Source organism: Protomyctophum bolini (assembly GCF_963924005.1).
Source record: "Protomyctophum bolini genome assembly, chromosome: 16".
Classification (NCBI taxonomy): Eukaryota; Metazoa; Chordata; class Actinopteri; order Myctophiformes; family Myctophidae; genus Protomyctophum; species Protomyctophum bolini.
The window spans coordinates 41,131,287-41,203,375 of NC_137877.1; the positions used below are offsets into that span (position 1 = coordinate 41,131,287).

The following is a 72,089-nucleotide window of genomic DNA, read 5'->3' on the forward strand; positions in this document are numbered from 1 at the left end:
AAGGTTTTAACAACAATGCCAAACAATAAACATATTTTCAAACAAATACGTTCTTTTTATACATGCTTGATTTTAAACAATTATTATACATTTTAAATAATCAAACGTCTTCTAAACAATGTGTTTTAACAATAAAGTGTTTTTACACAATAATGCCTAATTTAAATGTCTTAAATTAACTTTTAAAGTCGACATTTTAACCAAATTATTAAAGTCATTTTCAATTAAACATTTTAGATTACTGTAACCTTTAAGATTTAATAAACGTTAGGATTGAATACATTTAGGAACATTTGGTAAACAACAACAAATGTTATGTATAAGTATTTAAGTATGTAAAGTAATTAAAGGGAAAAACTGAACTTTGAGCTTGTCGATCAGCTCCAAGTAACCTAAAGGCATTTGACATACCTTTAAACATGGTAAATCATATAGATTCACATTTTTGTAGTCTTTTAAGTTAGTAAACATACATTTAAATGCATGCAACTCAAACAAATTGGGGCTATAATGAAAGTTCCAAACTGAACTTAATCTACAGACATTAGCACATTAAGGCCAGATTTCTATAGAATAAAACAGTAGAATAAGTAGAACATAACCGACCATTGGCGTCTTTGGGGGTAGAGCTCTTGGGTAGACCTTCAGCTTGTGATGTATATTGGAATACAATTCACATTAATATAGCTTAAATAACTGTTCTAAGTTGTCTCTCAGCTGAGCAAACATGTCAGGACACAGAGGCGTTTATAGCATGCAATCTTAGAATAGCCAGTGGCCACTAACTAGTGACCCACAAACAAATGGTTGTTCCTGCCACTACCTTATAAGGGAATCGTTTGGGACAGTGGGGGAACCTGAGACTACCTTTCCTTTGACATCTGTTGTCTTTGATGAGTTGTATAAAGAGCTTAGTGAAATGTCTGTCTATGTGTTAGTTACCCACAAGCCGTGAGGCTGGCTGGGAACATGCATGGGGCTTTTGCTCCATGGCTGAATGCTGTATTCTACTCTTGATAATAAAATGGACTTCAAAACTTTCATCTGCGTGCACCGTCGTCAGTCTTCTCTCTTAAGTTGTTAGATAGGAATTATACTTCACAGTGGTGCGAAACCAGGCGCTTTTTGATGCATTTTTTGCGTCAGGCGAGTGAACCAGGGGCATTTTTCAGTCTAATAGTGTTTCGGTCGGCAATTTTTGGAGGTGGACGACGGCGGTGGTGCTGCGCGCTGATCGAGCCAGCGGCGATTCAACACAATGGCGACGGCCTGCCCGGCGCGGTGGGGGGGTGCGGCGATGGACGACGGCGGCTCCTAGCGATCGGTGAACGGAGGATGTCAGCGGCTGGACGGCGGGGTGAGGGTGCGCAGCGTAGCATATACCCCGGCCCAAGGAGCTCATCGGTGGTCAACGATCAAAGGGAGGCGGTGGCACTCAGACTCTTCACTCTTCTCGGCGTCGACGGCGTAGGCCTACGCCTCTGCTTGGTTCGATGGCGACGGCAAAGCGGCTGATCTACGAGCTCGCAACGCAGCACGCAACAAGTTTCTGCCTTGCAGAAGCCTAGGCTCCTGCGATGGATCTGACTCACTTTCTGATTGTTCAGTCATGATTGGACTGTCATGGCTGAAAGGGAGGAGGTGATCATGAAAGTGAATTCAATTCAGAACGAAAGTTTTCGAACAATGGGCAACTCTCCATAACAGAGCGGCCTACGCGTCATTGTGGTGCATAAGTGTACTGCAACAACCTCGTTTGGCCTGTGAGCGCTGGCTGATGAATGAACACTCGAAGGTGAGACAAAGAAAGGACAGAGCAACATTACAGTACAGAGAATAGTTCTATATCAGATGGATACCGTTCCATTTGATTTCAAATGTATGTCTACGTTTGTAGTTCAACATATAATGGGCATGTATGTTGATTTTATGTGTCGGGTATTTTAATTAGAGAAGTTGACTTAATGGGGAGGATGCCTAAGGGATATTTGGGAGCTGAATAGAGATATTTACTGGAGTGAAATTAGTAGATGTTTCTTTGTCAGGCGAAAGACAGCGCTCCTGTCGTACGCATAAGTGTTAATCGTCCTAAATTGTGCATAAAGTTCTTATTTATGTTCGAATAAATTTGTGAATGGGTAAAAGTCAACAAAGTATTTATGCTATGACATGGGGGGAAACTCTAAAGTTATACAGGACACTCTAGGATTTTAATGTAAATATGTAACCTTTAGCATGCAAGGAGACCTGGAGACATACATTCTTTGAAATGATAGGAATATAGAGTTAGGAGGTCGCAGTAGACTGGTTATTTGTGAGCCTTGGTAATCTAGAGTGTTTAGATAATTATGGATGCTCTCTGAATGTGCTAAAAGTGGAGTTAACTAAACAAAAAAAAACGAATCATTTTTTGGATGACTATGGTAAATTTATCCCTGACATTAGCTGAAGCTAAGAGCTTTAGATGCCAGGTGTGAATTTCCGTAACACACTTTGAATTCGATAATTGGGTGCTTTGATAAGCAAAGGGGTTGGATTCATTTCAGCGACGTGTATTTTGTTTCAGTGTCAGATTTCTGTAATACGGTTTATCAGATATGTCATTTGTCATATATGTATGAAAGACTGGAATTTTGTATGCCATTCTACTGTAATTGTTTGACTTCTTTGTGTCATATTTTTTGGATGTTCCAGTCAGTCAGTGCAAAAGGGAGGACGAGGGTAAATTGTGTTCCATATCCGTTTTATGAGGCAATTTTGCCTCAAAGGGAGGATGTGATGTATATTGGAATACAATTCACATTAATATAGCTTAAATAACTGTTCTAAGTTGTCTCTCAGCTGAGCAAACATGTCAGGACACAGAGGCGTTTATAGCATGCAATCTTAGAATAGCCAGTGGCCACTAACTAGTGACCCACAAACAAATGGTTGTTCCTGCCACTACCTTATAAGGGAATCGTTTGGGACAGTGGGGGAACCTGAGACTACCTTTCCTTTGACATCTGTTGTCTTTGATGAGTTGTATAAAGAGCTTAGTGAAATGTCTGTCTATGTGTTAGTTACCCACAAGCCGTGAGGCTGGCTGGGAACATGCATGGGGCTTTTGCTCCATGGCTGAATGCTGTATTCTACTCTTGATAATAAAATGGACTTCAAAACTTTCATCTGCGTGCACCGTCGTCAGTCTTCTCTCTTAAGTTGTTAGATAGGAATTATACTTCACTTGCTTGTTTGTTAGTTGTTTGAGTGTCACCACCACCAGCCTTTAACAGGTGTTCAATCAGCCAAATGAGCACCAGCAGCCATCTTGCAGCTGATGCACTCTGGGAGATGTACGGTAGTTGTCTGAGGTGTCTTGTAGAAGATCCATGCTCCATTTACGAGTTTTAACTCAACAGTATTCCAAGTTCCACATTCCAAAAACATAATTTCATGCATTACAATACATAAATGTAGGAAGTTTAAGAAGCTTAGGCTAAAACGAACGCAAGAGAACGTTAGATAAGAAAGAAGGAGATGAAAATAGCAGATCTACAAGCTGTAGGATGACTATGTTTGGCTACATTTGGTGTAGACAGAAAAGAAGCGGTCCAAGTACAGAGACAACTAGTACAGAGACAACTCAGTTCCAGTTTAGTAAGTCTAGAGGGTTTAAGAGTTTAAATAACAAGCTGTAATATAGTGTGTATATTAATTAATTGTAACAACCTGTATTCTATCTACTATATATTTATGTATTTTAACAACCTGTATTCTACTATATGTTCATTTGTATATGAATGTATTTTAACAACCTGTATTCTACTATATGTTTATATATGTATATGAATGTATTTTAACAACCTGTATTCTATGTTTATATATGAACTGATTTTGAAGGATGTGTCATTGATTGATTCCATCAATTGGTTCAATAATGGACATGTCTTTAGTTTATGAATAAGGAACAAAGTGTGTCTCCTATCAGTTCAATAACGGACATGTCTTTTAGTTTATGAATAAGGAACAAAGCAGTGATACTCAACCTCAGGCCCGCGGGACCATTATGACTGGCCCACCAATGAAAATCTAAAAAAAAGAAGAAAAAAAAATCTGGAAAATTAAATAAAAATAAATAAATCTGAATGAAGTTATCTTTAATTACATTATTATAAGTAATACTATTAGAGTTGTACTATTACTCTAACGAGTAATGGGGAGATGCAATGCAAATGAAAGACATATACTGTGTATCCCTATTCCCTGACATAATTTTATAGCTAAACGGACAGAATTCTATTTTATTTGAATGATGAAACCCAGCTGCCATTAATAGTTGGAAATGGAAATGGAAATTGCGGAAATGGTAATTGCGGAAATTGCGGAAATGGTGGAAATGGAAATTGCAGAAATTGCGGAAATGGAAATTGCGGAAATTGCGGAAATGGAAATTGCGGCAATTGTGGAAATGGAAATTGCGGAAATTGCGGAAATGGTAATTGCGGAAATTGCTCTTCACTTATAGCTATCTATTTTCAGGTAGATTGTTTTATTTTACTCAGTCAGCCATATCACTACTCATTTTTTTTCATGAAAAAGGTCATAGCTGGGTAATCTATTTTCAGGCAAATTGTGTTTATTGTATTTTATTTTACTCAGCCATAACAATTTATTTTCTGTTAACCAACTTGCTGGCTGGCAGGCAGGCAGACAGCTACTCATAGACAGGCAGACAGACAGACAGCTACTCATGGAGAATTGGACAGGCAGGCAGTCAGACAGCTACTCATAGACAGGCAGACAGACAGCTACTCATGGAGAATTGGACAGGCAGGCAGACAGCTACTCATGGACAATTGGACAGGCAGGAAGGCAGACAGCTACTCATAGACAGACAGACAGCTACTCATGGACAATTGGACAGGCAGGAAGGCAGACAGCTACTCATAGACAGACAGACAGACAGCTACTCATAGACAATTGGGCAGGCAGGCAGACAGCTACTCATAGACAGACAGACAGCTACTCATGGACAATTGGACAGGCAGGAAGGCAGACAGCTACTCATAGACAGGCAGACAGACAGCTACTCATGGACAATTAGGCAGGCAGGCAGACAGCTACTCATAGACAGGCAGACATACAGCTACTCATGGACAATTAGGCAGGCAGGCAGACAGCTACTCAGACAGGCAGACAGACAGCTACTCATGGACAATTGGACAGGTAGGCAGGCAGACAGACAGTTACTCATAGACAGGCAGGCAGACAGCTACTCATAGACAGGCAGACAGTAAGACAGCTACTCATTGACAGACAGACAAATAACTACTCATGGACAGGCAGGCAGGCAGGCAGGCAGGCAAAGAGAACAATTAATGGGAACTGACCCATGAGTAAAAACAAAACAAAGGTGGATTTCATTGCTTACGGTATTGAAAAAGTAGTCCATTAGGCCTCCACCATAATAACTGATGTTAGATGTTGGGACAATTAATGGGAACTGACCCATGAGTAAAAACAAAACAAAGGTGGATTTCATTGCTTACACTCACAGGAATGAAATAATTCCATTAGTTTATGCCAGGTGAGTCCAGTGCAACGCGCCTCAGAAATCAACGGGAAGTGTTGGAGAAATAGAATCAATATCCGGTCAGTGCGTTCAGTGTCTGTTTCTCGCTTCAAATGTATTCAGAAACATTCTTGAGAGAAATGTTTAGCTGTAAATGACATTGTTTGTTTATACATTGAAATAATAACGTGTGTTCCGATTGGATCCAACGTAGTTCTTATATTGTGGACATGTTTTCACACTATGAATATTAATACACAGGAACAACGACAGACTGTCAACAAATAGCGGTGCACGATTATGAAATCATGCCCGATATCCGATTATTTGCAGGGTCATATCTGCCGATACCGAATGTGACCGATTCCGATATCAGAGGACCACAATGGAAACAAGCCTAGGCTCTATAGGTGCTTGGCCCAAAGCCTGTTAATAAAGTATCAAAGCAATCAATAAATAGCCTATACTCTTTTCCAAGTGTCTGTTTTCACAACTGAATGACTGAATGAGACTGAATGAGTACACAAATTAAATGTAGAAAAATGTAAAGTTTATTTTTACTTAAGATTTTACATCATATTTGATGTGGCTTTTGTTCTAGACTAGTGGTACTAGACACTTTTGATTTATATTGAACTCATTGATGTTTTTTTACATTTTTCATTTAAAACCCATTAAATTCAATAATTTGTATTATTTTGAGACTGTTCCGATACCAATATGGCATTTCTATGGCCGATGTGGCCGATTCTGATTCATGCTACCGATTAATCGTGGATCCCTATCAACAATCAATTTATTAAACAATTATGACTTCTACACATGATCATACAATAACATGTGAAGAATGAGAATGATATCAAATGAATATTCAATGAAACGCAATAATGGAACGAGTGAGGAAATTATGATCTAATAATGAATCAATGAATACACTGATTGATTTGAGTTAATTAACAACACATTTAGTAGAGTGATTGACTTGAAGTCTAGTCAACAACATGTTCACAGCAGTAGGAGAGCAGACGTTAAGTCTAGTCAACCATTTCTCATGATTCTGAAATCATTGCAAGAATTTGTTTTACACGTTAGTTTGTTACTAGACACATTTACAAACACATTGAAATCATTGCAAGCATTTGTTTTAGAAAACTTTCTTGTGAACACCGCACTTTGACTTATGGTGCGTTACCGGCTTAAATCGACATCATAAAAAGTAGAGAGGACGCACACACCAAGAAACAAATTCAAGCTGGTTTATTCTATTTCAACGGGACAAACGTTTGGGCTAACAGCCTTCTTCAGTGTGAGGAGTTGTGGAGTCAAGTCTCTTTTGAAGGAGTGGTGACGTTGTGCAGGTGCACACCATCACTAATCATCACCTCACAGTCACACCCAAGGTGTGATTACAGACTGGATAGATACAAGATATCAGTATCTATTAACAATGTCAATACATTTGCCCAATATATAGAAATATCAAATATAGAAATATACAAATATTATACAAAGATTGAACAAAAAGTGGCTGAGGACATTGGGCATTACTGCCGTTCATAAATCAGTTTGTTTGGGACCTCCTTGGACTCCCATGCCTTTGTCCAAGCTGATTGGACGGTGAAGTCAGCTGGTGGAGGGTTGGTCTAGATGGAAGTGGAGCAGTGGGGGGTGTAGATGTCTGCATGGTAGATGACTGAAGACAGGGACTGTGTTCCTCCACCTCACAGCTGCCTTTGATGTGCCGTCTGGCACAAACAGCTCACAGTGAAACTCACAAATCTGCTGACCAACCGGAGGTTCAGAGTTCACCTCGGACAGAACACAGTCACACAGAGAACACAGACAAATGGAGTCCTGCAGGGTCCAACCCTATTCAACCTCTACGCAAAACGACCTACCGTCCAACAAATCCTGCAAATTAATCTGTGCAGACGACATCGGTTTGGCATTCCAAACCACCAGAACTTGACCCACTGGAACAGGTGCTCACTGAAGACCTTTACAACCTGGACCAGTTCTGCAAAAAGCCCAGCTTCCAGTGTATTCCATCTCCACAATGCTAAAGCTGCCAGAGAACTGAACATCCATCTGAGTGGACTCAAGATAAAGCTGTCAGAGAACTGAACATCCATCTGAGTGGACTCAAGATAAAGCTGCCTCTAATCCAACCCACCTCGGTGTGACCCTCGACAGAATCCTGTCCTTCAAGGACCACCTAAAAGGGAACGGCAGCGAAGGTGAAGTCCAGAAACAACCTGCTCTGCTGCAGCCTCCACACTGAGCTCTGCTGCAGCCTCCACACTGAGCTCTGCTGCAGCCTCCACACTGAGCTCTGCTGCAGCCTCCACACTGAGCTCTGCTGCAGGCTCCACACTGAGCACCAGCAGTTACTCAAAGGATGCTTCAAAAGGTCAAAAACTCTCCCTGTCTACCAGGTCAAAGACTCTCCCCATCTACCAGGTCAAAGGTCAAAGACTCTCACCATCTACCAGGTCAAAGGTCAAAGACTCTCCCCATCTACCAGGTCAAAGGTCAAAGACTCTCCCGTCTACCAACACATGCAGACATCTAGTCTAATGTAAGATCTAAAGCTCCCTGTGGTGATGACTCATTTATACCATAGAGTTTGACATTAATATGGATCTGACCACGGACCCCCATGTGAACATATTTGTACCAGGGACCCCCATAGTGAACATATTTGTACCAGGGACCCCCATTTGAACATATTTGTACCAGGGACCCCCATGTGAACATATTTGTACCAGGGACCCCCATTTGAACATATTTGTACCAGGGACCCCAATTTGAACATATTTGTACCAGGGACCCCCATTTGAACATATTTGTACCAGGGACCCCCATGTGAACATATTTGTACCAGGGACCCCCATTTGAACATATTTGTACCAGGGACCCCAACACAAGATTTGTGTTACAATTTTCAAATAGCCTATATATATATTTACAAAAATACTTTCTTATTTTAAATATGCATCGCGAAACATTGTGAGATCTGCTCTTTTCAAATAGCCAGTGTGTACATATAGGGTTAACATTTTTGAACTGATTTTGAGACCACCGTTTCTTTTGTTTAATTTTTAGATTTTATTTTAGTCAGTCTTTTGAATGAAGCTTTAGTTTTAGTCATTAGTCATCTGAAATGTTTTAGTGTTAATCTAGTTTTAGTCGACTAAATATAAGATGTCAGTCGACTAAATCTATACAGGTAATTTAGTCGACTAAAATGTATTTCGGTGGGCCTTGGTGGCGTCGTAATGGGTGATTTCACACTCGGTGAATGCTGAAAATAGCCGATCTACAAGCTTGCAGTGCGACGCGTTGTGAGCTTGTAGATCTGCTATTTTCAGCATGTAACCAAGCATAAAATGACTTGTCTTTTAGTTCTACTGGATCTCTTCTCCACCCTAAGATTTTAGTCTAGTTTTCATTTGATGTATTGTCTTATAGTTTTAGTCATCATGTTAGTCTTCCTTAGTGAAAAAAGGTGGTCGGCGAACATTTTCCGTCATAGTTTTAGTCGACAAAATCAACACTAACTGGTTCTCAAAGTGTGGTCCAGGGTCCCCCGGGGGTCCTTGAGGGGGTTCCAGGGGGTCCTAGAAGCTAAATGATCTAATATTAGCCATATCTTACTTTACTACAGTATTTGAAAATATCAGATCTACAAGCTCACAATGCATTGGGTCAAAGGTCAAATACATGGGGGGGGGGTGTTGACATGACAACGTCCAGGAGCTGTAATGTGTGATGTCACTGTGATGCTTATATACATCACCACGATGATGTCACCGTGATGTCATGAGTTACTCATGCCCAAATATGGAGTCCATGATGTCAGACTCGGCTATAGTGTCAAAGTACCCCGTGGTGACGGTGCAGGTAACCATGACAACCTGCACTCACTCAAACATGTTGAGTAACCATGGCGACCTGATGATGTCACCCTCACATGGAGCCTCTATCTCTGCTCACACAGACGCACTGAGGAGGAGGAGGGGTATAACATGAACCCAGCATAGAGACGTTGAGTGGGAGTGGTCTGGAAGGTGTACAGGTGCCTCAGTGAGTCAGAGCACACTGTGTAGAAGGACAGAGTCCCAGCGGGACGGTCCACATACACTGATACTCTGTTGGAGCCTCTAGAGGCAGAGACAGGGAGGTCAGTCCGCTGTCCGTTGTGTCTGACATAGTACCTGGAACCATCACGACCACCACAGTACAGACTCCAGGACTTGTCATTCCCTCCAAGCCAACAGTCATCACCACTTCCTTTCCTGCTGATTGTTCCGTCAGCGACTCCTATATCAACCCATCCACTGCACTCTACCTCCCAGGAACAGCGTCCAGTCACACTCTGTGTACTCAGGACCTGTTCCCAGTAATCAAACCTGTCGGGGTGATCAGGAGGATCCTGACCCCCTGACCCCCATGTGACCTTCCTGTTGCCCTCAGACAGAGAGAGGTCTCTGTGTGCTGTGTTTGTGTCCAGTGTGAGACGCTGGAAATCTGATGAGAAAAAACAACACAGGAGACATTAAATACATCATTCACTGACTGACACACACGCACAAATGCACATGCACGGTCGGACCCTTGCGCACACACACACACACACACACACACACACACACACACACACACACACACACACACATGCATGGTCGCGCACACACACACACACACACACACACACACACACACACGGTCACACACACACACACACACATGCACGGTCACACACACACACACACACACATGCGTGGTCACACACACACGGTCGCACACACACACACACATGCACGGTCACACACACACACACACACACATGCGTGGTCACACACACACGGTCGCACACACACACACACGCAGTCACACACACACACACACACACACACACACACACACATGCGTGGTCACACACACACGCACAGTCACACACACACATGCGCGCAGTCACACACACACACACATGCGCATCACACACATGCGCGGTCACACACACACACATGCGTGGTCACACACACACACAGTCGCAGTCACACACACACACGCACGGTCACACACACACGGTCACACACACACAGTCACACACACATGCGTGGTCACACTTAGTCGCAGTCTAAAGCCCATCACACACCGTCTGCGGCGCGACGCGTTGCCGCGCGACGCCGCCTGGAAAATAGAACTGTGTTCTATCGGCGCGCCGGGCGACGCTGCGGACGGAGCCGGTGTGTGGTGGGCTACACACACACATGCGCGGTCACACACACACTCACAGTCACACACACACATGCGTGGTCACACACGCGCGTGCAGTCGCGGTCACACACACATGCACGGTCACACACCCACACACGCACAGTCACACACACACATGCACGGACACACACACGCGGACACACACACGCGTGCGCCGTCGCGCACAGTCACGCTCGCGGTCACACACACATGCGTGGTCACACACCCACGCACGCGCGGTCACACACAAATGGTAAATGGTGCATTTATATAGCGCCTTTATCCAAGGCGCTTTACAGAGATTGTGCATTACATTCACCCATTCACACACACATTCATACACCGATGGCAGCAGAAACCATGCAAGGCACCACACATCGGGAACAATTAGGGGTACTGAACCCCTAATTGTTCTTGCTCAAGGACACTTCGACCATCTGGGGACCCCCACAATCATCTGGGGGACCCCCACAATCATCTGGGGGACCCCCATAACCATCTGGGGACCCCCAAAAAATAATCTGGGGGACCCCCACAATCATCTGGGGAACCCCATAATCATCTGGGGGACCCCCACAATCATCTGGGGACCCCCACAATCATCTGGGGACCCCCATAACCATCTGGGGGACCCCCATAACCATCTGGGGACCCCCACAATCATCTGGGGGACCCTCATAACCATCTGGGGGACCCTCATAACCATCTGGGGACCCCCACAACCATCTGGGGGACCCTCATAACCATCTGGGGGACCCTCATAACCATCTGGGGACCCCCACAACCATCTGGGGGACCCTCATAACCATCTGGGGACCCCCACAATCATCTGGGGACCCCCACAACCATCTGGGGACCCCCCACAGCCATCTAGGAACCCCCAGGGGGTTCATGGGGGGAAGAGTTGCCTAGTTCAGGTATGCAGTGATAGGTCAGGCTAGAGGGGGTTAAAGCAATGGGCCAAGGTGGTTGGTGAAGAGGAGAGCCTGAAGAAAAAGGAAGTGACACACTGACAGTGGGCAGAGAGAGACTAGCCTAGACAGAGACAGACAGAGACTCTGTACGTGTCTGTCTCTATGTTTATGTGTCTGTCTTTATGTGTACGTGTCTGTCTCTATGTTTATGTGTCTGTCTCTATGTGTACGTGTCTGTCTCTCTGTGTACGTGTCTGTCTCTATGTGTACGTGTCTGTCTCTATGTGTACGTGTCTGTCTCTATGTGTACGTGTCTGTCTCTATGTGTACGTGTCTGTCTCTATGTGTACGTGTCTGTCTCTATGTGAACGTGTCTGTCTCTATGTGTACGTGTCTGTCTCTATGTGTACGTGTCTGTCTCTATGTGTACGTGTCTGTCTCTCTGTGTACGTGTCTGTCTCTATGTGAACGTGTCTGTCTCTATGTGTACGTGTCTGTCTCTATGTGTACGTGTCTGTCTCTATGTGTACGTGTCTGTCTCTATGTGTACGTGTCTGTCTCTATGTGTACGTGTCTGTCTCTCTGTGTACGTGTATGTCTCTATGTTTACGTGTCTGTCTCTCTGTGTACGTGTCTGTCTCTCTGTGTACGTGTCTGTCTCTACGTGTCTGTCTCTATGTGTACGTGTCTGTCTCTATGTGTACGTGTCTGTCTCTCTGTGTAGGTGTCTGTCTCTCTGTGTACGTGTCTGTCTCTATGTGTACGTGTCTGTCTCTCTGTGTACGTGTCTGTCTCTATGTTTATGTGTCTGTCTCTCTGTGTACGTGTCTGTCTCTCTGTGTACGTGTCTGTCTCTATGTGTACGTGTCTGTCTCTATGTGTACGTGTCTGTCTCTATGTGTACGTGTCTGTCTCTCTGTGTACGTGTCTGTCTCTATGTGAACGTGTCTGTCTCTATGTGTACGTGTCTGTCTCTCTGTGTACGTGTCTGTCTCTCTGTGTACGTGTCTGTCTCTATGTGTACGTGTCTGTCTCTCTGTGTACGTGTCTGTCTCTATGTGTACGTGTCTGTCTCTATGTGTACGTGTCTGTCTCTATGTGTACGTGTCTGTCTCTCTGTGTACGTGTCTGTCTCTATGTGTACGTGTCTGTCTCTATGTGTACGTGTCTGTCTCTATGTGTACGTGTCTGTCTTCTATGTGTACGTGTCTGTCTCTATGTGTACGTGTCTGTCTCTCTGTGTACGTGTCTGTCTCTCTGTGTACGTGTCTGTCTCTATGTGTACGTGTCTGTCTCTATGTGTACGTGTCTGTCTTCTATGTGTACGTGTCTGTCTCTATGTGAACGTGTCTGTCTTCTATGTGTACGTGTCTGTCTCTCTGTCCGAGCACGGAAAGCTGCAACGCGGTAACTCTGTCATTTCTCAACCATTTCGGACGCGCAAAGGCTTGCCAGAACCGTCCCGGCCCCCCTGGGTACGTTCCTGGGGGTCTGGAAGTTCCGGGGACCCCCACACGGTAACTCTGTCATTTTCCAAAAATAATCAAAGTACAGCATAGAGCACAGCCCACTACAATACAGTACAGAGCAGTAACTATACCAATAAATGTATAGTTGCACCGCTCAGTTTACACAAGTGTGACTTATATTTCCAGTTGTCTCGTATGGTGTCAAATGGAGCGTGGAACAATGCAAATTATCAACACAGAGATCACTTGTGACTTTCTAACAAAAACGAGACACACCTGTGATCCGCACACATCACGGCTCTGCACCACCTTTCATGCATCGCACGTCAGAATTGAACTCATGCCAAATATAGACGAAATACATGTTATTTACGACCAGGTTAGTGAATGAGGCCCATTGTTTCTGTCAAACCACATGACCTCATCTTGATGGTGTTAAGGACCAGGCCAAGAGCACAGAGTAGAGAGCACAAGAGTTTTCAGGACAACATCAACCAAGTATACAACAGTGTATAAAATGTTAACGTGTGATGTTGACACAGACAGACAGATACTCACGTTTTGAAATGAGTTGAGGGTTAGTAAGCCAATCTTCTCCTCCATGTTTCACTCTGTAGGAAGTAGAACAACAATGCATCAATGTCTGACTGTCTAACACAACATCTCCACTAGCTGACACTACAGTGTTTCACTCTGTAGGAAGTAGAACAACAATGCATCAATGTCTGACTGTCTAACACAACGTATCCACTAGCTGACACTACAGTGTTTCACTCTGTAGGAAGTAGAACAACAATGCATCAATGTCTGACTGTCTAACACAACGTATCCACTAGCTGACACTACAGTGTTTCACTCTGTAGGAAGTAGAACAACAGTGCATCAATGTCTGATTGTCTAACACAACGTCTCCACTAGTTGACACTACAGTGTTTCACTCTGTAGGAAGTAGAACAACAATGCATCAATGTCTAACTGTCTAAAACAACGTCTCCACTAGCTGACACTACAGTGTTTCACTCTGTAGGAAGTAGAACGGAGGGTTACACTCTCTGTAACCCAGGTTCTCTGAGTGGAGAGACTGGCTCTCCACTACATATTTTCAATATGTACGGGAACTGACCCCACAGGGCAGTGTTCATGGATATCTCTTTAAGACACATCTTCTATGGTGGCCCTGCCCAGATTCCAATCAGCGGGCTATTTAAGCCCCATCTGTGCAGTGCCACTTCGATTAATTCTTGATTGACACGCATTTCGGAGCGGCTCTTTTGTGGAGAGCCAGTCTCTCCACTCAGAGAACCTGGGTTACAGAGAGTGTAACCCTCCGTTCTCTATCGTGTTCGAGACTGGCTCTCCACTACATATTTTCAATATGTACGGGAACTCTCTAAGACACACCGCGAGGAAATGAGCAGACCAGCTGCCCCTGCGGCAGCCCGAGGCAGTTTAACCTGAATTCCGTCCGAGCCTATAAGTGGTGAGCGCCATGCGTCACAGGCGCTTGCCAAAACGCTCCAAAACTTCAGTATTCATACCAAGTAAGTAATACTCGTGGCCTAGGCGCAAGACGCCACCTAGGCTCAGCTGGCCCAGCATGATGCTAGGCCAGTGACCACCGGGGTGAAGGGCTGCTCAAGCCAGCCCGTCAGATGCCCGGCCGACCTGACCGGTCAAGGTGCTGGTGACCCTACCGCTGAGTAGCACGCAGGAGCGACTCCCACAGGGGGAGCGGATGCCACCACGTTCCATCGGTAGGACAAGGTGAATGTAGACAGAGTCGCCCATGTCACTGCTGTGTAGATCTCTGTCAGAGATACACCATTCTACAGCAACCAGGGGGCTGTTGTCCCATGGGCAGAGCGTGCCCGCCTTCCAGGCGACCCTGGCACTCCTGCCTGCTTGTCCCTGTTGGATCACCCCTGTGATCCGGTGGGACTGTCCAGCCTTCGACCATGGTCTACCCGAGCACTCTCTGATCAGGCCGTATGGTATAGAGTGCAGGGATTGGTGCCAGCACCACCTAACCATTGCCATGTAGGAAGTGGCAGCCTCCTTCATGCACTGATAGGGACATTCTTGTGGCTGACACTGCTAACAACAAGAATGCTGTCCTGCGAGAAGCCACCCCAGTGTCCACGCTTAATTGGCTCATGCCGCAAGGCAGACAGTACCACCTCTCGTGGGGGGGCTGCCGACCTAATGTGCGAGCACTCGATGCACCGTGGTCTCCCTCAGCCCTAAGGGGCGGAGGCACCAGCTGGCTCACTGCCAAGAGATGCCAGCCAGCAAACTAGTGCTGTGGGATCCAACAAACGGGCACCGGTCACGAGGACGTCCCACGCCAACATCCGTGGATGTACTCAAGAACGACGCAGGAGCGCAAAGTACCAACAAACTGGCCAGATGGAGATCCAGGATCACCGGAAACGACAATGGAGGGCTCGTCTGAGGACGACCTCGAGAGAGCTACAACCCATGACATGGTGGAACCTACTCAGGGGTCCACCTGAATTGACCGCCACTGTCTCGAGAGACAGCATGTGGGGGCTGGGTATCCTGAACTGTCAGGACTGAGGAGTGGGCTCGGTGTGCTGAGCACCTCTAGCCATACCCCGCCGGTTGGCCCTGGAATTGTTTGTTTACGCTCTCTGCCGTGTGGTCTGGCCGGACCGCGGCGGCAACGATCAGCGACCGTAGATGGCCTCAGAGTACGCCGACTAGGTCAGCTCCTCTGGGTTCTACCCCGCTACCCGCCGCAACGGTTTACAGCCGCGATGATCAACCAGGAGGTTCACCGACGAGGTCGGTTTCGCTCGGGGTCTCACAGCGCTTCTGCAGCCAGGGAACCCAGGCTCCACCAACGAGGTCGGCTTCGCACTTGGGACCCTTTGGCCGCACCGAGCACCGTCTCAAGGTTTCCCCCGACGAGCAGGTTTCACCAGGGAGCGGACGCACGGACCGAACGCCGTCTCAAGGTTTCCCCCGACGAGCGGGTTTCACCAGGGAGCGGACGCACGGACAAGACTGAGGCTTCCTCCGCGAGGCAGATTCGGCACTCAGTCTTGTTGCTGTTGTTGTTGGCTAGCTGCGCCTAGATAGCCATGACTTCGTGACTTCTCTGGATGAGAAGAGCTTTCTCTGTGGTTTCAGACCGGTAACCGGATTCTACCCCGCAGAGTCACACCTAGGTGCATAAACGGCTCGCCGTGACACACTGTACACTGTATCGTGTGCTCTGCCCGACAGCCACAGCACGCTCTGCTGTGTCACTGAGCCCGGCTCCACCGTGAAACTACACCACGGACGCATGAGCTGACCTCGTCAGCAATACGCCCTATAGTGTGATAATGGCTGAGATTCAGGCATACTTCCTGGCAGACCCAGCATGTCATGTCTATGTTACCAAACGTCGGACAGACACAGCATGTCCTGTCTGTGACAGAACTACACCACTGTCGCGTGAGCTGACACCCCGCCAGAAATACGACAGTATAGTGCGCTATGATGACTGCCCAACATAAAGGGAAACCTTCGACTGACCCAGCACGTTCTGTTTGTGTCACTGAACCCAGATCCACAATACCGAACTACATCACCGGGGTGTAAGCTGGCGCAACACCCACAATACATGTATTCATGTACTCTTTGTATGTCTATTTCATATGGACCCCAGGGAGATTAGCTGTCGCTTTGGCATCAGCTAATGGGGATCCATTCAGTAAACCATACCCTGTATAGTGTGCTCTAATGGCCGTCTGACCCCAAGGAATTGTGTTAGTCTCACCTACAAACGAGACAACAGCTAACCCGAGAGGGCGAGTCAACGCTCGCTCCCTAAACTGCACACTGTAGTGCATTAATAGGCTGCTGACACTCGTAAGTAGTCTCGCCGAAAACTTTCACTAAATCCTTCTTTACAGACCTGTCCATACCAGGCAGGGCAGGAAAGAGGTGGAGCTATAGCCTGAGCTTAGCTCGCCCAGCTCTGCCAACCTGGGACAAGGTTCAAGGTAGTCTTTATCTTCTATAAGGCGCCGTAGAGCCGGAGGAGCCACCACCATGGCTGTCGGACGCTCTGGGGTTGGCGGAGCTAGCGGAGCTGGTGGGGCTGACGAAGCTGTGGCTGTAGGCGGTTGCCTCCGCCGCTGGTCGCCCCCGACGGCAGTCTTCAGCCGCTTGGCCTGATGCTGGGCTAAAATATCCTCTACCGGTGCCAGAGAGAATGATCGAGCCCTGGCCTCCCTCACTCTAGCCGGCAGGATGAAACAGTTTATACAGGATGCCGGGTCCAACCTGGCCATGTGTGCATGGTTCAGACCCAAGCACCACATGCACCTGTCATGGCCGTCCTCCATGGGCATTTTCACCGCACACACCGAACAGGTGTGCACTGAAGTGGCCATGTTTCTGTTTCCCCTATGTACCTCAATATGTATAGCTATGTGTTATAATTTATATATAGATATATATATATATGTTCAAATTGTTCATATACATATATAGATATCTATCTATCTACTTATTTGATTATTCAGACAACTTAAGTATATAGACATGTATTATAACTGCATATATTTAATTTATATATATTTAATTTATCTATATATATATATAAATACATGAATGTATAGCTATTCAGTTTAGTAGATGGGTATATAGATATGTATACACAGTATACTATCTGCCTATATATCTATAAGTGTGTATAAACCCGCTTATATCATAGACAACCTGGCAACCAGCCTACACGACGAGTGAGGGTGACAGAGTGTGTTCACTCGAGCCCCCTCCCAACGCCGACGTGATGACGTCAACGCGGAAGTCGGGAGTTTGTTATTGTTTTTTCCTCTCTGCCGTGTGAACTGGCCGTATACACTGTCTACTATACAGCCGCGATGGTCAACCGGGAGGTTTGCCGACGAGGTCGGTTTCGCTCGGGGTCTCACAGCGCTTCTGCAGCCAGGGAACCAAGGCTCCACCAACGTGGTTGGCTTCACGCTTGGACCCTTTGGCCACACCGAACGCCGACCCAAGGTTTCCCCCAACGAGCAGGTTTCACCAAGGGTTGGACGCACGGACCGAACGCCGTCTCCAAGGTTTCCCCCAACGAGCAGGTTTCACCAAGGAGCGGTCGCACGGACAAACTGAGGCTTCCTCCACAAGACAGATTCGGCACTCAGCTTGTTGCTGTTGCTGTTTTTTTGATGGAGCTACGCGGCGCCCTGAGAGGAGTCGCGACGACCGGCTCTCTTCTTACCTAGGTAAGTGGACTGTGCCACGCAGCTGTTCTAATATAGTTTTTTTATTGATGCGTTTCCAAACTGCTGAGATAGCCTACGTAACGTCTGCTCTCGTGGAAATCAAAAGATCGAAGTGGCACTGCACAGATGGGGCTTAAATAGCCCGCTGATTGGAATCTGGGCAGGGCCACCATAGAAGATGTGTCTTAAAGAGATATCCATGAACACTGCCCTGTGGGGTCAGTTCCCGTACATATTGAAAATATGTAGTGGAGAGCCAGTCTCGAACACGATAGAGAACAACAATGCATCAATGTCTAACTGTCTAACACAACGTCTCCACTAGCTGACACTACAGTGTTTCTCCTATCATTATCTTGGCCCTGAAGCTCACCCAGACATACTCACTGCTGCCCAGTTTGGATCTCATCACCTCCTCAGACTCCACCTTAACCCCTATAGCACTCCATTCTCCTTTTATACCTTCTTGATGCAACTTTACTATGCACATATCTTGGATATGTCTTGTTCTTAATTTAGATTATTTTTGTTGTTTAGAGTTTCTTTGAGGCACTGCATTGTTCTCTCTGCATGCATGACGTTGTGTCAGAGTGAATACACTGTAAAGGGAAACACTGCACTGTCCAACATGGACACAGCCCAAGTCTACTCACTTGCAGTTCTCCAGGACTGAATCATTCACCACGTTGAGGCTCAGGTCCAACTCTCTTAGGGAGGGATTAGAGCTTACAGCTGAAGCCAGAGCTTCACAGCATCTCTCTGACAAGAAGCACTGAGCCAGTCTGAAACACCAGATGGAAACATGAATGAATGAATGAATGAATGAATGAATGAATGAATGAATGAATGAATGAATGAATGAATGAATGAATGAATGAATGACACATTTATAATATGCATTATTCCTGGATTTAAAACCTGCTTCAAGGACTCTCATGTCCCACATAGGGTGCCTTCACACCTGGATGTTTTAGTTCCATTAAAACAAACCCTGAACCCCCAACATAATCATATTTGAACTGGGACCCCCCAAAAGACTTATATATTGAACTGGGAGCCCCTAAAATACTTATATATTGAACTGGGACCCCCAAAAGACTTATATATTGAACTGGGAGCCCCCAAAATACTTATATATTGAACTGGGACCCCCAAAAGACTTATATATTGAACTGGGACCCCCCATCCTTGTAGGCATTAAATTAAAGGTGTAGTGAAATAGCCTTTTGTGCATTTTATTTTGAAGTTTCAGCCTCAGATGGCAGGATCTTAGTTTCTGAACCAATCAGAGCGTTGCATCCCTCCAGGCTATGGGGACGTAGGTCCATCTCATGCACGACCACGTGCACGCACATGCACAGTGGTTTGTTTACAAGTGACAGAGAGACCTGCAGCAAAGCTAGGGGGTTATCTCTAACCTGTACACATGACCATATGCATTATGTTAGCGTGATGATTAGGTTTAAAACGAGTCTGGATGTCATCTTGAATGAGATTAAAAACGGATGATTTCTGTAATCAGTAGCAGCTGTGTTTGGACGGACGCGCAGGAATGGGACTCAAACGGGTGAGCTTCATTTTAATTGGCTTTCATTGACGTGTATCTCTACACGTCATCAGTCATCACGCAGCACGTTTTAGTTTTCAGGAAGTAATTACATTTTTATTTTTATGGACTTTTTATATAAACACACACAAATGAGAATTTCGGCATGCATCCATTGTTAGGTATGCCAATATGATGACCACGGATATGCTCTAAAAGTGTTTCACTACACCTTTAATGTGAAAATATTACCAAACTACAAGCTCACAACACCTCACAGTGAGCTTGCAGGTCGGCTATTTTCACGATGTTTGGCTCTTTCCTCCGTAATATTAGTATTATTATAATATAATTTAGAAGGTCGATAACTGTGGCGTAGCTACAACGGGTCGCAAGTCAAAAATAGCCGATCTACAACTCCTCTACGCGTTGTGAGAAACTCTGCTGTATGATGAAGTAGCCGATATTCACCTTAAAGGGATATTACACTTTTAACCCATTCTGACCTGAGATCAGATTCTAATAATGTCTTCTACATCCTGACAGTTTTCATTCTGACCTGAGATCAGATTCTAAAAATGTCTTAGCGCGCCACCGAGTGGCGCGCTATGAGCTTGTAGATCTGCTATTTTTCAATAGCTAAAAATCAGCTGAGTTTGCAATTAGTTTGAGGTCAAATTACATTATTACTGGACTAAAAACGGGTTAAACATGTTTGGGGTACTTTTAACATCTACTCAGGGACATAGGCTTGGGTTAACATGATATCAAGCTTATTAATACATTCTCCCCACAGCATTCATATTATATTCACATAATACAGTACATAATAAAACAGAAGTGATCAAAATAAATGTGGTAAATGTATCTTACTTTAGAACTTCCAGTCTACAGTGTGGGCTCTTCAGTGAAGCACAGAGTCCTGAGTCCTGCAGGTCGTTTTCACTGAGGTCCAATTCTCTCAAATGGGAAGGATTAGAGCTGAGAGCTGAAGACACATCTTCAATGTCTGTCTTTCTGAGTTTACAGCCAGCAAGTCTGTGAATGCAGATTAAATAAGAGAATATCAAAACAAATTATACCTAAATAATCATATCTGAACTTGGGAGACCCCTACCTGACAAGTACTTGGAATTATAGGCATTACTTATAGCCAAACTACAAGCTCACAATGCCTCACAGTGAGCTTGTAGATCAGCTATTTTCATAATGTTTGCGACTTTCTTGCATAATATTTGACAATTTGGTTTTAAAAATGTTTTAAAGGTAATTTAATTGTACCTTAAAGCCTAAACCACACCAAAGGGTCGGGTCGGGACAAAACCTTTTCTTTCTTTTTGTTTTTACATCAACCACACCAATGCAACTCAATGAGTTTCATTGGTGTGGTTTATCTTAAAAAAAAAACACTTTGTCCCGACCCAACCCTTTGGTGTGGTTTGGGCTTTAGAAATGTACAGATACTCTGTGTACACTTATACTGTTGGTTTGTCTACTTTTCAGTGAGAAAACAATGCTGCACATTAAGCTAATCCTCTGGGGACCCCCTTGGGGGTCCAGACCCTCAGTTTGGGAACCACAGACCTAGACTAATATAATGATAATTGATTAGTACAGTAGGTAGATGCAGACTATTGATTATGTATTAATGCGTACCACGGTAAAGCTCGATAACTGTGGCGTAGCTACAAGGGGTTGAAAGTCGAAAATAGCCGATCTGCAAGCTCACAAGTGTTGTGCCCTCGCCGCGCTGTGATTCAATTCAGTTCAATTCTATTAAAGTGTCCACTCACAATAAGTTGTCTCAAGACATTTTACATGTAGAGCAGAGAACCAACATAGATCCCACCCTGAGCATTAAGACATTTCGAGACAGTGAGCTTGTAGATCAGCTATTTTCGGTGCGCAACCACGTTGTATGTCGAAGTAGCCTATACATTTGCCTTAAAGGGATATTACACGATCACTATCAAGCTTATTATTAATACATTCTCACCACAGCATTCATATTATATTCACATAATACAGTGCATAATAAACAGAAGTGATTAAAATGAATGTGGTAAATGTATCTTACTTTAGAACTTCCAGTCTACAGTGTGGGCTCTTCAGTGAAGCACAGAGTCCTGAGTCCTGCAGGTCGTTTTCACTGAGGTCCAATTCTCTCAAATGGGAAGGATTAGAGCTGAGAGCTGAAGACACAGCTTCAATGTCTGTCTTTCTGAGTTTACAGCCAGCAAGTCTGTAATGCAGATTAAATAAGATATTATAAAAACAGATGATACCTAAACAATTATTTGAACTGAGGACCCAATAACCTGACAAGCAAGAATTGTAGGCATTTCATTTAGTTTGACTCGGCTGCACAGATACATGTTGTGTTTGCGTCTTCCGTAATATTCGCCAATTTACCAAATTGGTTTTAAAAATGTTTTAAAAGTCATTACATTGAAATATGCAGATACTAGTCTGTATACACTTAAACTGTATGTTGGTGTGTTTACTGTTGAGTGAGAAACCACACTAGTTGCACATTAAGCTAATCATCTGGGGACCCGCTTGGGGGTCCAGACCCTCAGTTTGGGAACCACAGGCCTAGACTAATAGAATGATATTTGATTGGTACAGTAGGTAGATGCAGGATATTGATTATGTGTTGATCTGTTGCGTACCTCGGTAAAGCTTGATAACTGTGGCGTAGCTACAACGGGTCACACGTATAAAATAGACAATCTACAAGCTCACCAGAGTTGCCTTAAAGGGATATTACACGATCACTATCAAGCTTATTAATACATTCTCACCACAGCATTCATATTGTATTCACATAATACAGTACATAATAAAACAGAAGTGATCAAAATAAATGTGGTAAATGTATCTTACTTTAGAACTTCCAGTCTACAGTGTGGGCTCTTCAGTGAAGCACAGAGTCCTGAGTCCTGCAGGTCGTTTTCACTGAGGTCCAATTCTCTCAAATGGGAAGGATTAGAGCTGAGAGCTGAAGCCACAACTTCAACGTCTGTCTTTCTGAGTTTACAGCCAGCAAGTCTGTGAATGCAGATTAAATAAGAGATTATAAAAATGAATTATACCTAAATAATCATATCTGAACTTGGGAGACCCCTACCTGACAAGTACTTGGAATTAAAGGCATTACTTTCAGTTTCACTGATACATATTATGAAAATAGCCAAACTACAAGCTCACAATGCCTCACAGTGAGCTTGTAGATCAGCTATTTTCACAATGTTTGCAACTTTCTTCCGTGATATTTGACAATTTGGTTTAAAAAATGTTTTAAAAGTAATTTAATTGTACCTTAAAGCCTAAACCACACCAAAGGGTAGGGTCGGGACAAAACCTTTTCTTTCTTTTTGTTTTTACATCAAACACACCAATGCAACTCAATGAGTTTCATTGGTGTGGTTTATCTTAAAAAACACTTTGTCCCGACCCAACCCTTTGGTGTGGTTTGGGCTTTAGAAATGTACAGATACTCTGTATACTGTACACTTATACTGTTGGTTTGTCTACTTTTCAGTGAGAAAACAATGCTGCACATTAAGCTAATCCTCTGGCGACCCATTCGCCAGCTACTACACTTAGGACAACATTATCTTTAAATTATTGCCAGGATGTGTGTTGTGCACCTTCATGCTAGACAGATGATGACACACACATGGTCCCTGGAGGATGGACCCTACAGATCATATCACACACATGGTCCCTGGAGGATGGACCCTACAGATCATATCACACACATGGTCCCTGGAGGATGGAGGATTAAGTGACTCCATGGCCTTTCCCTCTAGGTCAACTTTGTACCACTTTCAAAAGCTTTGGCTGCTTTTTATATTACATTGCATCGAGGGACTCCCTTTGATAATTAACCAGACCTACAAGCTGTCAATTTGTTGAGATGCAAAGCATTGTATGCTTATAGATCTGTGAGTGACACCTTTCAACTTGTTCTACTGAGTGCCTTCACCACAGTGAAGCGGATTTAACGTTGGGTATTTTGTCTGTCTTTTATGGTGTTAAAAGGGGTGTGGAACAATGCAGAACAATGCAGACAATACACACAATACCCATAATACCACACAATACCACTAATCACTATTTGAAATGCAGACAACCTTTATGCCAACCTTCATTTATAATTATAGTGTTAACTGTAATGGCATATTGACTCTAGGATGTTTCTATTCACTTGACTACTAACCGAGCCTTTCTGCAGTTCCTCACAGCTGGGATCAGTCTCCTTCGCCCCTCCTCTGATGTGTTGTATTTGTCCAGGTCCAACTCTTCCAGAACCTCCTCTGACATCTGCAGCATGAGGGCCAGAGCTGAACACTGGGTCTCAGACAGTTTCTCTGTTCTGTTCTCTGACTTCAGGAACTGTTGGATCTTCTGATGTAGTGAGTGGTCGTTCATCTCCATCAGACAGTTTGGGAACCACAGACCTAGACTAATAGAGTGATAATAGATTAGTACAGTAGGTAGATGCAGACTATTGATTACGTATTAATCGTACCACGGTAAAGCTAGATAACTGTGGCGTAGCTACAAGGGGTTGAATGTCGAAAATAGCCGATCTGCAAGCTCACAAGTGTTGTGCCCTCGACACGCTGTGATTCAATTCAGTTCAATTCTATTAAAGTGTCGACTCACAACAAGTTCTCTCAAGACATTTTACATGTAGAGCAGAGAACCAACATAGATCTCAACCTGAGCATTAAGACATTTGGAGACAGTGAGCTTGTAGATCAGCCATTTTCGGTGCGCAACCATGTTGTATGTCGAAGTAGCCTATACATTTGCCTTAAAGGGATATTACACGTTCAATATCAAGCTTATTAATACATTCTCACCACACCATTCATATTATATTCACATAATACTGTACATAATAAAACAGAAGTGATCAAAATAAATGTGGTAAATGTATCTTACTTTAGAACTTCCAGTCTACAGTGTGGGCTCTTCAGTGAAGCACAGAGTCCTGAGTCCTGCAGGTCGTTTTCACTGAGGTCCAATTCTCTCAAATGGGAAGGATTAGAGCTGAGAGCTGAAGACACATCTTCAACGTCTGTCTTTCTGAGTTTACAGCCAGCAAGTCTGTGAATGCAGATTAAATAAGATATTATAAAAACAAAAGATACCTAAACAATTATTTGAACTGAGGACCCAATAACCTGACAAGCAAGAATTGTAGGCATTTCATTTAGTTTGACTCGGCTGCACAGATACATGTTGTGTTTGCGTCTTCCGTAATATTCGCCAATTTACCAAATTAGTTTTAAAAATATTTTAAAAGTCATTACATTGAAATGTGCAGATACTATTCTGTATACACTTAAACTGTATGTTGGTGTGTTTACTGTTGAGTGAGAAACCACACTAGTTGCACATTAAGCTAATCATCTGGGGACCCCCTTGGGGGTCCAGACCCTCAGTTTGGGAACCACAGGCCTAGACTAATATAATGATATTTGATTGGTACAGTAGGTAGATGCAGGATATTGATTATGTGTTGATCTGTTGCGTACCTCGGTAAAGCTTGATAACTGTGGCGTAGCTACAACGGGTCGCACGTATAAAATAGACAATCATACGAGCTCACAAGCGTTGCGTCCTCGACGCGTTGTGAGTTTGTGCATCAACTGTTTATGGTGTGTAATCCAGTTGTATGACAAAGTAGCTCAGAAGCTTATACATTAGCCTTAAAGGATTAATACACTTTCAAACATATTTGGGTAATTTTAACATCTACTCAGGCCCATAAGCTTGGGTTACCTGCATGATATCAAGCTTATTAATATTCTCACCACAGCAATCATATTATATTTACATAATACAGTACATAATAAAACAGAAGTGATCAAAATAAATGTGGTAAATGTATCTTACTTTAGAACTTCCAGTCTACAGTGTGGGCTCTCCAGTGAAGCACAGAGTCCTGAGTCCTGCAGGTCGTTTTCACTAAGGTCCAATTCTCTCAAATGGGAAGGATTAGATCTGAGAGCTGAAGACACAGCTTCAACGTCTGTCATTCTGAGTTTACAGCCAGCAAGTCTGTGAATGCAGATTAAATAAGATATTATAAAAACAAAAGATACCTAAACAATTATTTGAACTGAGGACCCAATAACCTGACAAGCAAGAATTGTAGGCATTTCATTTAGTTTGACTCGGCTGCACAGATACATGTTGTGTTTGCGTCTTCCGTAATATTCGCCAATTTACCAAATTGGTTTTAAAAATATTTTAAAAGTCATTACATTGAAATGTGCAGATACTAGTCTGTATACACTTAAACTGTATGTTGGTGTGTTTACTGTTGAGTGAGAAACCACACTAGTTGCACATTAAGCTAATCATCTGGGGACCCCCTTGGGGGTCCAGGCCCTCAGTTTGGGAACCACAGGCCTAGACTAATATAATTATATTTGATTGGTACAGTAGGTAGATGCAGGATATTGATTATGTGTTGATCTGTTGCGTACTTCGGTAAAGCTTGATAACTGTGGCGTAGCTACAACGGGTCGCACGTATAAAATAGACAATCATACGAGCTCACAAGCGTTGCGTCCTCGACGCGTTGTGAGTTTGTGCATCAGCTGTTTATGGTGTGTAATCCAGTTGTATGACGAAGTAGCTCAGAAGCTTATACATTTGCCTTAAAGGATTATTACACTTTCAAACATATTTGGGTAATTTTATCTACTCAGGCCCATAAGCTTGGGTTAACTGCATGATATCAAGATTATTAATATTCTCACCACAGCAATCATATTATATTCACATAATACAGTACATAATAAAACAGAAGTAATCAAAATAAATGTGATAAATGTATCTTACTTTAGAACTTCCAGTCTACAGTGTGGGCTCTTCAGTGAAGCACAGAGTCCTGAGTCCTGCAGGTCGTTTTCACTGAGGTCCAATTCTCTCAAATGGGAAGGATTAGAGCTGAGAGCTGAAGCCACAACTTCAACGTCTGTCTTTCTGAGTTTACAGCCAGCAAGTCTGTGAATGCAGATTAAATAAGAGATTATAAAAATGAATTATACCTAAATAATCATATCTGAACTTGGGAGACCCCTACCTGACAAGTACTTGGAATTAAAGGCATTACTTTCAGTTTCACTGATACATATTATGAAAATAGCCAAACTACAAGCTCACAATGCCTCACAGTGAGCTTGTAGATCAGCTATTTTCACAATGTTTGCGACTTTCTTCCGTGATATTTGACAATTTGGTTTTAAAAATGTTTTAAAAGTAATTTAATTGTACCTTAAAGCCTAAACCACACCAAAGGGTAGGGTCGGGACAAAACCTTTTCTTTCTTTTTGTTTTTACATCAAACACACCAATGCAACTCAATGAGTTTCATTGGTGTGGTTTATCTTAAAAAACACTTTGTCCCGACCCAACCCTTTGGTGTGGTTTGGGCTTTAGAAATGTACAGATACTCTGTATACTGTACACTTATACTGTTGGTTTGTCTACTTTTCAGTGAGAAAACAATGCTGCACATTAAGCTAATCCTCTGGCGACCCCCTTGGGGGTCCAGACCCTCAGTTTGGGAACCACAGACCTAGACTAATAGAATGATAATTGATTAGTACAGTAGGTAGATGCAGACTATTGATTACGTATTAATGCGTACCACGGTAAAGCTCGATAACTGTGGCATAGCTACAAGGGGTTGAACGTCGGAAATAGCCGATCTGCAAGCTCACAAGTGTTGTGCCCTCGACGCGCTGTGATTCAATTCAGTTCAATTCTATTAAAGTGTCGACTCACAACAAGTTGTCTCAAGACACTTTACATGTAGAGCAGAGAACCAACATAGATCCCACCCTGAGCATTAAGACATTTGGAGACAGTGAGCTTGTAGATCAGCTATTTTCGGTGCGCAACCACGTTGTATGTCGAAGTAGCCTATACATTTGCCTTAAAGGGATATTACACGTTCAATATCAAGCTTATTATTAATACATTCTCACCACAGCATTCATATTATATTCACATAATACAGTGCATAATAAAACAGAAATGATCAAATTAGATGTGGTAAATGTATCTTACTTTAGAACTTCCAGTCTACAGTGTGGGCTCTTCAGTGAAGCACAGAGTCCTGAGCCTTTCAGGTGGTTTTCACTGAGGTCCAATTCTCTCAAATGGGAAGGATTAGAGCTGAGAGCTGAAGACACAGCTTCAATGTCTGTCTTTCTGAGTTTACAACCAGCAAGTCTGTGAATGCAGATTAAATAAGAGATTATAAAAACAAATTATACCTAAAAAAAATATTTGAACTGAGGACCCAATACCCTGACAAGCAAGAATTGTAGGCATTTCATTTAGTTTGACTCGGCTGCACAGATACCGTAATATTCGCCAATTTACCAAATTGGTTTTAAAAATGTTTTAAAAGTAATTAAATTGTACCTTTAGAAATGTGCAGATACTAGTCTGTACACTTAAACTGTATGTTGGTGTGTTTACTGTTGAGTGAGAAACCACACTAGTTGCACATTAGGCTAATCATCTGGGGACCCCCTTGGGGGTCCAGACCCTCAGTTTGGGAACCACAGGCCTAGACTAATATAATGATATTTGATTGGTACAGTAGGTAGATGCATTATATTGATTATGTGTTGATCTGTTGCGTACCTCGGTAAAGCTTGATAACTGTAGCGTAGCTACAACGGGTCGCACGTATAAAATAGACAATCTACAAGCTCACAAGCGTTGCGTCCTCGACGCGTTCAACTTGTGAGCTCAGCTGTTTATGGTGTGTAATCCAGTTGTATGACGAAGTAGCTCAGACGTTTATACATTTGCCTCAAAGGATTACACTTTCAAACATATTTTGAAAGTGGCCCATAAGCTTGGGTTACCTGCATGATATCAAGCTTATAAATATTCTCACCACAGTAATCATATATATATTCACATAATACAGTGCATAATAAACAGAAGTGATTAAAATTCATGTGGTAAATGTATCTTACTTTAGAACTTCCAGTCTACAGTGTGGGCTCTTCAGTGAAGCACAGAGCAGCTCCACTAGTCCTGAGTCCTGCAGGTTGTTTTCACTGAGGTCCAATTCTCTCAAATGGGAAGGATTAGAGCTGAGAGCTGAAGCCACAACTTCAACGTCTGTCTTTCTGAGTTTACAGCCAACAAGTCTGTGAATGCAGATTAAATAAGAGATTATAAAAACAAATGATACCTAGTTCACTGTCATTGAAGTTAACTAAAACATCTCCTATCTAGTTATCCAGAGATATAGACACCGCACTTGACAACACAGAATGTCTGTACGGTCTGTACAGAGGAAGATAGACATTTTGATATCAAAGACTTCAACCAGCAGTTGAAGGAGTGAAATGAAGACTGAACAACAACATTGGATATTTACTGACTAAACGTTGTAAAAGCTTTACAAACAAGCTGCTGGAGACCAGCATTCAGTCTCTATTTATATTCTCTGTCTCCTCAAGCTGGGCCACAGATGAGGCTTTACTGTTAGTTTGAATTTACCCCAATATTATAATATTGCATAACCTACAATATTATAACATTTCATAACCTACACAATGTTATAAGTCCAGTGTTGTTTTGGCAGCATTGATTTTAGTTTTAGTCATAGTCTCTTGAATAGCTTTCATTTAGTTTTAGTGACATATTAGTCACCTGGAATGTTTTAGTTTTTAGTCTAGTTTTAGTCGACTAAATGTCATAAGATTTTAGTCGACTAATTCTACAGTTGATTTAGTCGACTAAAATGTATTGTGGCGGGCCTTGATGCCGTCATAATGACAGATTTTTGCTGAAAATAGTCGCTCTACAAGCTCACAACAGGTCGCAGCATTGTGAGCTTGTATAAGAATTAGGAAAGAATTATCCAATGTGGTACTTTTTTCTTTTCTTTTTTGTTAACCCAAGAAAAGGAAATGAGCAGCTCCAAACGTTGCATCAAACATATGCACAGATATAAGAAGTGTCTTATATTATTAATATTGATCCTTTTCACAAGCAACAACTGTTAACTTATGCTCCTTTAACGGAGTAATTAAAATAACCATGGCAGTTAAAATATCATTATTGAATCTGGAGCTTAGACAAACTATGTTGCTTATAACTTAAGTTGTCCATGGATATTCAGCCATTATACAGCATTGATAATTTAATTCGCCAGCTACTACACTTAGGACAACATTATCTTTAAATTATTGCCAGGATGTGTGTTGTGCACCTTCATGCTAGACAGATGATGACACACACATGGTCCCTGGAGGATGGACCCTACAGATCATATCACACACATGGTCCCTGGAGGATGGACCCTACAGATGATATCACACACATGGTCCCTGGAGGATGGAGGATTAAGTGACTCCATGGCCTTTCCCTCTAGGTCAACTTTGTACCACTTTCAAAAGCTTTGGCTGCTTTTTATATTACATTGCATCGAGGGACTCCCTTTGATAATTAACCAGACCTACAAGCTGTCAATTTGTTGAGATGCAAAGCATTGTATGCTTATAGATCTGTGAGTGACACCTTTCAACTTGTTCTACTGAGTGCCTTCACCACAGTGAAGCGGATTTAACGTTGGGTATTTTGGCTGTCTTTTATGGTGTTAAAAGGGGTGTGGAACAATGCAGAACAATGCAGACAATACACACAATACCCATAATACCACACAATACCACTAATCACTATTTGAAATGCAGACAACCTTTATGCCAACCTTCATTTATAATTATAGTGTTAACTGTAATGGCATATTGACTCTAGGATGTTTCTATTCACTTGACTACTAACCGAGCCTTTCTGCAGTTCCTCACAGCTGGGATCAGTCTCCTTCGCCCCTCCTCTGATGTGTTGTATTTGTCCAGGTCCAACTCTTCCAGAACCTCCTCTGACATCTGCAGCATGAGGGCCAGAGCTGAACACTGGGTCTCAGACAGTTTCTCTGTTCTGTTCTCTGACTTCAGGAACTGTTGGATCTTCTGATGTAGTGAGTGGTCGTTCATCTCCATCAGACAGTTTGGGAACCACAGACCTAGACTAATAGAGTGATAATAGATTAGTACAGTAGGTAGATGCAGACTATTGATTACGTATTAATCGCACCACGGTAAAGCTAGATAACTGTGGCGTAGCTACAAGGGGTTGAATGTCGAAAATAGCCGATCTGCAAGCTCACAAGTGTTGTGTCCTCGCCGCGCCGCGCTGTGATTCAATTCAGTTCAATTCTATTAAAGTGTCGACTCACAACAAGTTCTCTCAAGACATTTTACATGTAGAGCAGAGAACCAACATAGATCTCAACCTGAGCATTAAGACATTTGGAGACAGTGAGCTTGTAGATCAGCCATTTTCGGTGCGCAACCATGTTGTATGTCGAAGTAGCCTATACATTTGCCTTAAAGGGATATTACACGTTCAATATCAAGCTTATTAATACATTCTCACCACACCATTCATATTATATTCACATAATACTGTACATAATAAAACAGAAGTGATCAAAATAAATGTGGTAAATGTATCTTACTTTAGAACTTCCAGTCTACAGTGTGGGCTCTTCAGTGAAGCACAGAGTCCTGAGTCCTGCAGGTCGTTTTCACTGAGGTCCAATTCTCTCAAATGGGAAGGATTAGAGCTGAGAGCTGAAGACACATCTTCAACGTCTGTCTTTCTGAGTTTACAGCCAGCAAGTCTGTGAATGCAGATTAAATAAGATATTATAAAAACAAAAGATACCTAAACAATTATTTGAACTGAGGACCCAATAACCTGACAAGCAAGAATTGTAGGCATTTCATTTAGTTTGACTCGGCTGCACAGATACATGTTGTGTTTGCGTCTTCCGTAATATTCGCCAATTTACCAAATTAGTTTTAAAAATATTTTAAAAGTCATTACATTGAAATGTGCAGATACTATTCTGTATACACTTAAACTGTATGTTGGTGTGTTTACTGTTGAGTGAGAAACCACACTAGTTGCACATTAAGCTAATCATCTGGGGACCCCCTTGGGGGTCCAGGCCCTCAGTTTGGGAACCACAGGCCTAGACTAATATAATGATATTTGATTGGTACAGTAGGTAGATGCAGGATATTGATTATGTGTTGATCTGTTGCGTACCTCGGTAAAGCTTGATAACTGTGGCGTAGCTACAACGGGTCGCACGTATAAAATAGACAATCATACGAGCTCACAAGCGTTGCGTCCTCGACGCGTTGTGAGTTTGTGCATCAACTGTTTATGGTGTGTAATCCAGTTGTATGACAAAGTAGCTCAGAAGCTTATACATTAGCCTTAAAGGATTAATACACTTTCAAACATATTTGGGTAATTTTAACATCTACTCAGGCCCATAAGCTTGGGTTACCTGCATGATATCAAGCTTATTAATATTCTCACCACAGCAATCATATTATATTTACATAATACAGTACATAATAAAACAGAAGTGATCAAAATAAATGTGGTAAATGTATCTTACTTTAGAACTTCCAGTCTACAGTGTGGGCTCTCCAGTGAAGCACAGAGTCCTGAGTCCTGCAGGTCATTTTCACTAAGGTCCAATTCTCTCAAATGGGAAGGATTAGATCTGAGAGCTGAAGACACAGCTTCAACGTCTGTCATTCTGAGTTTACAGCCAGCAAGTCTGTGAATGCAGATTAAATAAGATATTATAAAAACAAAAGATAACTAAACAATTATTTGAACTGAGGACCCAATAACCTGACAAGCAAGAATTGTAGGCATTTCATTTAGTTTGACTCGGCTGCACAGATACATGTTGTGTTTGCGTCTTCCGTAATATTCGCCAATTTACCAAATTGGTTTTAAAAATATTTTAAAAGTCATTACATTGAAATGTGCAGATACTAGTCTGTATACACTTAAACTGTATGTTGGTGTGTTTACTGTTGAGTGAGAAACCACACTAGTTGCACATTAAGCTAATCATCTGGGGACCCCCTTGGGGGTCCAGGCCCTCAGTTTGGGAACCACAGGCCTAGACTAATATAATTATATTTGATTGGTACAGTAGGTAGATGCAGGATATTGATTATGTGTTGATCTGTTGCGTACTTCGGTAAAGCTTGATAACTGTGGCGTAGCTACAACGGGTCGCACGTATAAAATAGACAATCATACGAGCTCACAAGCGTTGCGTCCTCGACGCGTTGTGAGTTTGTGCATCAGCTGTTTATGGTGTGTAATCCAGTTGTATGACGAAGTAGCTCAGAAGCTTATACATTTGCCTTAAAGGATTATTACACTTTCAAACATATTTGGGTAATTTTATCTACTCAGGCCCATAAGCTTGGGTTAACTGCATGATATCAAGATTATTAATATTCTCACCACAGCAATCATATTATATTCACATAATACAGTACATAATAAAACAGAAGTAATCAAAATAAATGTGATAAATGTATCTTACTTTAGAACTTCCAGTCTACAGTGTGGGCTCTTCAGTGAAGCACAGAGTCCTGAGCCTTTCAGGTGGTTTTCACTGAGGTCCAATTCTCTCAAATGGGAAGGATTAGAGCTGAGAGCTGAAGCCACAACTTCAACGTCTGTCTTTCTGAGTTTACAGCCAGCAAGTCTGTGAATGCAGATTAAATAAGAGATTATAAAAATGAATTATACCTAAATAATCATATCTGAACTTGGGAGACCCCTACCTGACAAGTACTTGGAATTAAAGGCATTACTTTCAGTTTCACTGATACATATTATGAAAATAGCCAAACTACAAGCTCACAATGCCTCACAGTGAGCTTGTAGATCAGCTATTTTCACAATGTTTGCGACTTTCTTCCGTGATATTTGACAATTTGGTTTTAAAAATGTTTTAAAAGTAATTTAATTGTACCTTAAAGCCTAAACCACACCAAAGGGTAGGGTCGGGACAAAACCTTTTCTTTCTTTTTGTTTTTACATCAAACGCACCAATGCAACTCAATGAGTTTCATTGGTGTGGTTTATCTTAAAAAACACTTTGTCCCGACCCAACCCTTTGGTGTGGTTTGGGCTTTAGAAATGTACAGATACTCTGTATACTGTACACTTATACTGTTGGTTTGTCTACTTTTCAGTGAGAAAACAATGCTGCACATTAAGCTAATCCTCTGGCGACCCCCTTGGGGGTCCAGACCCTCAGTTTGGGAACCACAGACCTAGACTAATAGAATGATAATTGATTAGTACAGTAGGTAGATGCAGACTATTGATTACGTATTAATGCGTACCACGGTAAAGCTCGATAACTGTGGCGTAGCTACAAGGGGTTGAACGTCGGAAATAGCCGATCTGCAAGCTCACAAGTGTTGTGCCCTCGACGCGCTGTGATTCAATTCAGTTCAATTCTATTAAAGTGTCGACTCACAACAAGTTGTCTCAAGACACTTTACATGTAGAGCAGAGAACCAACATAGATCCCACCCTGAGCATTAAGACATTTGGAGACAGTGAGCTTGTAGATCAGCTATTTTCGGTGCGCAACCACGTTGTATGTCGAAGTAGCCTATACATTTGCCTTAAAGGGATATTACACGTTCAATATCAAGCTTATTATTAATACATTCTCACCACAGCATTCATATTATATTCACATAATACAGTGCATAATAAAACAGAAATGATCAAATTAGATGTGGTAAATGTATCTTACTTTAGAACTTCCAGTCTACAGTGTGGGCTCTTCAGTGAAGCACAGAGTCCTGAGCCTTTCAGGTGGTTTTCACTGAGGTCCAATTCTCTCAAATGGGAAGGATTAGAGCTGAGAGCTGAAGACACAGCTTCAATGTCTGTCTTTCTGAGTTTACAACCAGCAAGTCTGTGAATGCAGATTAAATAAGAGATTATAAAAACAAATTATACCTAAAAAAAATATTTGAACTGAGGACCCAATACCCTGACAAGCAAGAATTGTAGGCATTTCATTTAGTTTGACTCGGCTGCACAGATACCGTAATATTCGCCAATTTACCAAATTGGTTTTAAAAATGTTTTAAAAGTAATTAAATTGTACCTTTAGAAATGTGCAGATACTAGTCTGTACACTTAAACTGTATGTTGGTGTGTTTACTGTTGAGTGAGAAACCACACTAGTTGCACATTAAGCTAATCATCTGGGGACCCCCTTGGGGGTCCAGACCCTCAGTTTGGGAACCACAGGCCTAGACTAATATAATGATATTTGATTGGTACAGTAGGTAGATGCATTATATTGATTATGTGTTGATCTGTTGCGTACCTCGGTAAAGCTTGATAACTGTAGCGTAGCTACAACGGGTCGCACGTATAAAATAGACAATCTACAAGCTCACATAAGCGTTGCGTCCTCGACGCGTTCAACTTGTGAGCTCAGCTGTTTATGGTGTGTAATCCAGTTGTATGACGAAGTAGCTCAGACGTTTATACATTTGCCTCAAAGGATTACACTTTCAAACATATTTTGAAAGTGGCCCATAAGCTTGGGTTACCTGCATGATATCAAGCTTATAAATATTCTCACCACAGTAATCATATATATATTCACATAATACAGTGCATAATAAACAGAAGTGATTAAAATTCATGTGGTAAATGTATCTTACTTTAGAACTTCCAGTCTACAGTGTGGGCTCTTCAGTGAAGCACAGAGCAGCTCCACTAGTCCTGAGTCCTGCAGGTCGTTTTCACTGAGGTCCAATTCTCTCAAATGGGAAGGATTAGAGCTGAGAGCTGAAGCCACAACTTCAACGTCTGTCTTTCTGAGTTTACAGCCAACAAGTCTGTGAATGCAGATTAAATAAGAGATTATAAAAACAAATGATACCTAGTTCACTGTCATTGAAGTTAACTAAAACATCTCCTATCTAGTTATCCAGAGATATAGACACCGCACTTGACAACACAGAATGTCTGTACGGTCTGTACAGAGGAAGATAGACATGTTGATATCAAAGACTTCAACCAGCAGTTGAAGGAGTGAAATGAAGACTGAACAACAACATTGGATATTTACTGACTAAACGTTGTAAAAGCTTTACAAACAAGCTGCTGGAGACCAGCATTCAGTCTCTATTTATATTCTCTGTCTCCTCAAGCTGGGCCACAGATGAGGCTTTACTGTTAGTTTGAATTTACCCCAATATTATAATATTGCATAACCTACAATATTATAACATTTCATAACCTACACAATGTTATAAGTCCAGTGTTGTTTTGGCAGCATTGATTTTAGTTTTAGTCATAGTCTCTTGAATAGCTTTCATTTAGTTTTAGTGACATATTAGTCACCTGGAATGTTTTAGTTTTTAGTCTAGTTTTAGTCGACTAAATGTCATAAGATTTTAGTCGACTAATTCTACAGTTGATTTAGTCGACTAAAATGTATTGTGGCGGGCCTTGATGCCGTCATAATGACAGATTTTTGCTGAAAATAGTCGCTCTACAAGCTCACAACAGGTCGCAGCATTGTGAGCTTGTATAAGAATTAGGAAAGAATTATCCAATGTGGTACTTTTTTCTTTTCTTTTTTGTTAACCCAAGAAAAGGAAATGAGCAGCTCCAAACGTTGCATCAAACATATGCACAGATATAAGAAGTGTCTTATATTATTAATATTGATCCTTTTCACAAGCAACAACTGTTAACTTATGCTCCTTTAACGGAGTAATTAAAATAACCATGGCAGTTAAAATATCATTATTGAATCTGGAGCTTAGACAAACTATGTTGCTTATAACTTAAGTTGTCCATGGATATTCAGCCATTATACAGCATTGATAATTTAATTCGCCAGCTACTACACTTAGGACAACATTATCTTTAAATTATTGCCAGGATGTGTGTTGTGCACCTTCATGCTAGACAGATGATGACACACACATGGTCCCTGGAGGATGGACCCTACAGATCATATCACACACATGGTCCCTGGAGGATGGACCCTACAGATCATATCACACACATGGTCCCATGGAGGATGGACCCTACAGATCATATCACACACATGGTCCCTGGAGGATGGACCCTACAGATCATATCACACACATGGTCCCATGGAGGATGGACCCTACAGATCATATCACACACATGGTCCCATGGAGGATGGACCCTACAGATCATATCACACACATGGTCCCTGGAGGATGGACCCTACAGATCATATCACACAGCATGGTCCCTGGAGGATGGACCCTACAGATCATATCACACACATGGTCCCTGGAGGATGGAGGATTAAGTGACTCCATGGCCTTTCCCTCTAGGTCAACTTTGTACCACTTTCAAAAGCTTTGGCTGCTTTTTATATTACATCACATCGAGGGACTCCCTTTGATAATTAACCAGACCTACAAGCTGTCAATGTGTTGCGATACAAAGCATTGTATGCTTATAGATCTGTGAGTGACACCTTTCAACTTGTTCTACTGAGTGCTTTCACCACAGTGAAGCGGATTTAACGTTGGGTATTTTGGCTGTCTTTTATGGTGTTAAAAGGGGCGTGGAACAATGCATAACAATGCAGACAATACAGACAATACCACTAATCACTATTTGAAATGCAGACACCTTTTATGCCAACCTTCATTTATAATTATAGTGTTAACTGTAATGGCATTAATGGCATGTTTCTATTCACTTGACTACTAACCGAGCCTTTCTGCAGTTCCTCACAGCTGGGATCAGTCTCCTTCGCCCCTCCTCTGATGTGTTGTATTTGTCCAGGTCCAACTCTTCCAGAACCTCCTCTGACATCTGCAGCATGACGGCCAGAGCTGAACACTGGGTCTCAGACAGTTTCTCTGTTCTGTTCTCTGACTTCAGGAACTGTTGGATCTTCTGATGTAGTGAGTGGTCGTTCATCTCCATCAGACAGTTTGGGAACCACAGACCTAGACTAATAGAGTGATAATAGATTAGTACAGTCGGTAGATGCAGACTATTGATTACGTATTAATGCGTACCACGGTAAAGCTCGATAACTGTGGCGTAGCTACAAGGGGGTTGAACATCGAAAATAGCCGATCTGCAAGCTCACAAGTGTTGTGTCCTCGACACGCTGTGATTCAATTCAGTTCAATTTTATTAAAGTGTCGACTCACAACAAGTTGTCTCAAGACATTTTACATGTAGAGCAGAGAACCAACATAGATCTCAACCTGAGCATTAAGACATTTGGAGACAGTGAGCTTGTAGATCAGCTATTTTCGGTGCGCAACCATGTTGTATGTCGAAGTAGCCTACAATAATAATAACTAGAATTTCGGCCCCCTTCGGGAGCCTCATCCCAGTGTCGTTGCAGCGCAATATGGGAAGAAGGAAATTGCGGGATTTGACAGACTCCACTTCATGTTTCAGCTGTGTTTTTAAACTCAGTAGTGTGCCCTGCACATGTAGTAACGGATGGGTTATAAATTATTATAATACTGTACTGCACTCCTTAGTATTGCACTGTACTGTAATGTTGTCCTCTGTACTGTACTTTACTGTACGTCTTTACTGTACTGTACTGTACTGTTGTTAATGTTGTTATTGTTGTTTTTCTTATAATGATTATTATTATTATTGTTATTATTATTACATGCATTATTGTTCTGATGTGAGCTTGTTTGTAAATGAGTGAGTTTACAAAGAAGCTTATTGTTAGCTAAGCTGCCCACTTAAGCACCCTGACCACACCCAGCACAATGACATTAGCACCCCTGGCTAGTTACAGTAGCTGGCCACTTAAGCACCCTGACCACTGCAACAATTACATTAGCACCCCTCCCCACCCCAAGGATGGCCTATAGGTGAGGAATGTTGTTTTTCCAGTTCTAGATGGGAGATCATTAAGATGCTGCTGGATCCTGTATTAAGATGCATCCTTACTTCCTTCCTTTCAAGCAAGGGAATTTAATTGAATGCCTGGAAATGTACCATTGTTTTGTCTGTAACTGTAGAGTTTTTTCCACTTTTGATGTAAGGGGGCAGAGAGGTTGATTTAGGGGGGCAAACACCCCTCCCCCCCCCCCGTGGCGCCAGGCCTGCAAATCCAGAAGTATAATTTCCACTTTATAAAGTCCATGCACTGTAGTGAATAGCATTTATCCATTTAGATATATTGAATTACTTATTTGTACACAGGAACATAATGTGTGTCTTTACAATAACTGTAATGTAACAATAATACTAATAATGTAATGTAATAATTATTTAATTAACGAATTAAATAACCTTATTTTATTCTGAAGGCAACCGGATGTCTTAAATTAGCTAGCTCTCAAACAGGAATTTCTAAATTTGCTTATTAGACGGAGACAACTCGCAGGCAGTGCCTCAGCCCAGATGCAAGAGAGGATCGTTACAGGATTGTATAGGACACCAGTTTTGGTGTGACACAGACGGCTACCACATATAGCTTCATACTGGGTGAAAGTGTCCTTCCAAAAATTATTTTGTCGCTCGAAATTGTTATTCACAATGACATCGAGTTGAGGTGTTTGTGTTTTAGGGTAATTGTTGCATAAGCGCTATTTCGCACTCGAGACCGGGCCATCTCCCTCCCCTGTGTCTGAAGCAGCTAGCATGGAAGCTATATGGATTATGGAAGCTTTCCCTCCGATTGCACACAACCATGCCGTTATCCACGCGTCCATCCGATTGCTTTTAATGTAAATGTCCCATCCACTGAGCAAAAGCGATATAAGCGCCTTATTCATTCATTCGATTCATTTGGGTGTGTGACATGTGTGGGGCTGTGCAGTAGTGCTGTGGGCTTTCGGACGGAGCTGCTGTTCGAGTCGCTGAAAGGGGGAGGGGACTTGGGATGGCAGTGTAGAGTAGGCACGACATTGAGGGGTAGAAACCATCCCGGTCGCGTGGTTCATCTAACGCGTGTGTCACTGTGAAGGACTGGCCCCATTAAGTGAACGTAGTTGGCGACACAGGAGCAGTGAAAGGGGGAGGGGCCTTCGGATGGCAGTGTAGAGTAGGCACGACATTGAGGGGTAGAAACCATCCCGGTCGCGTGGTTGATCTAACGCGTGTGTCACTGTGAAGGACTGGCCCCATTAAGTGAACGTAGTTGGCGTAGTAGACGCCAACATGACGATTCCGACGTAGGCTGTAGAGGTTGAGCAATAATAGCGTGTTTGACAAAAGTAATATTTAAAAAGTAAATAAGACATTTTTGGCGAATGCAATGTAGTCTATATGTTTTCTGGGAGTGTGCAGGTTTTATTTTGCATATAGAGATGTGTGGTGAAAGTGTGGTTCGGTCGGAGAAAGCTGTTGGATAAACGGCCATGTGCTTATGTACCCCTGTCTATTAGGGTAGCAGGATACAGTACATAATAAAACGATAGTTACGTATGTAACTACGGTTCTATGAGTCCCGAATGACCGCCAGAGGCGGTGCTTTAAGCACTGAATACGTCCCTTCGCGCATGCGCAGTCGAGTATTTTATACCAACAATGTCAATTTTGACCCCGTGATGACCCCCGGAGTAGTCTATATCTTCCGGCAGTCACCTGGGGCTCAGTCCCTACAGAATCTTCTCGCGAGAACATGAGGATTCTGAGTGACAAAAGTGCCTCTGGCGGTCATTCGGGACTCATAGAACCGTAGTTACATACATAACTATCGTTCTATTTCGTCCCTGCTAACCGCCAGAGGCGGTGCTTTAAGCACTGAATGACTTATACCAGCCAAGTCACGAGGAATCCTGATTACAAACCTCAAAGGGTAGAACCGGAGGATTCGGGGAAGAGGACCACGTCCAATGGGTGGGGAGTGGCCACATTCACCCTGTAGAATCTTGAGAAAGTGCCTGCCGAAGCCCATTTGGCGGCGGCACAAATGTCCTCCAAGGGCACCCCTCTCATGGCAGCCCATGATGTGGAAATGCTCCTTGTAGCACCGTACACCTGATGGTACGGGGAGGTTACTTACCTCATAGGCGTGGCTGATTGTGTCTACAATCCAGTGGGACAGGCGCTGCTTGGAGAGAGCCCCGCCTTTGTTCACACCACTATGGCAAAGGAATAGCTGCTCTGCCCGCCTGATGCGTGCAGTAGCTTCAATGTAGGCTCTCAGAGCCCGGACTGGGCACAACAGCTCCAGTTTGTCTGTCCCCTCTCCAGGTGGGGGGTTAAATCGAGCCAGCCTGATAGGCTGGTTGAGGTGAGCCTGCGACAGCACCTTCGGGAGGAATGCTATGTTTGGCCACAGCGTGACCCCCGAGCCGTCTGCGTTCCACCTCAGACATGAGTCACTGACTGACAGAGCGTGCAGTTCACTGACGCGCTTTGCCGATGTAATGGCCAGGAGAAGGGATGTCTTGTATGACGCCCATTTCACCTCGGCCTGTGCCAAGGGTTCGAAGGGAGGCCCGCACAGGGTGTCCAGTACCCGGTTAAGGTCCCATGACGGAGCTCTCGGAGCTCTCGGGGGATGCAACCTCCGAGCCCCTCTCAGGAAGAGGGACACCAGGTTGTGGCTCCCTACTGTGCGGTCGTTAATTGTCACATGGCGGCAGGATATTGCTGCCACGTAAACCTTCAAGGTAGAGGGGGACCGGCCCTTACCTAGTAGGGATTGCAGGAACTCCAGGATTTTGGGTACAGGGCAGTGTACTGGGTCTTCGCCCAGATCCCTACACCAGCTGGAAAACAGCTTCCACCTGTTGTCGTACTGTAGCCTGGTGGACGGCGCTCTGGCGTTCAGTATGGTGTGTCTCACCGGGCTGCTCAGCAGTGGCTCCGGCCCCTGAGCGGCCAGACGCACAGCTGGAGGCGTTGTGGGCATGGGTGCCAGATCCGGCCTCCCAGCTGCGACAGTAGGTCCCTCCTGTCGGGGAGGCGCCAAGGCGTTCCGTGACAGAGGCTGTGGAGCAGGGGGAACCATGTCCTCCCTGGCCAGAAAGGGGCCACCAGCAGGATGGTGTGACCCTCCTGAACGACCCTCTGGAGACCTGAGCGTACCAGAGGAAGTGGTGGAAATGCATAGAGCAGCTCCTGTGGCCAGGGGTGCGCCAGTGCGTCCAGGCCTAGAGGACTGACGGTTTCCGCTAGGGAAAACCAGCGAGGGCAGTGGGTTGACTCCCCTGAAGCGAAGAGGTCCACCTGTGCTCTCCCGAAGCGGGCCCAGATGGTGTGCACCACATCCGGATGGAGGCGCCATTCCCCTGACGGGGGCTTCTGGCGGGAGAGGAAGTCTGCGAGGTGGTTCCGCTCCCCTGGTATGTGCACCGCCTGTAGGCTGGTGAGACGGGGGGCCGCCAAGTCAGCAGGTCTGTGGACACCTCTAGTAGTCGTGCAGACTTGGTTCCGCCCTGGTGATTGATGTGGAATACGGTTGAGGTGTTGTCTGACCGTATGAGTATGTGCCTGCCTCTCAAGTATGGCAGGAAGCGTTGTAGGGCCAGGTGCACCGCACGTAGCTCCAGCACATTTATGTGGTCTCGGCGATCTTCCGCCGACCACTGGTTGCGAGCTGTCCTGCTCTGCCACACCGCACCCCAGCCCAGGAGGCAAGCGTCGGTGGTGACGATCTCCCTGCGAGAGGGAATGGACCCCATAGGGACCCCCCTCGACAGGTACACCCTGTCTCTCCATGGGGCTAGGGCGAGTAGACACTGTTGTGACACGGTTATCTTCTTGTGTCTGTGTCGCTCGGCATCCAACTGAAAACTGTTCAGCCACCTCTGCAGGGGGCGCAGTCGCAGCAAACCCAGGGGGACAACGGCCGCCACGGACGTCAGTTTGCCCAAGAGGCGGAGGAATGTGATGAGCGACAGCCGACTGCCTCTCCGGAACATGGGAAGAAACTTTATAATGTCGTCCACCCGGCGTGAGGACGGACAGGCTTTCATCGTTATGGTGTGTAACGCCAGACCAATAAATGTTGTGGTTTGGGATGGGATCAGGCAACTTTTTTCCACATTTACCTTTAACCCCAGCCGGGCTGCATGGGACAGGAGACGTGCTGTGTCCTCGGCTACCAGCGCCTGGGATGGCGCGCAGATCAGCCAGTCGTCGAGGTATGGAAGGATCTTGACGCCCTGCGATTGGAGAGGCGCCAGCGCCGCTGCCACACACCTCGTGAATACTCTCGGAGAGAGGGAGAGCCCGAACGGCAGAACTCTGAACTGCCAGTGGCGGCCTCGATAGGCAAACCGCAGGAACTGGCGGTGTTGCCGAGCAATGGGGACATGAAAATATGCGTCCTTTAGGTCCACTGATGTGAACCATTCCCTGTGGGCGATGGATTGCAGGACGTCCCTTGAGGTCAACATGTGGAACGGAATGACCTTCATGTATTTGTTTAGCACCCTCAGGTCTAAGACGGGGCGAAAACCGCCTGTCTTCTTTGGCACTAGGAAGTATGTTGAGTAGAACCCCCTGGGGTGCTCCCGGGGGTCTATTGCTTCGATGGCGCCCTTGGCCAGGAGGGTGGACAGCTCCTGGTCTAGGGCAAGGGCCTTTGCCGGGTCGGCTATAGTGGTCATTCTGACCCGGCCGGCTGTGGGGGGCCAGCGTCGGAACTGAAGCTTGTACCCGTGGGTTAAGGTGGCAATCACCCACGTGTCCGAAGCTTGAGCAGCCCAGTACCTGAGCTGCTGAGGTGTAAAGTATCCGACGGCCGGCCGCGTGGTCTCAGCGTCTGCCCCCCCGGCCCCTAGGGGCCCTGGGAGGGGGGTCCGCCAGGGCCCGGGGCACGAAACTGCCTAGTAGAGGGCCGGCCAGGGTTATGGCCCTGCCTCTGTTCAGTCCACTGGGAAGTGCGCTGGCCCCAAGTGGGGGCCTGTGGCAGGCGAGCTCGGGTGGCGGCCGAGGGGCCTCTGATCCTGTTGGGAGGCCCCTCTGGGGGAGGCATGCGCTGTCGCCTCAGGCTTGACAGCTGCTCCTTGTCCTCCCTGGCCCGGATTGTGCGGTCCAGTGCTTCCCGCGCAGCTGGGCCGAATATCGCTCCCGGCACCACTGGGAGGCCGCGCAGGGTTGCCCTGGTCTTCTCAGTCAGGTTGGCCTGAGAGAGCCAGACTTGGCGCCGCGCCTGAACGAGAATGGACATCATCCGTCCCAGCTCTCTTGACATGAGGCCAAATGCCTCCAGTGATGCGTCGCAGAGGGTGTTGGCGTCTGCGGGCTCTGCGCTCGCGTTGTTCGCCTGCAGAGATGCAGAGAGGGCGAGCATGAGGTGTGACAGGGAGTTGGAGATCCTCCCGGCACGGGCTCCTGCATCATAAGCCCTTATGAGGAGGTCATCGGTGGTCCTGCACTGGGGTCGGGGGCACCTGGTGTCCTGCCGTAGCGCCTCGTCGGGGGCGACTACTAAGGAAGCGATGCAGGGCTCCACAGCCGGCATGCGCTGCAGGCCGACTCCTTCCGGGTTGTCCATGGCCGCGAGGGCACGCCCATCGGCAGAGAGACGAGAACAAGCCTTCGAGTCTCTCCAGCAAGTGTGAAGCTCCTTCAGAAAGTCCTCCGAGTGAGGAACGGTAAAGCTAGAGGGGGCTGGCTTGTTCTTGAAAAAACGGCTTGACGGGGCTGACTCCGCCTGCTGCGGTCCAGCCAGGCTCTGATGATCAAGAGCCATGTACAGGGCGGCCCTCATGGAGCCGCCAGCCGTCTCAGTCAGACCGGTCTGGGCTGATGAGTACGAGCCCTGCTCAGAGGCCTCGGAAGCCGCCTCTGCCCCATCCGCCTCACTTTCATCATAGTCATGGAAGTGGGTGGCTGAGGCCGCCAGGGACAGTGTGTCAGGGTCCTGACCCTCAGGGATCAGGTGTGGCATCGGCGGAGTGGGTGGTTCTACGTCCTCCGGCTGGATCTCGGGCTGACGGGCCATGAACATGGCCCTCATTAGGGCCAGGTCGGCAGACATCTGGTCGACCTTAGATGATAGCCTATGGTCAGGCCCCGCCCTTCTCTTGGAAGCAGGGGTCGAGGTAGCAGGTGTGGTGGATCGACGCTTGGAAGCCCTGGTCTGGCGTTGAGTTAGCATGCCCAATGGGGGGAGCTCACCTTCCACCTTCTCCACCTGTGCCAACCTGGCTATCCTCACCTCCCGGGGCATGATGGTGCAGTTCATGCATGGGTTGTCGCCGAGTGCCTCCCTCAGATGTTGGGGGCCAAGACACCCAGGGCAGAGGTCATGCCCATCCTCTGGCCGCAGAGGAGCCTGGCAGGAGGTGCACAGGTGGTGGCGGGGTTCGTCCATCGGTAACCCGCAGATGTAGCCCAGAGCACGGACGCTAGTGGTTGCTAGGGGTGGAGCCGTATGCTGGAGGGAGGGAGCGCGGACGCTGCCTGTGCCAGCAGAGGCTACTGTTGGCTGTGCTAAAGGCCGCTTAGCTGGAGGAAGGGGGCGCGCACGCCACCTATGCCGGCTAAGGGGTGCTTTAACAGCGATAGAACAGTGTATATAATATATAATTATATATAGTATATAATAATAATACAATATATATAATATATAATTATATACAGTATATAATAATAATATAATATATATAATTATATATAGTATATAATAATAATACAACATATAGTTACATATATCTAATTTAACAAACAACAACCTATAAAGAGGCAGTGACTCTATGCCGAAATTAAAGTACACTCTTGAAAACAGTGACGACCAAATCAGTCAAGCTAATTCACATACTGAAGTACCCTCCAGATACGCCAAACTTAAACTATAAGCTTAATAGTATAGCATTAAATAAGTACACTACAGTACACAGAATGAGTGTTACTCGAGTTGCACCGTGCTGCGGCGTGCCGCGTCGCAGACACGGGCTAAACAGAAAATAAACAAACAATAAGCAATGTCGGCTGACGTGCTGGGAGCGGGCAGCACTATGCTTGCCGTCACTAGCACTGCAGCATAGCATACAATTCAATTAAATTCATGCATGGGAATCAAACAGTGTAAGCTGGCAAAGAGACCCGAACTTATCCGTTCAGCTTTGACCAGTGCTGAACGGGACGCTATCAGGTCACCGATCGTAGCACGCAACCGTGTGTGTGGCAGGGAAGCAGCGCGCACGCAGCCTATGCGCACAGGGGTTGTTTGCTTACCTTTGTTAGTTCGTTCCCACGGGGAAAAGAAGATGTAAAGTCGATGATAAGAGTCGCAGTTCCTGGAGGGCGAACGCGCGCGTCGCTACTCCGACCAATAATGGTCACGGGACTACCAGCGACTCAATAGTTCTGTAACAATGCAGTTCAATTCTGCTGTAGAACTCTGTACTGTGTACAACTTGCGCAGCGAGAAGAAATTAGGGACTGAGCCCCAGGTGACTGCCGGAAGATATAGACTACTCCGGGGGTCATCACGGGGTCAAAATTTACATTGTTGGTATAAAATACTCGACTGCGCATGCGCGAAGGGACGTATTCAGTGCTTAAAGCACCGCCTCTGGCGGTTAGCAGGGACAAAATAGAACAGAAGTGATCAAAATAAATGTGGTAAATGTATCTTACTTTAGAACTTCCAGTCTACAGTGTGGGCTCTTCAGTGAAGCACAGAGTCCTGAGTCCTGCAGGTCGATTTCACTGAGGTCCAATTCTCTCAAATGGGAAGGATTAGAGCTGAGAGCTGAAGACACATCTTCAACGTCTGTCTTTCTGAGTTTACAGCCAGCAAGTCTGTGAATGATGATTAAATAAGAGATTATAAAAACAAATTATACCTAAATAATCATATCTGAACTTGGGAGACCCCTACCTGACAAGTACTTGGAATTAAAGGCATTACTTTCAGTTTCACTGATACATATTATGAAAATAGCCAAACTACAAGCTCACAATGCCTCACAGTGAGCTTGTAGATCAGCTATTTTCACAATGTTTGCGACTTTCTTCCGTAATATTTGACAATTTGGTTTTAAAAATGTTTTAAAAGTAATTTAATTGTACCTTAAAGCCTAAACCACACCAAAGGGTCGGGTCGGGACAAAACCTTTTCTTTCTTTTTGGTTTTACATCAAACACACCAATGCAACTCAAAGAGTTTCATTGGTGTGGTTTATCTTAAAAAAAACACTTTGTCGCGACCCAACCCTTTTGTGTGGTTTGGGCTTTAGAAATGTACAGATACTCTGTATACTGTACACTTATACTGTTGGTTTGTCTACTTTTCAGTGAGAAAACAATGCTGCACTTTAAGCTAATCCTCTGGGGACCCCCTTGGGGGTCCAGACCCTCAGTTTAGGAAACCACAGACCTAGACTAATATAATGATAATTGATTAGTACAGTAGGTAGATGCAGACTATTGATTATGTATTAATGCGTACCACGGTAAAGCTCGATAACTGTGGCGTAGCTACAAGGGGGTTGAACATCGAAAATAGCCGATCTGCAAGCTCACAAGTGTTGTGTCCTCGACACGCTGTAATTCAATTCAGTTCAATTTTATTAAAGTGTCGACTCACAACAAGTTGTCTCAAGACATTTTACATGTAGAGCAGAGAACCAACATAGATCCCATCCTGAGCATTAAGACATTTGGAGACAGTGAGCTTGTAGATCAGCTATTTTCGGTGCACAACCACGTTGTATGTCGAAGTAGCCTATACATTTGCCTTAAAGGGATATTATTATTACGCGTTCAATATCAAGCTTATTAATACATTCTCACCACAGCAATCATATTATATTCACATAATACAGTGCATAATAAACAGAAGTGATTAAAATAAATGTGGTAAATCATGTATCTTACTTTAGAACTTCCAGTCTACAGTGTGGGCTCTTCAGTGAAGCACAGAGTCCTGAGTCCTGCAGGTCGTTTTCACTGAGGTCCAATTCTCTCAAATGGGAAGGATTAGAGCTGAGAGCTGAAGACACAACTTCAACGTCTGTCTTTCTGAGTTTACAGCCAACAAGTCTGTGAATGCAGATTAAATAAGAGATTATAAAAACAAATGATACCTAGTTCACTGTCATTGAAGTTAACTAAAACATCTCCTATCTAGTTATCCAGAGATATAGACACCACTTGACAACACAGAATGTCTGTACGGTCTGTACAGAGGAAGATAGACATTTTTATATCAAAGACTTCAACCAGCAGTTGAAGGAGTGAAATGAAGACTGAACAACAACATTGGATATTTACTGACTAAACGTTGTAAAAGCTTTACAAACAAGCTGCTGGAGACCAGCATTCAGTCTCTATTTCTATTCCCTGTCTCCTCAAGCTGGGCCACAGATGAGGCTTTACTGTTAGTTTGAATTTACCCCAATATTATAATATTGCATAACCTACAATATTATAACATTTCATAACCTACACAATGTTATAAGTCCAGTGTTGTTTTGGCAGCATTGATTTTAGTTTTAGTCATAGTCTCTTGAATAGCTTTCATTTAGTTTTAGTGACATATTAGTCACCTGGAATGTTTTAGTTTTTAGTCTAGTTTTAGTCGACTAAATGTCATAAGATTTTAGTCGACTAATTCTACAGTTGATTTAGTCGACTAAAATGTATTGTGGCGGGCCTTGATGCCGTCATAATGACAGATTTTTGCTGAAAATAGTCGCTCTACAAGCTCACAACAGGTCGCAGCATTGTGAGCTTGTATAAGAATTAGGAAAGAATTATCCAATGTGGTACTTTTTTCTTTTCTTTTTTGTTAACCCAAGAAAAGGAAATGAGCAGCTCCAAACGTTGCATCAAACATATGCACAGATATAAGAAGTGTCTTATATTATTAATATTGATCCTTTTCACAAGCAACAACTGTTAACTTATGCTCCTTTAACGGAGTAATTAAAATAACCATGGCAGTTAAAATATCATTATTGAATCTGGAGCTTAGACAAACTATGTTGCTTATAACTTAAGTTGTCCATGGATATTCAGCCATTATACAGCATTGATAATTTAATTCGCCAGCTACTACACTTAGGACAACATTATCTTTAAATTATTGCCAGGATGTGTGTTGTGCACCTTCATGCTAGACAGATGATGACACACACATGGTCCCTGGAGGATGGACCCTACAGATCATATCACACACATGGTCCCTGGAGGATGGACCCTACAGATCATATCACACACATGGTCCCATGGAGGATGGACCCTACAGATCATATCACACACATGGTCCCTGGAGGATGGACCCTACAGATCATATCACACACATGGTCCCATGGAGGATGGACCCTACAGATCATATCACACACATGGTCCCTGGAGGATGGACCCTACAGATCATATCACACAGCATGGTCCCTGGAGGATGGACCCTACAGATCATATCACACACATGGTCCCTGGAGGATGGAGGATTAAGTGACTCCATGGCCTTTCCCTCTAGGTCAACTTTGTACCACTTTCAAAAGCTTTGGCTGCTTTTTATATTACATATAGGGACACATCGAGGGACTCCCTTTGATAATTAACCAGACCTACAAGCTGTCAATGTGTTGCGATACAAAGCATTGTATGCTTATAGATCTGTGAGTGACACCTTTCAACTTGTTCTACTGAGTGCTTTCACCACAGTGAAGCGGATTTAACGTTGGGTATTTTGGCTGTCTTTTATGGTGTTAAAAGGGGCGTGGAACAATGCATAACAATGCAGACAATACAGACAATACCACTAATCACTATTTGAAATGCAGACACCTTTTATGCCAACCTTCATTTATAATTATAGTGTTAACTGTAATGGCATTAATGGCATGTTTCTATTCACTTGACTACTAACCGAGCCTTTCTGCAGTTCCTCACAGCTGGGATCAGTCTCCTTCGCCCCTCCTCTGATGTGTTGTATTTGTCCAGGTCCAACTCTTCCAGAACCTCCTCTGACATCTGCAGCATGACGGCCAGAGCTGAACACTGGGTCTCAGACAGTTTCTCTGTTCTGTTCTCTGACTTCAGGAACTGTTGGATCTTCTGATGTAGTGAGTGGTCGTTCATCTCCATCAGACAGTTTGGGAACCACAGACCTAGACTAATAGAGTGATAATAGATTAGTACAGTCGGTAGATGCAGACTATTGATTACGTATTAATGCGTACCACGGTAAAGCTCGATAACTGTGGCGTAGCTACAAGGGGGTTGAACATCGAAAATAGCCGATCTGCAAGCTCACAAGTGTTGTGTCCTCGACACGCTGTAATTCAATTCAGTTCAATTTTATTAAAGTGTCGACTCACAACAAGTTGTCTCAAGACATTTTACATGTAGAGCAGAGAACCAACATAGATCCCATCCTGAGCATTAAGACATTTGGAGACAGTGAGCTTGTAGATCAGCTATTTTCGGTGCGCAACCATGTTGTATGTCGAAGTAGCCTATACATTTGCCTTAAAGGGATATTACACGATCAATATCAAGCTTATTAATACATTCTCACCACAGCATTCATATTATATTCACATAATACAGTACATAATAAAACGATAGTTACGTATGTAACTACGGTTCTATGAGTCCCGAATGACCGCCAGAGGCGGTGCTTTAAGCACTGAATACGTCCCTTTGCGCATGCGCAGTCGAGTATTTTATACCAACAATGTCAATTTTGACCCCGTGATGACCCCCGGAGTAGTATATATCTTCCGGCAGTCACCTGGGGCTCAGTCCCTACAGAATCTTCTCGCGAGAACATGAGGATTCTGAGTGACAAGAGTGCCTCTGGCGGTCATTCGGGACTCATAGAACCGTAGTTACATACATAACTATCGTTCTATTTCGTCCCTGCTAACCGCCAGAGGCGGTGCTTTAAGCACTGAATGACTTATACCAGCCAAGTCACGAGGAATCCTGATTACAAACCTCAAAGGGTAGAACCGCCAATGGGTGGGGAGTGGCCACATTCACCCTGTAGAATCTTGAGAAAGTGCCTGCCGAAGCCCATTTGGCGGCGGCACAAATGTCCTCCAAGGGCACCCCTCTCATGGCAGCCCATGATGTGGAAATGCTCCTTGTAGAGTGGCACCGTACACCTGACGGTACGGGGAGGTTACTTACCTCATAGGCGTGGCTGATTGTGTCTACAATCCAGTGGGACAGGCGCTGCTTGGAGAGAGCGCCGCCTTTGTTCACACCACTATGGCAAAGGAATAGCTGCTCTGCCCGCCTGATGCGTGCAGTAGCTTCAATGTAGGCTCTCAGAGCCCGGACTGGGCACAACAGCTCCAGTTTGTCTGTCTCCTCTCCAGGTGGGGGGTTAAATCGAGCCAGCCTGATAGGCTGGTTGAGGTGAGCCTGCGACAGCACCTTCGGGAGGAATGCTATGTTTGGCCACAGCGTGACCCCCGAGCCGTCTGCGTTCCACCTCAGACATGAGTCACTGACTGACAGAGCGTGCAGTTCACTGACGCGCTTTGCCGATGTAATGGCCAGGAGAAGGGATGTCTTGTATGACGCCCACTTCACCTCGGCCTGTGCCAAGGGTTCGAAGGGAGGCCCGCACAGGGCGTCCAGTACCCGGTTAAGGTCCCATGACGGAGCTCTCGGAGCTCTCGGGGGATGCAACCTCCGAGCCCCTCTCAGGAAGAGGGACACCAGGTTGTGGCTCCCTACTGTGCGGTCGTTAATTGTCACATGGCGGCAGGATATTGCTGCCACGTAAACCTTCAAGGTAGAGGGGGACCGGCCCTTACCTAGTAGGGATTGCAGGAACTCCAGGATTTTGGGTACAGGGCAGTGTACTGGGTCTTCGCCCAGATCCCTACACCAGCTGGAAAACAGCTTCCACCTGTTGTCGTACTGTAGCCTGGTGGACGGCGCTCTGGCGTTCAGTATGGTGTGTCTCACCGGGCTGCTCAGCAGTGGCTCCGGCCCCTGAGCGGCCAGACGCACAGCTGGAGGCGTTGTGGGCATGGGTGCCAGATCCGGCCTCCCAGCTGCGACAGTAGGTCCCTCCTGTCGGGGAGGCGCCAAGGCGTTCCGTGACAGAGGCTGTGGAGCAGGGGGAACCATGTCCTCCCTGGCCAGAAAGGGGCCACCAGCAGGATGGTGTGACCCTCCTGAACGACCCTCTGGAGACCTGAGCGTACCAGAGGAAGTGGTGGAAATGCATAGAGCAGCTCCTGTGGCCAGGGGTGCGCCAGTGCGTCCAGGCCTAGAGGACTGACGGTTTCCGCTAGGGAAAACCAGCGAGGGCAGTGGGTTGACTCCCCTGAAGCGAAGAGGTCCACCTGTGCTCTCCCGAAGCGGGCCCAGATGGTGTGCACCACATCCGGATGGAGGCGCCATTCCCCTGACGGGGGCTTCTGGCGGGAGAGGAAGTCTGCGAGGTGGTTCCGCTCCCCTGGTATGTGCACCGCCCGTAGGCTGGTGAGACGGGGGGCCGCCAAGTCAGCAGGTCTGTGGACACCTCTAGTAGTCGTGCAGACTTGGTTCCGCCCTGGTGATTGATGTGGAATACGGTTGAGGTGTTGTCTGACCGTATGAGTATGTGCCTGCCTCTCAAGTATGGCAGGAAGCGTTGTAGGGCCAGGTGCACCGCACGTAGCTCCAGCACATTTATGTGGTCTCGGCGATCTTCCGCTGACCACTGGTTGCGAGCTGTCCTGCTCTGCCACACCGCACCCCAGCCCAGGAGGCAAGCGTCGGTGGTGACGATCTCCCTGCGAGAGGGAATGGACCCCATAGGGACCCCCCTCGACAGGTACACCCTGTCTCTCCATGGGGCTAGGGCGAGTAGACACTGTTGTGACACGGTTATCTTCTTGTGTCTGTGTCGCTCGGCATCCAACTGAAAACTGTTCAGCCACCTCTGCAGGGGGCGCAGTCGCAGCAAACCCAGGGGGACAACGGCTGCCACGGACGTCAGTTTGCCCAAGAGGCGGAGGAATGTGATGAGCGACAGCCGACTGCCTCTCCGGAACATGGGAAGAAACTTTATAATGTCGTCCACCCGGCGTGAGGACGGACAGGCTTTCATCGTTATGGTGTGTAACGCCAGACCAATAAATGTTGTGGTTTGGGATGGGATCAGGCAACTTTTTTCCACATTTACCTTTAACCCCAGCCGGGCTGCATGGGACAGGAGACGTGTTGTGTCCTCGGCTACCAGCGCCTGGGATGGCGCGCAGATCAGCCAGTCGTCGAGGTATGGAAGGATCTTAACGCCCTGCGATTGGAGAGGCGCCAGCGCCGCTGCCACACACCTCGTGAATACTCTCGGAGAGAGGGAGAGCCCGAACGGCAGAACTCTGAACTGCCAGTGGCGGCCTCGATAGGCAAACCGCAGGAACTGGCGGTGTTGCCGAGCAATGGGGACATGAAAATATGCGTCCTTTAGGTCCACTGATGTGAACCATTCCCTGTGGGCGATGGATTGCAGGACGTCCCTTGAGGTCAACATGTGGAACGGAATGACCTTCATGTATTTGTTTAGCACCCTCAGGTCTAAGACGGGGCGAAAACCGCCTGTCTTCTTTGGCACTAGGAAGTATGTTGAGTAGAACCCCCTGGGGTGCTCCCGGGGGTCTATTGCTTCGATGGCGCCCTTGGCCAGGAGGGTGGACAGCTCCTGGTCTAGGGCAAGGGCCTTTGCCGGGTCGGCTATAGTGGTCATTCTGACCCGGCCGGCTGTGGGGGGCCAGTGTCGGAACTGAAGCTTGTACCCGTGGGTTAAGGTGGCAATCACCCACGTGTCCGAAGCTTGAGCAGCCCAGTACCTGAGCTGCTGAGGTGTAAAGTATCCGACGGCCGGCCGCGTGGTCTCAGCGTCTGCCCCCCCGGCCCCTAGGGGCCCTGGGGGGGGGTCCGCCAGGGCCCGGGGCACGAAACTGCCTAGTAGAGGGCCGGCCAGGGTTATGGCCCTGCCTCTGTTCAGTCCACTGGGAAGTGCGCTGGCCCCAAGTGGGGGCCTGTGGCAGGCGAGCTCGGGTGGCGGCCGAGGGGCCTCTGATCCTGTTGGGAGGCCCCTCTGGGGGAGGCATGCGCTGTCGCCTCAGGCTTGACAGCTGCTCCTTGTCCTCCCTGGCCCGGATTGTGCGGTCCAGTGCTTCCCGCGCAGCTGGGCCGAATATCGCTCCCGGCACCACTGGGAGGCCGCGCAGGGTTGCCCTGGTCTTCTCAGTCAGGTTGGCCTGAGAGAGCCAGACTTGGCGCCGCGCCTGAACGAGAGTGGACATCATCCGTCCCAGCTCTCTTGACATGAGGCCAAATGCCTCCAGTGATGCGTCGCAGAGGGTGTTGGCGTCTGCGGGCTCTGCGCTCGCGTTGTTCGCCTGCAGAGATGCAGAGAGGGCGAGCATGAGGTGTGACAGGGAGTTGGAGATCCTCCCGGCACGGGCTCCTGCATCATAAGCCCTTATGAGGAGGTCATCGGTGGTCCTGCACTGGGGTCGGGGGCACCTGGTGTCCTGCCGTAGCGCCTCGTCGGGGGCGACTACTAAGGAAGCGATGCAGGGCTCCACAGCCGGCATGCGCTGCAGGCCGACTCCTTCCGGGTTGTCCATGGCCGCGAGGGCACGCCCATCGGCAGAGAGACGAGAACAAGCCTTCGAGTCTCTCCAGCAAGTGTGAAGCTCCTTCAGAAAGTCCTCCGAGTGAGGAACGGTAAAGCTAGAGGGGGCTGGCTTGTTCTTGAAAAAACGGCTTGACGGGGCTGACTCCGCCTGCTGCGGTCCAGCCAGGCTCTGATGATCAAGAGCCATGTACAGGGCGGCCCTCATGGAGCCGCCAGCCGTCTCAGTCAGACCGGTCTGGGCTGATGAGTACGAGCCCTGCTCAGAGGCCTCGGAAGCCGCCTCTGCCCCATCCGCCTCACTTTCATCATAGTCATGGAAGTGGGTGGCTGAGGCCGCCAGGGACAGTGTGTCAGGGTCCTGACCCTCAGGGATCAGGTGTGGCATCGGCGGAGTGGGTGGTTCTACGTCCTCCGGCTGGATCTCGGGCTGACGGGCCATGAACATGGCCCTCATTAGGGCCAGGTCGGCAGACATCTGGTCGACCTTAGATGATAGCCTATGGTCAGGCCCCGCCCTTCTCTTGGAAGCAGGGGTCGAGGTAGCAGGTGTGGTGGATCGACGCTTGGAAGCCCTGGTCTGGCGTTGAGTTAGCATGCCCAATGGGGGGAGCTCACCTTCCACCTTCTCCACCTGTGCCAACCTGGCTATCCTCACCTCCCGGGGCATGATGGTGCAGTTCATGCATGGGTTGTCGCCGAGTGCCTCCCTCAGATGTTGGGGGCCAAGACACCCAGGGCAGAGGTCATGCCCATCCTCTGGCCGCAGAGGAGCCTGGCAGGAGGTGCACAGGTGGTGGCGGGGTTCGTCCATCGGTAACCCGCAGATGTAGCCCAGAGCGCGGACGCTAGTGGTTGCTAGGGGTGGAGCCGTATGCTGGAGGGAGGGAGCGCGGACGCTGCCTGTGCCAGCAGAGGCTACTGTTGGCTGTGCTAAAGGCCGCTTAGCTGGAGGAAGGGGGCGCGCACGCCACCTATGCCGGCTAAGGGGTGCTTTAACAGCGATAGAACAGTGTATATAATATATAATTATATATAGTATATAATAATAATACAATATATATAATATATAATTATATACAGTATATAATAATAATATAATATATATAATTATATATAGTATATAATAATAATACAACATATAGTTACATATATCTAATTTAACAAACAACAACCTATAAAGAGGCAGTGACTCTATGCCGAAATTAAAGTACACTCTTGAAAACAGTGACGACCAAATCAGTCAAGCTAATTCACATACTGAAGTACCCTCCAGATACGCCAAACTTAAACTATAAGCTTAATAGTATAGCATTAAATAAGTACACTACAGTACACAGAATGAGTGTTACTCGAGTTGCACCGTGCTGTGGCGTGCCGCGTCGCAGACACGGGCTAAACAGAAAATAAACAAACAATAAGCAATGTCGGCTGACGTGCTGGGAGCGGGCAGCGCTATGCTTGCCGTCACTAGCACTGCAGCATAGCATACAATTCAATTAAATTCATGCATGGGAATCAAACAGTGTAAGCTGGCAAAGAGACCCGAACTTATCCGTTCAGCTTTGACCAGTGCTGAACGGGACGCTATCAGGTCACCGATCGTAGCACGCAACCGTGTGTGTGGCAGGGAAGCAGCGTGCACGCAGCCTATGCGCACAGGGGTTGTTTGCTTACCTTTGTTAGTTCGTTCCCACGGGGAAAAGAAGATGTAAAGTCGATGATAAGAGTCGCAGTTCCTGGAGGGCGAACGCGCGCGTCGCTACTCCGACCAATAATGGTCACGGGACTACCAGCGACTCAATAGTTCTGTAACAATGCAGTTCAATTCTGCTGTAGAACTCTGTACTGTGTACAACTTGCGCAGCGAGAAGAAATTAGGGACTGAGCCCCAGGTGACTGCCGGAAGATATAGACTACTCCGGGGGTCATCACGGGGTCAAAATTTACATTGTTGGTATAAAATACTCGACTGCGCATGCGCGAAGGGACGTATTCAGTGCTTAAAGCACCGCCTCTGGCGGTTAGCAGGGACGAAATAGAACAGAAGTGATCAAAATAAATGTGGTAAATGTATCTTACTTTAGAACTTCCAGTCTACAGTGTGGGCTCTTCAGTGAAGCACAGAGTCCTGAGTCCTGCAGGTCGATTTCACTGAGGTCCAATTCTCTCAAATGGGAAGGATTAGAGCCGAGAGCTGAAGACACATCTTCAACGTCTGTCTTTCTGAGTTTACAGCCAGCAAGTCTGTGAATGATGATTAAATAAGAGATTATCAAAACAAATTATACCTAAATAATCATATCTGAACTTGGGAGACCCCTACCTGACAAGTACTTGGAATTAAAGGCATTACTTTCAGTTTCACTGATACATATTATGAAAATAGCCAAACTACAAGCTCACAATGCCTCACAGTGAGCTTGTAGATCAGCTATTTTCACAATGTTTGCGACTTTCTTCCGTAATATTTGACAATTTGGTTTTAAAAATGTTTTAAAAGTAATTTAATTGTACCTTAAAGCCTAAACCACACCAAAGGGTCGGGTCGGGACAAAACCTTTTCTTTCTTTTTGTTTTTACATCAAACACACCAATGCAACTCAAAGAGTTTCATTGGTGTGGTTTATCTTTTAAAAAAAACACTTTGTCGCGACCCAACCCTTTGGTGTGGTTTGGGCTTTAGAAATGTACAGATACTCTGTATACTGTACACTTATACTGTGGTTTGTCTACTGTTCAGTGAGAAAACAATGCTGCACATTAAGCTAATCATCTGGGGACCCCCTTGGGGGTCCAGACCCTCAGTTTGGGAACCACAGACCTAGACTAATAGAATGATAATTGATTAGTACAGTAGGTAGATGCAGACTATTGATTATGTATTAATGCGTACCACGGTAAAGCTCGATAACTGTGGCGTAGCTACAAGGGGTTGAACGTCGGAAATAGCCGATCTGCAAGCTCACAAGTGTTGTGCCCTCGACGTGCTGTGATTCAATTCAGTTCAATTTTATTAAAGTGTCGACTCACAACAAGTTGTCTCAAGACACTTTACATGTAGAGCAGAGAACCAACATAGATCCCACCCTGAGCATTAAGACATTTGGAGACAGTGAGCTTGTAGATCAGCTATTTTCGGTGCACAACCACGTTGTATGTCGAAGTAGCCTATACATTTGCCTTAAAGGGATATTACACGATCAATATCAAGCTTATTATTAATACATTCTCACCACAGCATTCATATTATATTCACACAATACAGTGCATAATAAACAGAAGTGATTAAAATGAATGTGGCAAATGTATCTTACTTTAGAACTTCCAGTCTACAGTGTGGGCTCTTCAGTGAAGCACAGAGTCCTGAGTCCTGCAGGTCGTTTTCACTGAGGTCCAATTCTCTCAAATGGGAAGGATTAGAGCTGAGAGCTGAAGACACATCTTCAACGTCTGTCTTTCTGAGTTCACAGCCAGCAAGTCTGTGAATGCAGATTAAATAAGATATTATAAAAATGATACCTAAACAATTATTTGAACTGAGGACCCAATAACCTGACAAGCAAGAACTGTAGGCATTTAATTTAGTTTGACTCGGCTGCACAGATACATGTTGTGTTTGCGTCTTCCGTAATATTCGCCAATTTAACAAATTGGTTTTAAAAATATTTTAAAAGTCATTACATTGAAATGTGCAGATACTATTCTGTATACACTTAAACTGTATGTTGGTGTGTTTACTGTTGAGTGAGAAACCACACTAGTTGCACATTAAGCTAATCATCTGGGGACCCCCTTGGGGGTCCCGACCCTCAGTTTGGGAACCACAGGCCTAGACTAATATACTGATATTTGATTGGTACAGTAGGTAGATGCAGGATATTGATTATGTGTTGATCTGTTGCGTACTTCGGTAAAGCTTGATAACTGTGGCGTAGCTACAACGGGTCGCACGTATAAAATAGACAATCATACGAGCTCACAAGCGTTGCGTCCTCGACGCGTTGTGAGTTTGTACATCAGCTGTTTATGGTGTGTAATCCAGTTGTATGACGAAGTAGCTCAGAAGCTTATACATTTGCCTTAAAGGATTAATAGACTTATTACTTAAACATATTTGGGTAATTTTAACATCTACTCAGGCCCATAAGCTTGGGTTACCTGCATGATATCAAGCTTATTAATATTCTCACCACAGCAATCATATTATATTCACATAACACAGTACATAATAAAACAGAAGTGATCAAAATAAATGTGGTAAATGTATCTTACTTTAGAACTTCCAGTCTACAGTGTGGGCTCTTCAGTGAAGCACAGAGTCCTGAGTCCTGCAGGTCGTTTTCACTGAGGTCCAATTCTCTCAAATGGGAAGGATTAGAGCTGAGAGCTGAAGACACAGCTTCAACGTCTGTCTTTCTGAGTTCACAGCCAGCAAGTCTGTGAATGCAGATTAAATAAGAGAAATCAAAACAAATTATACCTAAATAATCATATCTGAACTAGGGAGACCCCTACCTGACAAGTACTTGGAATTATAGGCATTGCTTTCAGTTTCACTGATACATATTATGAAAATAGCCAAACTACAAGCTCACAATGCCTCACAGTGAGCTTGTAGATCAGCTATTTTCACAATGTTTGCGACTTTCTTCTGTAATATTTGACAATTTGGTTTTAAAAATGTTTTAAAAGTGATTTAATTGTACCTTAAATCCAAACCAAAGGGTCGGGTCGGGACAAAACCTTTTCTTTCTTTTTGTTTTTACATCAACCACACCAATGCAACTCAATGAGTTTCATTGGTGTGGTTTATCTTAAAAAATAAACACTTTGTCCCGACCCAACCCTTTGGTGTGGTTTGGGCTTTAGAAATGTACAGATACTCTGTATACTGTACACTTATACTGTTGGTTTGTCTACTTTTCAGTGAGAAAACAATGCTGCACATTAAGCTAATCCTCTGGGGACCCCCTTGGGGGTCCAGACCCTCAGTTTGGGAACCACAGACCTAGACTAATAGAATGATAATTGATTAGTACAGTAGGTAGATGCAGACTATTGATTATGTATTAATGCGTACCACGGTAAAGCTCGATAACTGTGGCGTAGCTACAAGGGGTTGAACGTCGAAGATAGCCGATCTGCAAGCTCACAAGTGTTGTGTCCTCGACGGGCTGTGATTCAATTCAGTTCAATTTTATTAAAGTGTCGACTCACAATAAGTTGTCTCAAGACACTTTACATGTAGAGCAGAGAACCAACATAGATCCCACCCTGAGCATTAAGACATTTGGAGACAGTGAGCTTGTAGATCAGCTATTTTCGGTGTGCAACCACGTTGTATGTCGAAGTAGCTTATACATTTGCCTTAAAGGGATATTACGCGTTGAATATCAAGCTTATTAATACATTCTCACCACAGCAATCATATTATATTCACATAATACAGTGCATAATAAACAGAAGTGATTAAAATTCATGTGGTAAATGTATCTTACTTTAGAACTTCCAGTCTACAGTGTGGGCTCTTCAGTGAAGCACAGAGCAGCTCCACTAGTCCTGAGTCCTGCAGGTCGTTTTCACTGAGGTCCAATTCTCTCAAATGGGAAGGATTAGAGCTGAGAGCTGAAGCCACAACTTCAACGTCTGTCTTTCTGAGTTTACAGCCAACAAGTCTGTGAATGCAGATTAAATAAGAGATTATAAAAACAAATGATACCTAGTTCACTGTCATTGAAGTTAACTAAAACATCTCCTATCTAGTTATCCAGAGATATATCACCACTTGACAACACAGAATGACTGTACGGTCTGTACAGAGGAAGATAGACATTTTGATATCAAAGACTTCAACCAGCAGTTGAAGGAGTGAAATGAAGACTGAACAACAACATTGGATATTTACTGACTAAACGTTGTAAAAGCTTTACAAACAAGCTGCTGGAGACCAGCATTCAGTCTCTATTTCTATTCCCTGTCTCCTCAAGCTGGGCCACAGATGAGGCTTTACTGTTAGTTTGAATTTACCCCAATATTATAATATTGCATAACCTACAATATTATAACATTTCATAACCTACACAATGTTATAAGTCCAGTGTTGTTTTGGCAGCATTGATTTTAGTTTTAGTCATAGTCTCTTGAATAGCTTTCATTTAGTTTTAGTGACATATTAGTCACCTGGAATGTTTTAGTTTTTAGTCTAGTTTTAGTCGACTAAATGTCATAAGATTTTAGTCGACTAATTCTACAGTTGATTTAGTCGACAAAAATGTATTGTGGCGGGCCTTGATGCCGTCATAATGACAGATTTTTGCTGAAAATAGTCGCTCTACAAGCTCACAACAGGTCGCAGCATTGTGAGCTTGTATAAGAATTAGGAAAGAATTATCCAATGTGGTACTTTTTTCTTTTCTTTTTTGTTAACCCAAGAAAAGGAAATGAGCAGCTCCAAACGTTGCATCAAACATATGCACAGATATAAGAAGTGTCTTATATTATTAATATTGATCCTTTTCACAAGCAATAACTGTTAACTTATGCTCCTTTAACGGAGTAATTAAAATAACCATGGCAGTTAAAATATCATTATTGAATCTGGAGCTTAGACAAACTATGTTGCTTATAACGTAGGTTACGTAGGTAACCACGGTTATGTGAGCGATTGGATCACTCCAATATATGATAGTTCCGTCCGCAGGCGGAGCGTCGAGCGGACTTACCGATGATCCCGTGCTAACAGCCACGGGAAAATGACGTGTGAGTGAGGCACCGCCTCCCGAGGTTACTTTGCTCGCACACGTCATTTCCCCTTCCTCGTACCCTTTCCGAGGCGCGATAGATCACCGCGACTATAATTGGAGTGATCCAATCGCTCACATAACCGTGGTTACCTACGTAACCTACGTTATGTAGCGCTATATTGGATCACTCCAATATATGATAGTACACTACCAGATCAGTCGGGGACCTATCAATGAGAACAAGAGCCAGGCCCTCCCGGTGGGAGCGGCCAGCCCCAGCTCAATCACAAAGAGGGGCCCACTGTCTCCGAAGGAGCAGAGGCCACCCCTAAAACGGCTTGTTCCAACCGGTTCTCAGGGACCACATTGACGCGGTAGAACCTGGTGAAGGTACTAGGCGACGTCCAGCTGGCTGAGGCACAGATGTCCGAAAGGGGGACACCCTTAAGCTGCGCCCAAGAAGTAGCCATGCCCCGAACCGAGTGCGCCACCACCGCGGGCGGCAGAACCTGCCCCACCGAGTGGTAAGCACAGGCAATTGTATCAACAAGCCAATGTGAGAGTCTTTGCTTTGAGAGGCCTTGGCCCAAGACTCTATCACCGTAGCATACGAAGAGCTGATCAGTCAGTCTGACCGCCTTCGTTCGCACGACGTAGGCGTCCAGAGCCCTCACCGGGCAGAGGACGTGAGGAGCATCACCCGAGCCCTCCCCACTCAAGGGAGGGACATAGGCAGACAGGTGAAGAGGCCGATTCACATGTCCCACGGACAGAACCTTCGGCAGAAAGGAGGAATTGGGTCGCAAAGTAACACTCGCTTTACCAGGACCCATCTGGAGACACTCTGCGCTCACCGAGAGCGCGTGGAGCTCCCCCACCCTCTTTGCAGAGGTGACTGCCAAGAGAAACGCAGCTTTCCATGAAAGGTGCTGAAGAGAGGCAGTATCCAGGGGCTCGAAGGGAGGTTTCCCGAGTGCTGAGAGCACCAAGCCAAGGTCCCAAGTGGGGACCTGAAGAGTCTTCACTGGGCGGAGGCGCCTTACTCCTTTCATAAAGCGTGACAGCAATGGATGCTTACCCAGCTGTCCGTCAAAGCCATCAGAATGGCATGCAGAGATAGCGGCCATATACACCTTTAGAGTGTTGGCCGCCCTGCCCTCGTCCAGCAGTGACTGCAGAAAGTGTAGCACAATCTGAACGTCACAGTGCTCCGGGTCAGCACCACAGGTCGCGCACCAAGTGCGGAACCGGCGCCAACAAACCTGGTATGTTGCAACCGTAGACGGGGCTCTGGAACTCTGCAGCGTATGTAGAACTCCCTCTGGGAGACCTAGACCCGACCACCTGCGCCTCTCAGGGGCCAAGCCCATAGCTGGAGGCGATCGGGGCGGGGGTGCCACAGGGCTCCCTGAGCCTGCGAAAGCAGGTCGGGCCTCTGAGGCAACTGCCACGGTGTCCCCGCGACCAGAGACAGTAGCACCCTGAACCAAGGGCGTCTCGGCCAGCGTGGGGCTATCAGAAGCAACCGATGTCCCTCCCTCCCGACTCTGTCCAGCGTAGCCTGGATCAGGGGAAATGGAGGGAAGGCATAGAGCCGCGTCAGCGGCCAGTCGTGAGCCAAGGCATCCAGGCCCAGAGGCCCTGGAGGATTTGCCAGTGAGAACCAACTGGGGCAGTGAGCGGTTTCCTGGGAGGCAAACAGGTCCACCTGTGCCCTCCCGAACCTGTTCCACAGTTGTTGCACGACCTGAGGGTGGAGACGCCAGTCCCCCTCTCTCGGTCCGTCTCTGGACAGCATGTCCGCTGCAGAGTTCTGGACCCCCGGGACATACGTGGCCCGAAGAGATGGGAAGTGAGCCTGAGCCCAAACTAAGAGCTCCCGCGTCATCTCGTGGAGACGGCGGGACCTCAACCCACCTTGATGGTTGATGTAGGCTACAACCGAGGTGTTGTCTGACCGCACCAACACATGCCGGCCTTCCAGATGCCGAAGAAAATGCCGAAGCGCCAGGCACACAGCTCTGAGCTCCAGCGCATTGATATGTTGGACAGACCATGGCGGACTCCAGCGGCCGCTGGCCGCCATGCCCCTGTACACAGCGCCCCAACCTTCCAGAGAGGCATCGGTGCACACCAGTTCCCTGCGTGTCATCCTGCTGAGCGCCCTCCCTGACTCCAAGAAGGAGCGGGCACGCCACAGAGTGAGTGCGAGCACACAGTACTTCGTCACCAGGAGACGACGATGTCTGTGTCGCCGCCGATGCAGCTTGTGGGCATTGAACCACCGCTGCAGCGGCCTGAGATGAAGGAGACCTAAGGGGACCAGCGACGAGGCCGCTGTTAGCAAGCCCAGTAGGCGTTGGCAGTCCCCGACGGACACTGTCCGTCCCAGGCGGAACCGGAGGAGAAAGGACAGAATCGTCTCGACTCTCTTGGCGGGCAGACTCGCCCTCATGAGAGATGAGTTTATAGCCATCCCCACGAAGACCACGTCTTGTGAAGGGGACAAACGGCTCTTCTTCTCGTTCAGGACCAACCCTAGCTCCTGGATGTGTTTTAACAGGAGGCTGGTGTCCCTGGCTGCGTGCTCCATGGACGGAGCACAGAGGAGCCAGTCGTCGAGATAATTCAGCACCTGAATGCCCATGGAGGAGAGGGGCTCCAGAACCGCATCCATGCATTTTGTGAAGGTGCGTGGTGCAAGAGAAAGCCCGAAGGGAAGTACCTGGTATTCGTAGGACTCTCCTTCGAAGGCGAACCGGAGGTATTTCCAGTGGCTTGGATGGATGGGCACTTGGAAATACGCGTCCTTCAAATCCAGGGTGGTGAACCACAGTCCCTCGGACATGGCCTGCAACACCCGGGCTGGGGACAGCATCTTGAACGTCAGGTCCTTCAGGCGGCAGTTGAGGCTGCGCAGATCCAGAATGGGACGGTAGCCCCCGTCCTTCTTTGGAATGATGAAGTACCTGGAGTAGAACCCATCGAGCCGTTCTGAAGGCTCTAACTTCCTGATCGCTCTCTTGGCGATGAGCGCGATGATCTCCAGCCGGAGAGCCACCCGCTTCGCAGGATCGGACACAGTAGTCTCTCGAATGCCCCTGTAGGGCGGTGGCCGACAACGGAATTGGAGTTTGTACCCTCTTAGGACTGTGTCCAACACCCAAGGGGACTCCACACGCTCCTCCCAGATTGCCCTTTGGGCCTGGGAGAAGCGGCCGATGCCGACCACGCAGCAGTCAGGTAGACTGCTGGAGGCCTGGGTTCTTCCTTGAGGATCGGCCTCGCCCGGCAGAGGGGCCTCCACCCCCTCTGTTCTGGCGACGCCGTCTCCCTCGTCCCCGGTTACCCTGCCACTGCCCCTGGGGCTGGGCTTGGTACCGGTGGGCCTGGGCTTGGGGTTGGCGAGGAGCCGGACCAAGGCGTTGCTGCAAGCCGGTTGAGAGTCCTCGGCGTGCCTGCGACCATGACCTCTTGGGCGCAGGCCTTGCACGTGGCTGAGAGGTCTCTCGAAACTTAACCAAGGTCTCCCTGTCCCTGCGTAAGTTCTCCGCTTTGCGAAGTATGTCGTCCACCCCTGTGCCAAAGGTAATGCCTGGTGTTAGGGGGAGGCTACAGAAAGCCTTCTGTACGTGAGGCTCTAGGCCTGACAGGGACAACCAGAGCTGACGGCGCGATTCCACCACCGAGGCCACTGCCTGGCCGTTGGCTCGCACTAATTCGGACTGCAGAAGACCCAGAAGCCTGGATACTTCCATTGCCTCGTCCGTCCAACGCTGTTCGGACCCTTGGAGCTTGGGGAGCAAGTGCGCCAAGTAGGTGCCCAGCAGCATGGCTGCATTATTAAGGCGTGCCATGACCGCAAGGACATTAAAGGTCCTGTTCAGGAGCTGTTCACTGGTCTTCTCCAGGCCAGGCTTCAGCTGAGGGCCCTTGCCTCCAATGATCTCAGCATCAGTGAGGAACGTAGCCGCCACAACATTATCCATAGCAGGATATGCATCAATCCCCATGGCATCCTGGTTGGCCATGCGGGTCCATGGAGCGGTCTCTCTAGAGGAGCGAAAACGAGCCTGTGGCCCGGACTTCCCCATCCTGGACCAGCTTTCGCTGAACGCCGCAGCAAACTGCGGACACATGGGGATCTGCGCCTTGACGTCATCTGGATCTGCCCACTCAAGGCCCAAAGTACTCGCCACTCTTTCCAAGAGAAAGCGCATAGACTCCGTAGTTGTAAATGGCTCCTCTGAGCCAGCAACTGAAGGTTCGTCGTAAAGTGAGGCGCTCTCAAGGAGATCCGGATCGTCTGGGGCGAAGACAGTCACGACGTTGTCGTCGTCAGCGACGTCCAGAGCGTCTACATCTTGGCGTAGGCACTGAGCTCTACGCTCGAGTGTATCCAGCTCCACCCTAGGGTGTTTGGTAGCTGGCGGGCCCATAGCAGGGAGATCCCCACCTTTGGCGGGGTCTCGCCCGTCAACCCCCACACCCACAGCCTGTGCCACAGGTGCAGAGCGGCTCTCCCGCACCGTCCCCGACGGGGGGAGATCGCCGGTATCGGGGGGGGGGCCTTGCTGTTCGGCCATATTCTCCATGGCCTCTAGCCGGGCCGCACGGAGTCTATCTCCCAGTAGGTCGCAGGCTTGACACCGCATAGGGTCTGCAACCGCTGCGCGTGCATGCCCTAGACCCAGACAACGGAAGCAGGCACGGTGCCCGTCCCCGACGGGCATCGGCGCCTTACATGAGGTACAGTGGAAGGTCATGCCGCCACAATGTGACCCTCAAATCACACACTGTATATTAGCCCTAGGCTTACACGTGTGACCAGACAGAAAATATTAAATATACAGTTACTGCGTAACGTATGAAATATATATCTAAGCCGTATCACCCACCGTACATTGGCCCTTGGCTCGTACGGGTGCCGGCACAGAAAGAGATAACTCTTTCGGTGCCGTCACTCGTACGAGCCAAGGGCCAGTGTACGGTGTACGATACAGCCTTGTAGGTTTATATGTTGCACAGTTGACTGTTGTCTGTATCACCCGTATGAGCCAAGGGCCAGTATACGGCGTGTGATAATTATACTGTATATTATATACGTTACAAGGGTAACTGGTTATATAATAATTCTGTCCTGTCACCCGTACGAGCCAAGGGCCAATGTACGGTGTGTGACAAAGCGTTATACATTTGTAAGTTCAATAGTAACTGTTCATCTGTATATTTAACTCTCTCGGTGCTGTCACCCATATGAGCTAAAGCTAGGCCAATATATGGTGTGTGACAAAGCTTTATACATTTGTGAGTTCACAAGTAACTGTTTATCTGTATACTTATTATGTATACAGATAAAGTTACTTGTGAACTTACAAATGTATAAAGCTTTGTCACACACCATATATTGGCCTAGCTTTAGCTCATATGGGTGACAGCACCGAGAGAGTTAAATATACTGCTATCTGCTATGTTAACACAATAATACCGTATCTGTATAATATACAGTCACTTGTGCAACGTATTATACTATGCAGAACCTTATCACACACCGTTCAGTAGCCCGTGGCTTTATACGGGTGATAGGACAGAAAAACAGTATTACTCAACCTACTTGTGTAACATATAACCATATACAAGATTTCAAATGCGCACCGTGTGTTAGCCCTTGGCTTACACGGGCAATAGAAGCAATATAATATATACACTCTGTAATATAATATAATGGAAACCTTATCACACACCGTTTATTAGCCTTTGGCTTTATACGGAGGGACAACACAGGCAAAATAACAGGTATAGTGCTTGTGCAACTGACTTAATGTCATGTAGTGTTGGTACTCCAGCCAACTGAGTGAAATCAGCTATGTGCTTGGTGTACTGCTGAACGGTCGATTTTAATTGTTAAAGTAATAAGACGGGGAAGTGGAGAACGCGTGGCGTCTCCTTCTTTCCCTGGGAGACGAGCTAGCTGCCGAGTGGCTAGCGAGACCCGCTCCCCGTCTAGGGAAGGCGTCCGTTCCCGAAGTGAGAGCCGTGAGGGACCGGCAAAGCAGACAGACCGTCAGACAAACGAAAGACAGCTAGTCCAAACAAGGGCAACCTCCTATGACGCCGTAGCGCGAGCGACCGGCTCGTGCCACCGTAGCACGGTGGTGTTTTTAGCTAGTAGCTTCCAACACACTGATACAAGAAGGCAACTCTGAGAGGAGCCAAGCTGGCTGCTCAAAAGGAGTTATACGCTTCTTACGGTAATACCTTTAGTCCTTACCAATCGACGACGCCGAGGAAAGAAAAGAGGAAGGGGAAATGACGTGTGCGAGCAAAGTAACCTCGGGAGGCGGTGCCTCACTCACACGTCATTTTCCCGTGGCTGTTAGCACGGGATCATCGGTAAGTCCGCTCGACGCTCCGCCTGCGGACGGAACTATCATATATTGGAGTGATCCAATATAGCGCTACATAACTTAAGTTGTCCATGGATATTCAGCCATTATACAGCATTGATAATTTCATTCGCCAGCTACTACACTTAGGACAACATTATCTTTAAATTATTGCCAGGATGTGTGTTGTGCACCTTCATGCTAGACAGATGATGACACACACATGGTCCCTGGAGGATGGACCCTACAGATCATATCACACACATGGTCCCATGGAGGATGGACCCTACAGATCATATCACACACATGGTCCCATGGAGGATGGACCCTACAGATCATATCACACACATGGTCCCTGGAGGATGGACCCTACAGATCATATCACACACATGGTCCCATGGAGGATGGACCCTACAGATCATATCACACACATGGTCCCTGGAGGATGGACCCTACAGATCATATCACACACATGGTCCCTGGAGGATGGACCCTACAGATCATATCACACACATTGTCCCTGGAGGATGGACCCTACAGATCATATCACACACATGGTCCCTGGAGGATGGAGGATTAAGTGACTCCATGGCCTTTCCCTCTAGGTCAACTTTGTACCACTTTCAAAAGCTTTGGCTGCTTTTTATATTACATCGCATCGAGGGACTCCCTTTGATAATTAACCAGACCTACAAGCTGTCAATGTGTTGCGATGCAAAGCATTGTATGCTTATAGATCTGTGAGTGACACCTTTCAACTTGTTCTACTGAGTGCTTTCACCACAGTGAAGCGGATTTAACGTTGGGTATTTTGGCTGTCTTTTATGGTGTTAAAAGGGGCGTGGAACAATGCAGACAATACACACAATACCACTAATCACTATTTGAAATGCAGACACCTTTTATGCCAACCTTCATTTATAATTATAGTGTTAACTGTAATGGCATTAATGGCATGTTTCTATTCACTTGACTACTAACCGAGCCTTTCTGCAGTTCCTCACAGCTGGGATCAGTCTCCTTCGCCCCTCCTCTGATGTGTTGTATTTGTCCAGGTCCAACTCTTCCAGAACCTCCTCTGACATCTGCAGCATGACGGCCAGAGCTGAACACTGGGTCTCAGAAAGTTTCTCTGTTCTGTTCTCTGACTTCAGGAACTGTTGGATCTTCTGATGTAGTGAGTGGTCGTTCATCTCCATCAGACAGTTTGGGAACCACAGACCTAGACTAATAGAGTGATAATAGATTAGTACAGTCGGTAGATGCAGACTATTGATTATGTATTAATGCGTACCACGGTAAAGCTCGATAACTGTGGCGTAGCTACAAGGGGTTGAACGTCGAAAATAGCCGATCTGCAAGCTCACAAGTGTTGTGTCCTCGACGCGCTGTGATTCAATTCAGTTCAATTTTATTAAAGTGTCGACTCACAACAAGTTGTCTCAAGACATTTTACATGTAGAGCAGAGAACCAACATAGATCCCACCCTGAGCATTAAGACATTTGGAGACAGTGAGCTTGTAGATCAGCTATTTTCGGTGCACAACCACGTTGTATGTCGAAGTAGCCTATACATTTGCCTTAAAGGGATATTACACGATCACTATCAAGCTTATTAATACATTCTCACCACAGCATTCATATTATATTCACAGAATACAGTACATAATAAAACAGAAGTGATCAAAATAAATGTGGTAAATGTATCTTACTTTAGAACTTCCAGTCTACAGTGTGGGCTCTTCAGTGAAGCACAGAGTCCTGAGTCCTGCAGGTCGTTTTCACTGAGGTCCAATTCTCTCAAATGGGAAGGATTAGAGCTGAGAGCTGAAGACACATCTTCAACGTCTGTCTTTCTGAGTTTACAGCCAGCAAGTCTGTGAATGCAGATTAAATAAGAGATTATCTTAATAATCTTTAATAATAACAATTATTTGAACTGAGGACCCAATACCCTGACAAGGAAGAATTGTAGGCATTTCATTTAGTTTGACTCGGCTGCACAGATACATGTTGTGTTTGCGTCTTCCGTAATATTCCCCAATTTACCAAATTGGTTTTAAAAATGTTTTAAAAGTCATTAAATTGTACCTTTAGAAATATGCAGATACTAGTCTGTATACACTTAAACTGTATGTTGGTGTGTTTACTGTTGAGTGAGAAACCACACTAGTTGCACATTAAGCTAATCATCTGGGGACCCGCTTGGGGGTCCAGACCCTCAGTTTGGGAACCACAGGCCTAGACTAATATAATGATATTTGATTGGTACAGTAGGTAGATGCAGGATATTGATTATGTGTTGATCTGTTGCGTACCTCGGTAAAGCGGGTCGCACATATCAAATAGACAATCTACAAGCTCACAAGTGTTGCGTCATCGACGCGTTCAACTTGTGAGCTCAGCTGTTTATGGTGTGTAATCCAGTTGTATGACGAAGTAGCTCAGACGTTTATACATTTGCCTCAAAGGATTACACTTTCAAACATATTTTGAAAGTGGCCCATAAGCTTGGGTTACCTGCATGATATCAAGCTTATAAATATTCTCACCACAGTAATCATATATATATTCACATAATACAGTGCATAATAAACAGAAGTGATTAAAATAAATGTGGTAAATGTATCTTACTTTAGAACTTCCAGTCTACAGTGTGGGCTCTTCAGTGAAGCACAGAGTCCTGAGTCCTGCAGGTCGTTTTCACTGAGGTCCAATTCTCTCAAATGGGAAGGATTAGAGCTGAGAGCTGAAGACACAACTTCAACGTCTGTCTTTCTGAGTTTACAGCCAACAAGTCTGTGAATGCAGATTAAATAAGAGATTATAAAAACAAATGATACTTCGTTCACTGTCATTGAAGTTAACTAAAACATCTCCTATCTAGTTATCCAGAGATATATCACCACTTGACAACACAGAATGTCTGTACGGTCTGTACAGAGGAAGATAGACATTTTGATATCAAAGACTTCAACCAGCAGTTGAAGGAGTGAAATGAAGACTGAACAACAACATTGGATATTTACTGACTAAACGTTGTAAAAGCTTTACAAACAAGCTACTGGAGACCAGCATTCAGTCTTATATTCTCTGTCTCCTCAAGCTGGCCCACAGATGAGGCTTTACTGTTAGTTTGAATTTACCCCAATATTATAATATTGCATAACCTACAATATTATAACATTTCATAACCTACACAATGTTATAAGTCCAGTGTTGTTTTGGCAGCATTGATTTTAGTTTTAGTCATAGTCTCTTGAATAGCTTTCATTTAGTTTTAGTGACATATTAGTCACCTGGAATGTTTTAGTTTTTAGTCTAGTTTTAGTCGACTAAATGTCATAAGATTTTAGTCGACTAATTCTACAGATGATTTAGTCGACTAAAATGTATTGTGGCGGGCCTTGATGCCGTCATAATGACAGATTTTTGCTGAAAATAGTCGCTCTACAAGCTCACAACAGGTCGCAGCATTGTGAGCTTGTATAAGAATTAGGAAAGAATTATCCAATGTGGTACTTTTTTCTTTTCTTTTTTGTTAACCCAAGAAAAGGAAATGAGCAGCTCCAAACGTTGCATCAAACATATGCACAGATATAAGAAGTGTCTTATATTATTAATATTGATCCTTTTCACAAGCAACAACTGTTAACTTATGCTCCTTTAACGGAGTAATTAAAATAACCATGGCAGTTAAAATATCATTATTGAATCTGGAGCTTAGACAAACTATGTTGCTTATAACTTATGTCGTCCATGGATATTCAGCCATTATACAGCATTGATAATTTCATTCGCCAGCTACTACACTTAGGACAACATTATCTTTAAATTATTGCCAGGATGTGTGTTGTGCACCTTCATGCTAGACAGATGATGACACACACACATGGTCCCTGGAGGATGGACCCTACAGATCATATCACACACATGGTCCCTGGAGGATGGACCCTACAGATAATATCACACACATGGTCCCTGGAGGATGGAGGATTAAGTGACTCCATGGCCTTTCCCTCTAGGTCAACTTTGTACCACTTTCAAAAGCTTTGGCTGCTTTTTATATTACATTGCATCGAGAGACTCCCTTTGATAATTAACCAGACCTACAAGCTGTCAATTTTTTGAGATGCAAAGCATTGTATGCTTATAGATCTGTGAGTGACACCTTTCAACTTGTTCTACTGAGTGCCTTCACCACAGTGAAGCGGATTTAACGTTGGGTATTTTGTCTGTCTTTTATGGTGTTAAAAGGGGTGTGGAACAATGCAGAACAATGCAGACAATACACACAATACCCATAATACCACACAATACCACTAATCACTATTTGAAATGCAGACAACCTTTATGCCAACCTTCATTTATAATTATAGTGTTAACTGTAATGGCATATTGACTCTAGGATGTTTCTATTCACTTGACTACTAACCGAGCCTTTCTGCAGTTCCTCACAGCTGGGATCAG

At 45.6% G+C, this 72,089-nt stretch overlaps 2 protein-coding genes across 2 annotated transcripts; both read right to left on the reverse strand.

Annotated features, from left to right (window-relative positions):
* Positions 1 to 6,796: 6,796 nt before the first annotated feature.
* LOC308330980 (uncharacterized protein) lies at positions 6,797 to 36,000 on the reverse strand (the record flags this gene model as incomplete). The annotated part of the gene is made up of 18 exons (XM_080786049.1): positions 6,797 to 10,084; positions 13,758 to 13,810; positions 19,117 to 19,245; positions 20,883 to 21,047; positions 22,896 to 23,060; positions 24,235 to 24,480; positions 24,966 to 25,130; positions 25,923 to 26,087; positions 26,877 to 27,041; positions 28,110 to 28,274; positions 29,036 to 29,212; positions 30,855 to 31,095; positions 31,610 to 31,755; positions 32,548 to 32,712; positions 33,502 to 33,666; positions 34,735 to 34,899; positions 35,663 to 35,759; positions 35,976 to 36,000. The coding sequence occupies 18 exons, from the start codon at positions 35,998 to 36,000 to the stop codon at positions 9,537 to 9,539; spliced, it is 3,147 nt and encodes a 1,048-aa protein (XP_080642175.1). The 3' UTR covers positions 6,797 to 9,536.
* Positions 36,001 to 59,609: 23,609 nt separating this feature from the next.
* On the reverse strand, positions 59,610 to 68,811 carry LOC308330981 (ribonuclease inhibitor-like; the record flags this gene model as incomplete). Its single annotated transcript, XM_080786050.1, has 3 exons — positions 59,610 to 59,663; positions 59,988 to 60,164; positions 68,600 to 68,811. 3 exons carry the CDS (start codon positions 68,809 to 68,811, stop codon positions 59,639 to 59,641), a joined length of 414 nt encoding a protein of 137 aa, XP_080642176.1. The 3' UTR covers positions 59,610 to 59,638.
* Positions 68,812 to 72,089: the final 3,278 nt, after the last annotated feature.